This window comes from Periophthalmus magnuspinnatus, chromosome 13 (assembly GCF_009829125.3).
Source record: "Periophthalmus magnuspinnatus isolate fPerMag1 chromosome 13, fPerMag1.2.pri, whole genome shotgun sequence".
Lineage (NCBI taxonomy): Eukaryota > Metazoa > Chordata > Actinopteri > Gobiiformes > Gobiidae > Periophthalmus > Periophthalmus magnuspinnatus.
Window position 1 is genome coordinate 26,653,836 of NC_047138.1, and position 72,089 is coordinate 26,725,924.

A 72,089-nucleotide genomic window follows, 5' to 3' on the forward strand; every position below is an offset into this window, starting at 1 on the left:
CTGGATTCAAATGGGACAGAGGAGAACGGGACTCAGACACAGCAGACACCTGGAAAGTATCTGCGCGTTCAGCTCAAGAATATGTGCAGCCAAAACTGCAAAACAAATAAAGTAGCATAAATCGTAAAGCATGTAGACAATAAAAGATGTCAACTAGAGCTCCATGCCAGTAAGCTGTAATAGGTCTGTTTATTCTCAGAATAAACGTGCATGGACAGTGCTTTTCCAAAACAGAATGTGCGCACTGTCTATCAGGCTATAAAATCTTTAGCATGCCATAGCTTTTTTTCTAAAATCAAATGAGGCATAATTTGTTTGGTGATATTTACTATAGGAAATGTTTACAGTGATGCGTTCCTCTGTTGTAAAAACAGCGCTGCCGTTCCCTTAAACCACAACAGCTCGTCATTAAAGCTCTTGCAGCTCCTCGGGCGCACACCAGCCCGGGCCGTAGACAAAGGCAGCGCGCGCTCATTGGCTGCTGCCGTGTGCGCCGTGTTGTCCCCCAGCGCGAGCGGCTCTGCCCCTATTCACATGTTAATAAGCCACTATAAATACTAACAACAGCCACTCAGAGCAAGGAGCACGTCTCACTAACATCGCACAATAAACACAGGCGCCTACAGCTTTGCTTCCTTTCCGTTTGCCAGCTGCCCCTCGTTGACCGCCCCAAAGGGATAGGCAGTTTTGGGAGACGAACGCGGACCATCATGGCACCCTCGGCTCGCCCCAGCAAGAACCCAGTCGGGACGGACGAGGAAGAAGCATTTTTCGGAATCCAGAAGACAGACAGAAAGGTACGGCCTATGGATATGGGAACAATGTCGCTTTGGATTAATGGCTACTGGCACTTGTCACCAGCACCGGGAGCTTAGCCTACATCCTCTTGCGCCAAATCTAAACGGACGGCCTAGGGATGCGTTTTGAATGACCTTCCAACTGTCATTTATAATAATTTGCCGTTTGTTCCTGCAGATTAGGAAACCATTAGTGGAAAAGAAGAGGAGAGCTCGCATCAATGAGAGTTTGCAAGAGCTGCGTGGTCTGCTGGCGGACACAGACGTGAGTATAGTGCCCCCTCACTGCGTTTGCGTGTCTTAAACAGCATACGTTTAAATATCTATATCATAATTTTTATTTATTCGCAGTTTCACGCCAAAATGGAGAACGCAGAGGTGCTGGAGCTCACAGTGAAAAAGGTTGAGGACATTTTGAAGAATAGAAATCAAGGTGAATGCATTTATCTGTAAAGGCTTTAGTTGAGTTTAAATGGTTCTCACACCATCAGTGCTTCTGTCATATTGGCCTGTAGATTTGAGGTCGGTTTTATTGTATCTCTAGATGGTTCCCTTGGCAGCCCTCGCCAGCTTCATGGTACTGGCACAAAATGTACACTCATTGGCCTTCCATTTTGGGATAGAAAGTACAAGAATGATTTGTTTCTATATCATGCAGTTTGTTAGTGTGGTTTGGTGGCTCAGTGTCTTTATACTTGATTCTAGACCTGAAAAATATTTATTTTCAGTTGCAGTTTGGGATCATTACCTTGGAAGAGTGCTATTTTTTTTTCATTTGCGTTTATCTTTTTTTAAATTTTTTTCTTATTTATTAACTATATACATTTTTCTACATTCATTCACCTATTGCATTTATAGACATAATATGGTCAAATGGTCAAAGCATTTACCCCTCAACTAAAAGACTTTGCAAGATAGAGCCAGTGGTAATACTGACATTATAAGTGTTACCCAAGAGTATATTTAAGTCTAGATCATCGCATTTTCTCAGCTGTCTCCTTCATTTTTGTCCATTTTACAATTGCATATAGAAATTCTAGCTCCTCAGACCAGTATCTTCAGATGGAAGTAGACATCCTACGACAGTCAACACATCTCAAATTCTAAAACAGTGTGCAGATAAGACTACCTTCTCTTCCATGGATCACTTCTGGACAAATAAGGGATTACACCAACTAGCATTTAGCAGAAAACGATAATTAATAGACACTGACGCTAATTATTTTCGTGTTTTCTTCTCCTACAGAGTCTGAGAGGATGAACAGAGAGGCAAGTGAGCGTTTTGCAGCCGGTTACATCCAGTGCATGCATGAAGTCCACATGTTCGTCTCAAGTTGTCCCGGGATCGACGCGACGGTAGCGGCCGAACTTCTCAACCACCTTTTGGAGTGTATGCCCCTCAATGAAGACCACCTGCAAGATGTGATGGACCTCATATCTGATACCCACAACAGCAGCATCAGTAGCAGTAGTAGCAGTAGTAGCAGCAGTAGCGGTAGTAGTAGTAGCAGTAGCAGTACATTTGCAAACGGAACAAGTCCAGACTCCCTTTGCTCGCCCATGCTGGCTTCTCCGGGGGGAAGGAGCGCAGTGTCGGCCTTATCCCCAGCACCCTCTACTATCTCCAGTGAAGATTTGTGCTCCGACCTGGATGAGACAGACAGCGAGCATAACCAGAGTTCTACAGAAAGCATAGGGGGTCGGGAGGGGCAGCCAACAGTCGCTTACCCCTGGTCAATGTGGAGGCCCTGGTGAAAAGAATGGAAAAAAATGGACTAAACCTGGAAGTTGGGATGCTACTATGGACTACTAAGACAGCAGTTCACCAATCAGATATAACATTATGACCATTGCACACAAAATATATAGAAATATACTGGATAAGCTAAATACATGCAAGGTGTATTTTGACAACGTCTTCAACCATTTGACCATTTTTTAGTAATTTGACTGTTGAATTGGACAAGAAACCATGAAACCTTTTGGATAGTACTGGCAACTAAAGTCTGGGAATACCACTCAAGAACTGCAGTTTTGGAGAGGCTTTGATGCAGTTACCTAGATTCAAATTGGACTTTGTCAAACACAGGCTTTGACCATTTATGTTTCTGAAATATCAACGTCATAAAACTCATCCAGATGCCCAAAGAAAGAAGTATTCTGTGATGTTTTGGAACTTTCCACTATGAACTGCAGCCTGCTATTCCTGATATCTGAATCCATGCACTGTTCAACCCCTCAAGACTCCGGAATATTTTCAGATGAAGTAAAATTCCCACAATGCAATGGACTAACACAACCGTTCCACTTTGTAAAATGACTTTCTTTTGGATGAATGGTGGTCTAAAAATGCTGAAGTGTCTTGTATTATAATTGTGTATATATCATAATCTCTGTGTGATAAAGCTCTTTTAGACATTATTTGCCTTTCATTATTATTAATATAAATATGTCAATTGTATTCTGTATTCTAAGGGTCTGTAGTTGTTCGAACCTGTAGTGTTCTAAAGACTGTTTTATGTTGTATTGTTTTTATTGTTTAGAAATGTTTTACAGTATATTATGCACCAATTTTATATAATAAAATAATGTAGCTTAATCTAAATGCTATTATGCCTCCTTGTCCATCAATCTGTGCATGTGTTTTGTCTTTTAGAATAAGGTAATACTGTGCAAGGTCCTATATTACACAGAATTGACTTGTGTATGCTTTTAGCCATGTTGCCATTATTAGTTTGTCTACATCTTCAAAGCTCAACATGCTCTGTTCCACATTGTGATGTCATGTAGTGGCAGTTTTCACGTTAACAGCTACCGTTTATCTTTAGTTCAGTAGAGACTGTCAATTCCAGGGCTGAAATTATCCAAATTATTCTAGTGAAGGTGTATGGAGTTTAAAAACACTGTGGAGCAATTCATGTTGGCTATTACCACATGGAACAGAGTGTTGTCTGTTTGATCAAAGAACTCAGCCTAAATATGCTGGCTTTGTGTGAATGAAAGAAAACACAACCCCAGGTATGTTTTTCATGAGGAAACAACATTATAACATAGATCAGAAAATAGTGTAATATGGGCCCTTTAAGTGAACAGGTACTATCAGAATATGGGTTTATTTATGTACCAGAAAAAACTGGCCTAATAAAAACAAAATAGCTCATCAAATTGAATATTTTATACAGTGAGTTCAGAACACTTAGACACTACAAGTATTTGTTTCACTTGGCATATGGGGGAAAAGAATATAACTTCACACACAATTGTCCTCTGGAGAAGTATGCTTTTTATTTGTGTAGATTTTAACATGTTGCCAGTGGCATCCACCTGCAGCTCCCTGTCCACTGCCTGATCTTTATTATTTATTCATTTTAGGATGACTCACCAAAAGCCTCATAGAGATACAATTGGACAGGAAGTAGTGATGCTAACAGTGAGGTTGCTGGGCGCTGTTGTGAACAGAGCCAATTTGTTTCTGGAGGCTGAGGTACCATCACAGGACTGCAACAGTGCCTTGGCAGAGGTCTAATTGGTTATTTCTCAGTAAGTTATATTACATTTTCCTATTTTAGCACCTTGTTCAACATTTTATTTTATATATCTGTAATATAACAAAATGCTATCAGCATTCGGAGGTTGTCACTTGTCAGACATGCCTAATTCCTAACTTATTTTTAAAGTTTTGTGCAAATCAACTTTGAGCAAAAAGCGGTTACTTACAGATAAATATGTGCATTATGTTATTTAGTGCAAATTTACAATATAAGGAAAACATTATAAACAAAAGCTCCAAAACTTGATGAAAAGTTGAAATGCACTGCATGATTTCAACCTAAAGAGACATAGAGTGACATTTCTGTACTTTTGTGGGTAATACAGTCCTATGTTTTTTGATGCTCAAATCTCATCCTAGACAATTACAGACACCTTTTAGCACACTTTTTTATAGCAGCCTCTAACTTAAAAGAGTCACACCTAGCTAACGTGTGGCTCCTCTCACCTCTGATGTGGCTCGTCACGGAGGTGGGACATCCTGTCTCCGAATGTGGACTAAGTGTCTGGAACTGCCCCTCCTCAGCTCCAAAGCCCAGACTGATCCTGGACAAGAGGCTCAGAGAGGAAGTTTAGATCATATAAAAATACTACCTAACAGGTTGGAACTTCCTATCTCAATAATTGCCTGCTACTGTTAAGGGAATGTGGAGGAAGTGTGTTTTCAACATTTCATCACAAGATTGCATTTTTTATTTTTATTTTCTTATGTATGTGGCCCCTTGGGTTAATTTTTTCCCCCCTAAAGTTTGAATCAATTATACTTAGTTTGAAACAATTATTATCAATTATTATCAATTATAGTTAGTTTGAATCATATTATATAGATATATAGATGTACATATATCTATATATATAGATATATACTCATATATGACTTACTCTTACCTGCTTAGATCATTACTTCATACTTCAACTTGAGTAACATTATTTTGAATTAACATTCTACTGTAGGCTCCTCTCCTGTTCTGTACATTACAAAGCTGTTTTCCATGAGTTAGAAGACCTCCAGCAGTGCTTATATAGAAAAGACTTATACAAGCGGAGGAGAGGGCAAGCGGAGAGGGGTGGGGTGCACCGGTCCAGGGTGTGAACGGCATCGTCAGTGCTCTTTTGAAATGTGAACAGGACAGAACATGTGATCAAAGCCCGGGACCATTTGACGAGAGAGGAGTGTCAAAAGCAGAGACAGAGAGATACAGGGAGGCTCAGGTTTACAAAGGCCTCTGGGACATGGCTCCACACAGGGTTTAGTCTGGGGTTATCAAGGGACACAGTAACATGCAAAATACACGCTCAGGTCTGAAAAAGTACTTCACTACAGCTCTGAAAATACACGGTCAGGTCTGAAAAAGTTTTTTATCTATGGTACATGTTTTGGATTGATGGGGGAGACCAGAGTGCCCTGAGGAGACACACCCAGACACAGGAAGAGCATGCAAATTTCACACAGAAAGGCCCAGACGACCCGGGCATCGAACCTTGATCCTTCTTGCTGTGAAGCGTGCTAGTGCTACTCACTCACCAAATATATATTATTGTGTAGTATACATAATGTACTGACATTACATGATGTGGAGGTAACGTGTGTGTGTGTTGGATGGAAGAGTGTGGAACATGTTTACCATATGTTCTCTGTGTCCAAATATACGGCTTTAACCCATGAAACGATATGAGACTGTACACTACAAAAAAAGCCCTTAAACCCACATATATTACATAGCCTTGAAGCCATTGTTATCTTATTAGCATTATAAAACTCATTACCATTTCAAGCTCTTAATGACTGTTGGAACAGATGATTTTCTGATCCCATCACCTGAATAATTTTCTCTCAGTATTAGACAATCGCACAGACTGTTCACTAGGAGGAGTTTCACTCTGGTGCTTTTCTGACTCAGTGACAGCATCTGATTCCTGGGGTCAGAGGTCAGAGACTTGCAGCAGTTGGTGTGAGAGCAGCAGAGATGTAACGGTGCAGATCAGAACATATGGCTCTGGACCAGATCCCAGGGGAGACCCAGCCTGATCCAAGCAGAAAACCAACTGTCTGTGAGGGAGAGGGTCTGCTGCAGAGGCTTTGTCTTTTGTGTTGGCTTTGATATAGTTTTTACTCATAGGCCGCTTTGAAAACTCTTTTTCAAATGTTTAATAGAGGAAGTATTTCAAAACATATGTGAAATATTTATTCAATATTTTACACATAGTTATATTATTGGACAGGGCATTCACAAATAGGCTACTATGTACAAAACATACAGTATCTGTCCAGAAATCTCCCACTGACTCCCACTATATACACTCATGAGATGTAACTACTACTACTACTACTTCTACAACTGCCACACTACCCATAGTAGTAGTAGTAGTAGTAGTCTATATACTACTACTGTCTTCTCACTACTGTGAATAACAGCTAACCAAGATTTTTTTACTACTACTGTGTATTAAGCATTCTCTTTAAAGGTCATTAGAGGTCCTATATTACGCAAACGCAAATCTTGAGAGTTTTAAGCCATGTTATAATGTTGTTACGTCCTCAAAAACATACCTGGAGTTGTGTTTTGTATTATTCACGCATGTTTGAGTAACCCTTTATTATTAATCTGCCTACATCTCCAACGCTAAAAACGCTCTGTTCCACCTTGTGATGTTGTAATGTGGTACTTTTCAAATTAACAGATACTTTTTAACTTTTGTTCAGTAGAGATGAGATATTCCAGGGCTGAAATGATCCAAATGATTCTAGTGAAGGTATACGAAGTTTAAAAACACAGAGAAGTATGTATCGCCATGCTGTATTACCATGTGACATCATAAGGTTGAACAGAGTGTTTGCCATATGAGAGAAGAAATCAGTCTAAATATGAAGGACATTTGTATTAAACATGCGTGAATGAAACAAAACTCCAGATATGTTTGTGATGAGGAAACAACATTATAACAAAGATCAGACAATAGTGTAATATGGGCATTTTTTATTTTTTTTTTAAACATGTGTTTATTAAGATTTTCCATTTTCATTCGTAATATGGGCCTTTAAAGCTATGTTGTGTATGTTTGTGCTCACAGTGATCACATCTAATTGAAATCTGCAAGCCTTAAGAAAGTAATTTTATGTTTTTTTTCCCCCTTGGCATATTGAAATGAATTTGTTGGAGAGGATAAAAAAAGAAACAGTTGAATACATTTTAAAGTGGCAATATACTATTACTACCCTCAATATCTTCCATTGTTCATAAGTATAATTCTGACTTTTTACAACCACATATCAAAACAGTTGGTTTTCCAAGTACCACCAGATCTGAACCAGTTTTATAAAATAAATAAATATTACAGGAACCACACTTCCCTATTGCCAGTTAGACTAACCAAGCAGAGGGTGTGGCAGGGATAAAATTAACTTAAAAGGTGCAATATGTAACTTTTTTGGTGGAGGGTCCGCCATCTGTTTCTTTCAATGAAGATGTTGTGACTTGATGTCTGTAATATTCCATAGTATAACACTGAACTTGCAAATCTCCTAGAAGGTCCAATCTCTGGAGAGCCAAGCAGACTTACCAGGAGAATTCATGTTTTTCAAGGTGTTTTTAGGACACCTGTAATAGAATAAATGCTAAAATGAACAGGTTCAACGCCATAGTGTGGAACATTTTAGGCAAATCACTAACTCCTGTATGGAATTAAGGAAGTATTAGACCCTCCACATAAAAAGTTGAGCAGAACACCTTTAAATTAAATAATAAAATTATAGAGGGATTCACACAGCACCTGTTTTAATATATTGGGTCTGATTACCACCATTGTCCAAAATGTTAATGATGTATATGTCACTCATAGTACCCAATGATGTTCATATTGTCTTTCTGCTTTATTTTAATATTGTTGAATCTTGAAACTGAATAAATGGAAAGACACAAGATTTAAAAGCATTTCTGTTTTATTACAACATTGGTTTAATTCCTCAAACACAGAATCTCACCTACAAAAAACAGCTTGTGTGTGCCCTATACTTATATATATATATATATATATAAATTTAGTTTTCCAGACTGGTAGTACAGTGGCAAGGAGACAAATATCATGTATGCATTTATAGGTGCTTCCATCAAACAAAATCGTAATGTGTAGTCCAGATTCCCTCTATGATAAGGCGTGAAAACTGCAGCATTGTTAGCTTAGCCTCTTGAAGTTAGCCTCAATGTGTACAGTCTATACAATACATCCAAGTGTGCATTCTATAAACAAGGTGAGCTCTGGAGGCTAGTCAGGAGAAAATGAATTAGAAATGAACTATCAGATAGCTACTCAAGATGGTAAAAGGCATCCCATCTCAAACTGGAATCACAAAAAGTACACCAATCTGTCCATTGCGTTTTGCCCACACATACGACACCATAATTAAAACCAACGATCACAGTAACAGGACCAAAAGAGTTATTAGAGGTAGTATTTGTCTCCTGTCACACTAAAATAAAATAAAAACATAAAACACAAAGAAACAGAAATAATATAACAAAAAAAAGATTTGTACAATGACAAAATTATCAAGCCAGTGAGACAATTGGTCCCATCCGTTACATTCATGACCACAACCGTTCCTTCACCTTAGCGCCGCAGTTGATCCCAGCTTTGACTTTAACTTATAGAGCCATTTCTGGTCACAGTTTTCAGTACTGAAATTCATGTAAAAATAAAATAAATGGGGGGAGGAATATTGCATGCATAAAAAGGTCAAAAATACTCTGCATACTTTAGTAATACAGTCCCCCGTGAGCTACTGTTGTTGTGTTCATATGGTTAAAGAATGAACAACACATTGAATAAAGCATATTTGACTGGCTCTGTATAAACATCATTCTGACGCAAAAGGTTAAGTGCTCTCAAACATTGTACAGAAGGATACGTCCCTAAATAAGTGCTAAAGGAATAACTTTATATGTAAAACAATTTTTCTTTTTAAAGTGTCCTAGAAAGTTTTTAAAACATCCAAATTCAAAAACATTTGTAATAATTTCTTGCCTTGCTTGAATGCCACACTATGATTTGTCAATTATCTTTGTAAAGTAATTTAAATTTATGTTATGCTGGTTTTCAGTAGTGAAAAACTAAATATTTCTCAGACAGAAACAAAACGTTTTTGGTGATGTCAAATGCAAACTGAATCTCTATAGTAGACTATTTCACAAAATTTGGCTTTGGCATAAATTATTTATCTTAATTTTAAATATAGAAAAAATATTTAAAAAATAAGATTGTCTCCTTATTACAGTGTAGGGTCTGTTTTGCGCAGATCCACCAAATGTCAAAAATGCGAAAAGTGGATTTATAAAAGTCCTTCCTTCTCTTGTCCAATCATAAAACACTGAAAATAAAACTGACTGTTGGTTGGACAAGACAAAGTTACAGATGATGGCTACATAATTCAACATTTAGTGGGCGAAGCATCCTTTCTGTAGTAAAATATATAGATATTTTTAACAATACCATAATTTACTAGTGTGTCTAGACTCCAAACAGGGCGTGCATATTGTAAAGATAATCTCCTGAATGTTTTGCCCCTTGTGGTTTGAAGGGAAATTGAGTTTGGATTGAGCTGCAGGAACAGAAATGCTGCCTCCTAATGGGCAAATTAAGAACTGTAGAAATAGCAGCTCTTACACACAGACATGTCCAGCAACACTTCCTTGGCGCAATCACGTTTTTCAAAGTTCAAGTGATCAAGAGGTTGGCCCACAGTCAGTTCAGTCTATGCTAACTGTGGACCTGTGCATGTAAAAGCTTGGGGGTCTAAAGTTGGTCCGTGAGCCCCCTATTGGCAGTTGGCAGTAAGTTCATGAGCCAGAGTCAGGCTGAGGCTGCGACTCCTCTGATTGGCTCTGGGGGTTCCTAGCCTCTTGGCTCAGTTCTTCCCCCAGTTCACTCATGTCCATATCAGGCATGTCCTCCTCTATGGGTGCTGCTGCCGACTCCTCACAGTACACACATTCCTATGGGAGAAAGAAATAAATGTTTAACACGTTTGCGTTTATTGAGCAAAGTTAATAGTGTAGAAGTATGTCACTAACTTGACAACATTGACTCTGGCACCTGATTTGCAAAGTAATTTATTTCTAGTTCTAAAATTAAGGTAAACTTGTCCTCTGCATTTGAATTATTTTTAACTTCACTAATTCTTGTCGATTCCAGTTTTGGTTTATTCAACGCAAATGTCCTTAGCCAACTAAATCCACAATAGTTTTTAGTCAACCACAAAATACATACACGTTTTATGTCAACTATGATAAATTGTACTTCATTACTTCTATACACATGTAGGAAGTGTTATTTAAATACTGGGTTTGTTTATGGGCTGATCTGGGGATCAAATCTGCAATTTCTAATAATATATAAATGTACAAGAATGATAAGTCACAACATTTTCCAATTTGAAATCACAAGATCAGATATTTGCAACACAGGATGTGGAAAACTTATCCAGAACTATCGCAACTACAACTACTGCAAGCTCCCATCACTTCAACTACATTGCTTCAAATTACAACTGTGCCTTATGTGGACTCATACCTTAACATTGATGGCTGCTGGTAGACCTCCTCTCCTCATCCAGGGATGCTCCTCCACCAGCTCTCTGCGCTGCTCCGAGGAGAAGTGCGGCTGGCTCTTCTGCATGTGCCGCAACCGCTCTTTGTCCTCTCGCAAAACCTTCTGAATGTCCCTATGAAACAAAGGAGAACTATCTTTAAATACACTTCACGGTGGCTGTGGGTGAGCATCCTTCTTTTTTTGTTCTGCGCTGTTGAACACTGCATTTTCCCTAATGTGCGGTAAATAGTGTTTTTTTTAAAATCTTAAATCAAATATTACTGTTAAAGAATAGATATTATGCATTCTTATGACTTTGAAACATGCTTTTAGTTACCTTGAGATAAGTATTTCATATTTTCTAAAAGTAATGTCTGCATTTGGAAATCAGACTTTACATAAATTACACCTTTTCAATCAGGGATTTAGACATTAGAGTTCCCTCTGCTGTCAGCAATGGGAGATATAAGACAGTGTCCACCAGCAATCCGACCAGAACTGAAGAAGCAGCTTGGATGAGCAGCAAAAGGTCTTCACCGCTACAACTTTTTGTCCAGTTGACAGATTTTACGTTTATCTTTTACAATGGGAATGAACAACATGAATATAAATTAAGTCCTTAGACAATGTCAATGGTATGCAAATAGAGCTGTGTGTTTGTTGTGAACATGGTTTGATTTTTACCTGACAAGCAACAATCTCTGCAAAATGCAAACCAAACATTTTTGAGTGCTTAGAGAAGACAATATTGGATTAATGGACTCATATATTAATGTAACAAGTGTAAATTAAGCTCAATACAACTCCAGGCATGTTTTTGATGATGGACAATTAAACTTAAATGAGGTATTGCTTCTTCTAATATTCACGCAAATAAAACATCCATTGACACTGGGGTGGGTTAAAATACATCTTACTCCTTCCTACTCCATTTTGACCATCAGTCTTGGACTGAACTTTTACAGTATTCATCTCTGTATCACTTTGTAATGTTTATTTTGAGCTACGTCATGGGCAGAACAAACAATCATAATTCACTGTATTGTCAGTGTAAAGTGATCTTCTGACCTGGATGGGACCTGGTATGTCATCATGACCTTATCGTCTGCGTTGGCCATGAGCAGCCACAATGGCTTCTGTAGCACGTATTTGATGAAGTGGTCTTCATCGCCCTGAGTGGACACTTTGCCCTGAGCGTCGCAGCTGCCTTCACCTCGCAACTTCACCTTGGTTTTGGCCTTTGGGTCGGGCTCCAGGGAATCTACGCTGCCAAAATACTTGCTGGTGTTGCTACTTCCTGTTAGCAAATAGAAATGGTAAAGATAATACATTAAAATTCAGTAAAAAGAAGAAAGTAGGATTAAGAAGATTCACAATTTCAATGGTCACATATCGCAAAGGGTACAAGAAAGATTTCTGAATTTTTATAGTTAAGACCCCTTTTCTGTACCATCTCAAATGTCAACTCTTCTGGATTTGTTTAAAACTGCAGTTAACTGAATCTTGATAAAAAAAAAATTATATATATATATATATATATATATATATATATATATATATATATATATATATATATATATATATATATAGTAAAACCAAATAAAAAAACTTTATAACACAAACTTGATAAGCCCTAACTAAAAGTTTATATATTTTTGTCCTCTTGTGAAGTCAATTGTCTAAAGCTATTCCATCTTAATGAATTTCTTTTACTTTGATGATGTTTTGTCTTTATCTGTATTACTATCTATAAATGTCTTGTTTTTACATCATTTACTTGGAATGATTGTCACAGTAATGAGTAAAAAAAAATAAAAAAATTAAAAGACCTGTTCTGCTGCCCGATGCTCCACTGGCTGACGTCCCACAGCCGTTACAGCCTGATCCAGAGCCGGACCCAGACCCAGAGCCGGAGCCCATGGAGCCAGAGGTGGCTGAGCCTGTCCCGGAGTGAGAGTCCTCCTGCTCCTGAAGCAAAATGTCCAGTAGATCACATGATGAAGAGTTCCCATCACTGTGCACACCGTCACCTGGAGACTCAACCTGGGGCAGAGAGAGGGAAAACATGGTCAGGCTAAACTTACAGAAATATATATGGGGTTATTTAGTATTAAACTATAAAATAAGATTATTATTTTACATTTTGTATATTTAGAGCAATATTGCAGTTTGCAAACTACTGAATAATAGAAACCACTGACTTCCTGTTCAAAACTGCTTCATAGTAGCATTCTCCTACATGTTTTTATTGAAAAAAGGTTATGTTTTTTAACCCTAGATGTATGACCCAGAATCTGAATATTTTAACTAATGGTAAGTAAATACAGCGCAATGAGTGGAGACAGGTTTGTAGGTGAAAACAGAAATTTTCTGAGCACTCAAATGAAGCACAATGCAAGATTACTCAAACAGGTGTGAATCAATCTGAATACAGCTTACCTTATGGTGAGGGAACCCATTATAACATGGTTAAAAGCTCATGAAGGTCAATTTTACATATGTTGGTTATTAGCAATAGTGCCTTGGATTTATGTAGAGCCTTTACTGATACTCCAAAAACATTGATATCTTATACATTTCTAGGAAGCCTCATAACATATTTTTATTTGTGTGTAAATCTACCTGCTGGTGGCTTTCAGCCTTGGCAGTAGGGTTCTTCTGTCCCTCCACTGACCCTGATGGTCCCATTGTGCTGTTACCCTGAGCACCAGAGGGTGGCGCTGTGCTGTCCTGCCGTTCCACCGAGCGCTGCCCTTCCTCCATACTGAGCAAGTTGAGCTGCAGAGGAGAGCTGCAACGGGACTCAAACAGTGGGGGTGAGGTGGTGGGCTCCCGGGCCCCAGAGGCGGGGGTAGAGGAGCGTGATGCTGCCCCCTCTCTGGGCTCCACTGCAACCGCTTTAGAGGCATCAGCTGTCAGACTGTAGGAGAAGGGCTGTGTGGGGTAGGCAGCCTGGGCCACAAACGGGGTCTGCACTGGGAATGAAGTCTGTTGGGCAAAGGGCTGCTGGGTAGTATAGTTCTGAGGGCCCTGGAAAGGCTGTGGGTTGGTGTACTGAGCAGCGGCTCCCTGGTACGGCTGCTGAGAGGCAAAAGTCTGTACTGGAAACTGCTGCGGTGCGTAGGTGGGCTGGGTCTGTATGGAGTATGCAGGCTGGGTCTGTATGGAGTATGTGGGTTGAGTCTGTATAGAGTAAGCAGGCTGAGGGGGCTGAAATGGCTGCTGGGTAGTGTAGGCCGGCTGTGCCTGGGTCTGTTCAGGGAAAAAGGTGGGTCTGGGAGGAGCCCCTAACTGTCCTATTTGACCTATCTGAGGGAAGAGGTAATTGGGCAACACCAAAGCCACCACAGGCGTAACAATGGGGGCGGGATAGGGAGCGGCAGTGGGTGGAGCCTGTGAGCTCTGGCCCTCTCCGTACCCTGTTGACAGAGAGGGGTCCGGGCGAGGAGCCTGGGGAGGGGCAGCTGCAGTGGGGGGGTAGAGGGGGTAAGCAGGCACCATGGTGGGGTAGGACACGTTGAACGCAGATTGTGATGCCTCTGACGGCGACCATGAGGTCTGATTAAGCCCCTGGAGAGGAGGCCGGGGCTTGCGGTTGGACACAGCGCTGTCGGAGGAGTCGGGGTGCTTCATGCGCGGCTTCTTAGACTTCCTGTTTCGGTTGCCTTTCTTTGCAGAGGCCTCTGGTCTGGCGCTGCCCTGTTTAGCAGCTCCCCTTAAACCAGAGGATTCTGAAAGGACAAGTCAGCATTGTTTACAATGAAAGGATAAAAGGAGTTTGTTTAACCTTTCTAAAATAAACTTGTGTGTACCTTCTGCATTGGCAGGGCCCCTCTGCTTATGCACACATGCGGAATAGTCCTTCTGGAGAGAGCGGGCGTCTCTGAGCTCTCTGCAGCGGTTTAAAAAGGCCTGCTCCTCTTTTTGTGTGTGAGCTGCTAGGACCTGTTTAGTCAGGCCCAGCCTCTTATAGGCCTCTTTTTCCTGGCTTGGTGGAGACACCACACTGACCGGCTGTGCTGGCGGAGCCGGGCTCTCAGCCACATCCTCAATAATCTCTGTAGCAGACATATTACACAAGTTAGACAAATACAGAGAAGCCAAACAAACATTTAACCAGACTTTGTTTATAGCTAAAACCAGTACTGACCAGACTCTGGCTGAGGCTTCTTGTCTCCTACATGTACTATGGTGCTGCTGTAGCTGCACTGCGAGGTGATGGACACTACACTTTCTGCTTTACTCGGGAGAGTAAGTGGGGCCAGTGGAGCTCCGACTACAGCAGGTGCCCCCGAGGGGGGCTTTTTAGGGGCTTTCATGTTAGAAAGGCCCGGCTGAGCATCCAGCATCAATGGATCTATATACAGTAGGTATTTCTTAGTCAGTTTCAAGCCAATGCTAGTTAAAGTGTTCACAAAAACTGATTTTAAAATAAAACAAACTTACCTGTGGTAGTATCCTGTGACACTTGGATGCCCTCCTCTGACCCTTTCTTATCATCATCAGAGTTGGAGGAAGTGGTGTTTGAGGAAAACTGATACTTCCGTTTCACAGTGATGGGAATATTGCAACTCTCCAGGTATCTACAAAAGCACACACAGGTTAAGCTTTATAATAAAAAAAATCAAAAAAATCAAGGCACTTGTTTTCAATGTTACCTAATAACACTGTCCAAGCAGCTAATTTGTTGATAGGAGCACACAGTCTGATCTTTGTATGTCAAGTCCTCCATACTGGCAGCAGTACTGTCTTTGGCCAGCAGAGGGGGTGCTGATTCCTTCAAACGAACTACTGGGCTCTTCTGAGAGGCAGCTGCTAAAAAGATTTTTGCAATATTATAACAAATTAACACACAACACAAGACATTTAAACTCCACAAAAATAATTAAAACAGAGCAGAACTCACAGTCGGAGATCTTCTTGTGCTCAGGTTTGGATAAGGATGGTGAGGGGGAGGGGCAGGGTGAACGTATGCCCCCTTGTGTATCCTGGTTCTTGAGCATGTGCACTCCTTTGCAGATCTCCTGGAAGGTGCGTGTGGGTTTGGCTTTGCCCGTCTCCTCTGGCACATTTTCTACTGCAACGTTTCCATTGCTTTCACTGGATGAACTAATGCTAACTAGCTGCTCGTATGAACCGTTGCTGCCGTGGCTTCCATAACCACTAGAGCCCATGTTGTGCACCGGCTGGAGAGAGGAGGACAGAGGATGTGTTACTGAAGGTGAAGTGTACTTCAGTTTTACATTACATTTGCAAAATAATGTTTGTTTACTGATGATTGTTTCATATGATAAGCATAGACTTGGAGCTGAGCGACAAATTTTGATTTATTTTTTATTGTCAGTCTCAATTTGTAATTCTATTTTTGTCTCATTTCAAGGTCATGGTCTGCTTTTTGTGTCCCATCTATAAAACACACAAATGTTAAAGAATGCTATGTTGCCTCATCCCAACCCACACCTCCTATTGATCAGCCTTTGTAAAGCTTATTTGTGACAGATGGAATTAACCAATGACAGTGAAACAAGAACTCTCAGAGCAAGAAGATGACTTCATTTACCACTTAAAGGCAATATAAAGATACTAAGTGTACATCAATCACCTTTACACAAACTTATCATGGTGCGCAAAATACATATAATAAAAATACATACTTGTAATAGGAGCCGGTGAATTTGTTCACTTATTTCTTGTATATCTGAGTCCATTATCTTCCCTCCATGGAAAGCAGGTGCAGCAAAAACATCTTCATTTACAGGGCCCCTGAAATAAAACAATACAAAATTAGTATATACACAATAAAAAAAAAAAAAAAAAAAAACATGCAATCTCAACTACTACACCAATACTTACATTCTAACTTTGTGCCTCCCAATCACAAAAGACACTTTACGGCTCCAAGGGTTAACAAAGCTGGACCAACTTGTGTCTAAAGTGACGTATTCACCATTTCTAGCACAGAACCGGATGGAGGAGTGGTCGAACGGCTGACCAGCATACTGCAAAACTGTTAAAAGAAAATATACATTGAAACACTTGAATAAAAAAAACACCATGAACTTTACAAATCTGTGTAAAAGTAAATTTAGAACTTGGAGCATAGTCCAATAAATAATTATAAACCAATTACTTTTTCTATGCACAGCTAACATCAAGGGCCGGTCACTTGGGTGTAGGTTTAGCAGCACTGGGGTCCCAATCAGATCTTGAGGCAGGTAACCCAACAGAGGAACAGCCCTGATAGAGGTACGGAGAAACAAAAATTAGTCTTGTCTATTAGAATGTAGTAATAGATTCATGCATTAATAATAAATAACAATTTATTATTATGTAAGTACTGACCTTTCGTCTACATCCTGAAACACACAATTAGGAGAGTGAGTTGTGGTAAAAATCCTTTTGTCTGGTGGAATCCGGGGAGCTATGAACACAGAAATGAAAAAACAAAAGTTAACTTTTTGTTGCCCCAATACAGATGGCATCAAAATGAGACTGCTGTGTACTGTCTGCATGTGTTTACAAGTGTTTTTATTGTCAGAGAACCAGGGAGGAAGGCTTGTCCGCCTAGTTGTTGTTAATGTTACTGTTAGAGCAAACTTCGCTCTGACCTCTGGAAGTTGAGAAAAGCTATATTAAGATATTCACATATTAAGACAGTTAAAATCAGGTACAGTGCCTTTAAACTAATCCCCAAATTACCATGTAATAGGCTAACCAAAGACAATAAATATGGTAGTTTAGCTTAATTTTACTTTACTAAAATGTGTGAGTGGGACAGACATTCTTGTTTCCCTCCCAAAAATCTTGTTCCTTACCCTCATATCCGGAGTGTACCCTCTCGGCCAGTAGGAGGCAGCAAAACTGTTCCTCAGAGAGCTCTGCATCCTGAACTTTCATCAGATATGGAGTCATTCTAAAAGGATAGTACTGGAGATCTCCTTCTCGTTCCTTACCACCACTAAAAACAGAGACATTTTTGTTAAAGTTTGTGAACCAGAATGCAAATCTGACTGCTATGTTTATTAATACGTCCTTTTAACTTTGGTAAGGGTGAAAGGTCACATTTTTATACAGCGCTTTTCCACCTTCAAGGCACTCAAAGCACTTTACATCAAAGAGCCACTCACCCTCAGTGTTTGCGTACACTGGTGTGTGAATGGATAAGGTAGGTTATGTGTATTGCCCAAAAACACGATGGCTGCATTCATCTGTGAGAGCTGGAATCATACCGCCAACCTGTGGGTCAACTGTGCTACTGTCACCCCTGCCTTATAGTTTAGCACTCTATAAACATGGAGGTAAATAGCATTCTTGTATTAGATTATCAGGCAATATTTCAGTCTCATCTCAAATTTTAATGCTCCTCTAGTTGTTTATGATGTGATCAGAATCCTACATTTAAAACATACTGTAAATCTAATCACTTCCATGTAAAAGAAATCGCAAGTAGATTTTTTATATTTTTCATAAACTGGTGGTCATTCAGTTAAGTAGCTTTATTCTGAGCTTTTAAAGTGACAGCACAATTTAACTCAGTCTCAAATCATTTGATCTGAGACAGAACCTTAATATCAGGTCTAAGTTATAATGGCAGAAAATTTAAAACTAGCAGTTAAAAGAACTTCTAAAGATAATGTGGGACAATTCATCAAGATCTTAAGGGACCATGTGATTCTTAGCCCTTACTTAACAACATGCTTTACATTTTCAAACTAATCTACCAGTGCTTTACAAAAGCAGTGAAAGCATTAAACAAAAATGGCAAAACACTATAAACATAATACAAGGAAGTACACAGTCACAGTTTGTGACCCCACAATGCTCCCCCCTTTGGCCATGTCATTCTTATTTTCGGTATAAATTGGCTTAAAATATCTTAAATCTAAACTGGTAGGATCCAAAAGGGAAATGGTTGACCTCTCAGTTGCCTGAAGTGCAGCAAGATTTTGAACAGGAAATTAGCCATGGCTCACCTGATGCGGCAGAAGAAGGACTTCTCCTGCATGCACTCCGTGGGAGAGGATTCTAATGGGAGAGAGGAGAGAGAGGATGAATATAATGATCAAATGCATTCAAAAGTGCTTCTAAAATAAGACTGGAGACAATCCAGGACTCAAGTGTTTGTTACTGGACTAGGAAAAACTGGGTACTTTTTCACACTATATTCCTGGCCTAATAGTGTGAAGTGCTTAGATAATAAATTTAGCATAGCTTTCACACATTTGGTTTCATGTTGGTTGACCATATTAACTTGCCCATTATCCAGGCTGTAATTATTCACATTTGTAGTGTTTTAATCTGTATCATGCACCCAGGTGTTGCTTGAACTGGATACAGTCTGGTTAGCGGGTAATCACTCAACTCACTGTTCATTTTATCTGGTTGATAGAACCATACAAAAGCATAAAACACATAACTAAAGGTTCACCATGTTCATTTTCTGGGGGGAGGATCTGCCACCTGCTTGTCTCCATGGAGACGTTTATTTGCCTTATGTTGCGTAGTATGTCAATGAACTTGTGCATCTCCATGGAGACAAGCAAGTAATGCCACCAAGCCAAGTCAGATCTGTGAACTAAATTTAATGCCAAGCTGTGGAACATTCTAGGAAAAGTTTTAACATCTCCAAGGAGACAAGCTAAGCTGGTGATGTGCTCTCTACCAAAAAAGGTTGCATAGTGATCCTTTGTTTGTCCTTTTTTTCTTTACTTACTAAAATTGTTATTTATCTCAATATAATTTAAATTTTACTTTTAACAAGCCCCTGCAAAATAGATTTATCTTTAGCTGGTGTAAATAAAATATCTAACATATTACTGTAAGTGACAAGTGACAGATTGTGCGCCTGCATTAACATGGTGTGAAGGGCCTGTTAATTAAGTCTGTGTGAGGTGTGTATGGGCATGTGGGTGCGGGGGCAGGACATGCATAGGAAACACATGTTTTTCCATCTAGCAGGTGATGTGAACCGTGTTTCATGTGCAATTTACAGAGATATTCAACAAAAACACCCCCAAAAATTTCCACTTTTTTGGATAACACGAGAGGACTGGGCCTACCTGCTCCAGTGCACATGCTCCAGGAGGGGAGGCGGTAGGGAGTGGTAAAGCTGTAGAAGACACTGACATCCTGGGGGGTCAAAAACTCCACAAATTTGGCGTTGTTGAAGACCTCGCGCTTGCAGTTCAAAATGGTCGCGGCCTGTTCCGAAATGTAAACAATTTTTCCCGTGATGAGTGAGACAGCCACCGCAAATATATCCTGAGAACAAAGAAGAGACAGCAAAGATAATTAATATATGTTGTCCTATGTGTATAAACAACTTGTCAGGGGAAGGCATGGTTAAAAGTTTATGGTACTTACATTGTTTTTGAGAGTGTATTCAGATGTTATACTGTTGATTTCTTCAATTGTATAAGATGATACATCAAATCCTGGTGGTTGGCTATCATTAATCATAAGCATTTGATAGTACTCTTCATTGGCTGTAAGAATAAAAAACACAATTACATTTTAAAGTAGCAAACAGTTTTTTACACCATAGGAAAAAAAACACTTAATAATTTTTGGAGGTCAATATTTATCGTATGAAAATTATTTTGTACTAGTGGGAAAATTTGTTTTATTTTTCTGTTCTACGATTATATTTGAGCCGTAGAAGTTTGAATTATAAACTCCTTTGACTCACTGTAGACACAAACGAACTACTTAAGTGTTGCATTTTGTTATGCATTTATTCCAGTTCATATTTTTTTTAACAACAGGGAACATTTAGAATACTTTTTGGACATAATTCTGCTTTATGGTTACCGTTTCAGTATTACCGTTTATTGTCTATATTATATGCATATTCAACAATCGCACTTCAAAATGTGTTATCGTGACAGGCCTAGTTTTGACAAAGATTAGCAAAAATGCCACAAAGTTAACTTGACATAACTGCCTCCGATTGAACGCTATCCACAGAGCTATAGCAATCAAACCTGATAAGCTATGCCAGTTTCTTCATTAGCACATGCAAAAACATGTGCTTGCCAGGAGAGCCATCCGAAGTGGTCCGCTTACCTTTCACCTGTTTGACACATCGCAGGGCGTATTTCAACGTGTTGACGGTGGTCGATTTTCCCTTGCTTCTCTTTTCTGAAGATAGATGCATCTTAAGCTCCTTGAGGGTCTTGAACAGCTCCTTCTGTGTCTTAGCTTTGGCTGACTGCTCGCTACTGCAGAGGAACATGAGACGGGTACACGTGTTAAACTGACGAGGTCTCACTGCTGTCATATTCTGGAGGCAAAGGCATAACCACATAGAATTTGCAAAGGAGTAGGAGCTATCAATATGTGATGTAAGGTGAGCGTGGAACTGTCTGGGCCTGCTGGAAGATTCTGTATACGGATTCCTGATAATCTACACGTTTTGGATCTGATCATAACAATGTATATTTTTGGTTTTGGCATCTTGTTCTGGACAAATTGTGTGTCTATAACCAAGCGGTGTTTTGCCAATTTTACATCAGGTGCACTACCAGATGCAACCTACAGTCTGGCCCATAGTCTAAGAATTTGGACTATATAGGTATAATAAAAATCACACATTGTTGCCATTTATATTATGTTAAAAACAAAAAAGAACTGCCTAAAGATTAAATTATTATTATTAAATATATTTATACCACTGTAGTCAACACTTTGGAGTAGCACAGCAAGACATAACACACCCAGATTATTACTGAGACCAAGGATGATTATATAACTCATAATTCTGAAAAATTACCTTAAGAAACCTTTGCTCTCTAAAGAAATATAACTAGTTTAAAGAACCCATATTACACTATTTTCTCATCTATGTTATAATGTTGTTTCATCAAAAACATACCTTGTTGTGTTTTATTTCATTCACACATGTTTAAACACACAAACCCTGCATATTTAGGCTGAGTTCTTTTCTCAAACTCCGATCTACCTTATGATATCATTGGTAATACAGGAAGTAATCCACTGTATTTATAGACTTCATACACCTTAACTAGAATACTTTCAGCCCTGGAATTGTCAATCACTAGCAAAAGGTAAAAGGTAGCTGTCAACTTGAAAACTAACACTACACGACATCACAAGGTGGAACAGAGCATTTTGGGCTTTAGGGATCCAGACAACCTAACAATCCAGGATTATTCAAACGTGTGAATTAAAGAAAAAACACAACTCTAGGTATGTTTTTGAGGAGGTAACAATATTAGGACCTTTAAGTATTCTTTGCCAATAGTTTATTGTTTATGGCTCAATGGTTGGATAATTGACCCTGAACAAAACCTTAGTGCTAAATTACTACTATCACAGTTTGTTTTTCATTTCACTTTTACCTTGTCTATGTGTCTCATTTTGACCCTACTTAACCCTAAGCTTTTTTATCATTTGTGAACCAGGAAGTAAGGCTGGTCCGTGTTAGCATGCTAGATGTTTTTGGCATTACTGCAATGGCAAAACTCCACTCTGGCCTATGAAAGTTCTTAAAAAGTGCATATAAACTCATCCCAGCGAATAATTAGGATGCTAGAAATGCATTAGGAAAGTGGGGATTAATCAAGGGCTGCTACAAACTATTTAAAATGAACAAATTATGTTTTTCCATGTTTTTAAAGGCAGTTAAAAAAAATAAAAAAAATAAATCACATACAGGGCTTTTAATAAAATGGAGGATAATCAGATAGGGGGTCTATAAATGTACAAACCTGCAGCCACTGGTTGAGGGGTTGTCCTGTTCAGAGCTAACCAGACTGAAGGCATTGGAGCTGCTAGGCGGTGAAGGACTATGAGAGTTGGAGCTGTTAAAACAAACAAAAAAGTATTTAAATGTTATTGTTAAACATATAAATAGACTTGCTAGACAATATGAAGAACTGCCAGAAATCCCAAACAAAATCGGCGACAAAACATGGGACCGCCAAGGACACAACACCTGCCACAGCATCTGAATCTACAATGTAAGGATTAAAAAGTGGGTCAAAACATTTTACTTTTAAAATAAATGTATATTAAAAACAAAAAGGTTAGCTGAGGACAGGGAGCAGTTGGCATAGAGTAGGTTTTGTCATGCGTTTCTTTTGATTTTAGATATGCAAAAAACCCTGATTCAAAATACTTCCTTCTCGCTTAAAAAGGTGAACTATGCAACTTTTCTGGTGCTCTTCCAAGAAACTGTAGCCAGCTGAGCACTGTAAATCCCTCAATCTATCAACAGCTACATCAGAAAATATTATATTTAGTTTCTACTTTGTGTGTTGCTACATTTTTGCAGGTCCAAGAACAAATAACTTCTAAAAAACAACCATTCATAGTTTTCGCTTTGCTGAGGATTGAAATGCTAAGAATTGAACTGTGAAATGTATTATAATATCCATCCATTTTCTTCCGCTTATCCGGGGCTGAGTCACGGGGGCAACAGTCTAAGCAGGGACTCCCAGACTTCCTTGACCCCAGACACTTCCTCCAGCTCCTCCAGTGGGACCTAAGGCACTCCCACGCCACCCCAGATAATTTCAATAATTAACAATATTTGCTTGACTAGAGGGTTTAAAGTTACACTATGTAACTTTTCTGGTAGAGAGTCAGCCATTTGTCTTCACGGATATATTTTTACATTGCTTAGAATGTTCCACAACATGTCATTAAACTTCTATTTTAATATTAAAAACAAAAAGGTTAGCTGAGGACAGGGAGCAATTGGCATTGCATAGGTTTTGTCATGCGTGTCTTTTGATTTTAGATAGGCAAAAAACCCTTGTTTGTTTTGTTAATTCAAAACAAACAAGATTGCCAATGACAAAAAAATGTTAGCACTCCTCATTATCTTTTGTGAGAAGATCAACATAATAGTGTGGTTCAGCAGAATTGCATTTTTTTCAATTTCAACTTTTTGAATTGGGTCTTAAATCTGCACATAAGAATTGCTATCTCAATCTCTAGCTCTTTTGTAAACTCTCATGTAATACAAAAGTTCTGGAGAATGGTCGGTCTATTATGTGAGTCATTTCTGTGTCTGATTCACCACAAAACAGCGCCGTGATTACGTCAAATCAACCTTACTTCCGTGACCTAGATGGCAGGAAGACCACAGGAAACTTTAACCACTTCTCACAGTCCACTACATTAGTTATGTTTTGGTGGACCAGTACAGGGTTGTTCATGTTTAAGTGGTTTAACTGGACAGTCGTCATTATCTTAATCGGTTAAGAAAATATGACAAATGGTTACACTGTAGGAATAAAACACAGCCAGTAAGGAGCTAAACACTGACCACCTGCTCAGGTTCTGGAAAACATTCTATATGTTTAATGTCATACAGTGGATCATTTTAGCCAAAGGAATGGAACTAGGGTAAATTCAGCTAAGTGCACTCCTCTTCTCCAGAGTTTACCTGCTCCTCAGCCTTTATCACTTATCACTCCTATTACTCCTCCCCAAATGTCACCCTTTATTCACTTGGCAAAATGCCCGACTAATTTGTAAAAAAATTCAGTAGAACTTATATGCTATGTACAAGTGCATGGAGCTCACCTCTTGTTGCTCCCTGATGACTCCAGCAGCGCAGAGTCTTTCCCGTTGCCGTTGGAGCTGCCCACTGACTCGTTTCCATGGGATTCGTTTCCGTGCGACTCGTTGCCATGGGATTCGGTGCCACTGCCACTGGAGCCACTGCCACCCATCTCCACGTCCTCATGCAGAGTGGCCCGGGGTCGCTTCCTGTCGTCGTGGAGGGAGGCAGGTGAGGCGGGGTGCTCATGGCTGCTGTCGCTGCCCTCAGACGCCAGGCCCAGCTCCGGCTCCAGCTCACCATCACGACCGCTACACCCCTCACTGTAACTGCTGGCCATGTCCTGCTCGCACCTGTCCAGAGAGTACAGGTACTGCTTTGGATCGCTGTCTTCTGACATAAGCCACAGAGCAGTGCTGGGAGCTCAGGTCACCTTCCACATACCAGGACCATGAAGATACGCCCCAAAGAAAGACTTCTGCTTCAGATGAGAGAATTTACCCTAAAAAGAAGAAAATAATAGTATTAGTATTAGAAAGAAATGCAATGGAAAAAAAAAAAAAACATGTTAAAAAACATGAGAATATGCTTCGTTTTTGGCAGCAGTCCAAAACATTCATAGACTTGCATTAGCTACAACAATGTAAAAAAATAAATAAATATATATTTCTATTACACTATTACCAAGTGTCAGAATACTTGTGAATGAAGCTATGTTTAGTATTAGGCTAATAGAAAATTCTGAGGTGTGAGGACGCAATCGTGAGCTCTATTGACAAGTTTCAGCATTCTTTTTAAAGGTGAAGACTTTTGGCATGAAAGATTTGAGTTTGTTTTGATTTGTTAATTGATATGCCAACAGTGCTAAGTGGAAAAGCACCATAAAATTTACTTTTATATAGTTTTTATAATTGGCCTCATCATAGCTTCATTTTGATTGCTCCTGCTGATTCATGCTTCCGGTATTGTCCTGCATTTGAGGTTCAACTGCTCCGCTCACTGCTGTGTGTACATGTGAATTCAAAAATGTCACATGGCCATTTTTCAACAATTAAAACAAGTTAAGTCATTTCTTGAAATGCCACTAAAAGAAAAACTATATCAATACAGAAACAAAACTGCTTCCACCAGCCCCTCTGAGTAAGCGAGATCATATTTGTAGTCAGAAAGCTACAAATAGAAAATCAATGGAAAAGATATTAAAAAGGGACCAATCAATACGAAGTTGAAGTGCACTTTGATCTGAACTGATATCAAGAGGTCTACAGCCAATACTCTTTCAGTAAAAGCATGTGGTTTGAAGTTCAGATTTTGTAGGAAGATATTTGACTTTTTTGTTAAAGGCCCATATTACATACACTATTTTCTGATCTACGTTATGATGTTGTTTTCCTCAACATTTGAGTTGAGTTTTATTTCAGCTCAGCTCAGAGCTATTTGAGCTTTGGAGATGTAGACAGACTAATAATGCAGGATTACTCAAACATGTGTGAATGAAGCAAAACACAACTCCAGGTATGTTTATGAGGACGTGATAACATAACGTGTAGTTTAAAGCTCGCGTGAATAAATTTTGTGTAATATAGGACCTTTAAATAGCACCTCAGTCTGCCGTTTATATATCAAATATTGAGATTAAACAACAACAGGAAAAAGTGCCATATCACCGAGCCCTACCAACACCTGTAATGCTGCAATCAGACTGGGGCTTCAAAAACTAGTCGGACGCCTCTAGTCGGACGCCTCTAGTCGGACGCCTCTAGTCGGACGCCTCTAGTCGGACGCCTCTAGTCGGACGCCTCTAGTCGGACGCCTCTAGTCGGACGCCTCTAGTCGGACGCCTCTAGTCGGACGCCTCTAGTCGGACGCCTTTGTGTTTGAGGACAAACGCCTCCAACGCATGTTATTGATACTGTAGACACACGTCAGAGAAAAATACTTGATGTGCGTCCAGGGCGTCCGTTGTGGTCTACAAGTTTGGATGTTTTGTTTTCCCATTGTCTTTGTCAACGATGCAGACTAGGTTGAGAGATTGGCTTTAGTGTATTTATTACATAAGACCCGTCAAAAGAGGTGATTGGCTCGATGGTGGCTTGTCTGGATCCGTGACTAGCCACTAATTTGTAGCTGGTGTCTTTCTACTTTTTCCGGATAATGACATCGCTGAATCACTGCACCTTAGCCTCTAATGGGTTGATGCTGCGTATCAAACACCAAAAGTTCAGCTTTTTCCAACTCTGGTATCTCATGCTTTGGATGCATCAACAAGAGCATCCAACATGTGAACGCTCAAGAAGCAGGGCGGCCAAGTTGCGTGTCTCCTATAAACTTTGCATGAAAGATCGACGCTCCTCACGCCCTGGTGTGAACGCACCATAAGGCATAACACAATTACATACATTTTAAAAACAAACAATCTCAGAGTTCCCAGTCAGTGGAAAGACCAGTGATCCTGATGATGACCTCATTCACATTTCACACTTGGACTTCAACAGGTCAAGCTAAAGGTCTGTTGGTTTGGAGAGCTGTGAATGCCCTTTGGAGGGGACATAATTCTAAGAGCGGTTTGATCCAGTTCAGTTTTTCAAAAGCGCTCTTCAGATGAAAGTGGACTCTGCAGATAAAAGCAGCATTGGTGGATAAGCCAAAATATAATCCTCCAGGAAGCATAAGGACTCCCACACAGTACACTTCACACTCAATCATAAATTAAATCATACTTCAGTGTTTCGCATTAATACATTACTATATCACCTTATCATTCAATACTTGAAAGCTGGAAAAAAAAAAATTGGGGTCAATATTTATTAAGTGTACATTTCTTTTGCACTACTGGGAAATTTTGTGTTATTTTTGGCTATATGATACAATTTAAGTCGTAAAACAAAGTACTACAGTGTATTGTTCCGCTACTTATTTCTTGCAGCTCATGATTTTTTTATTATATTGTACATTTAGAATATATTTTGTGGTTTAAATCTGCTCTTATGTTATGTTGTCAGTGGCATAAATTAGTTAATAAGTTTCAATATTATCGTTTATCATCTATATTGACTTCAGCAATATATCGTACTTCAAAATTTGTTATTGTGACAGGCCTACCCCATGGTCTAAAATTTTCACCATAGTCTAAAAACAATTTGGACTATTTTGTTATTAAACATTAGATTAAATATAGGCAGGTAAGTGACATTTATAACCCACAAATATATTTGTGCCGTCATAACTAAACGAAATCTATGGGAAACACTGTACCTGATACCTCAAGAGAATACAAGCTAGTAGACAATTTCTATACAATAGACTGTTGTAATTATCAGTTTTCATTTAGGTTTTGCCCGGAAGTTTCCGCAGTAAAGCATTCTTCATTCACTTATCTTGCATTTATGCATCTAAAAATGCCTTATAAATATACATTCTTGCGATGAGTGGGGTTGCATCTTAACTAATATGACCTTTAACTTGGCCTGGTGCCAGGGAAAGCAACAAAATCTCTGAAGAGTCGAGTTTAACATTTTGGATATTTCAGACAACGAATAAGACAATCCTGCATTTGACTTTTTTTTTTTTTTCATTTTTTATTAAATTGCATCTTATTTTGAGGAACTTGTTACTGTGTAGACTCTGCACACCCGACTGGGCAACAGGTGCATTGGAGGAGGCACTTGGCTGAAATGGCTTTTAAGAAGACTTCTGCACACTGTCTCACTCTTGGTTCACTTTTATTAGTACATTTCGGTCCCTCTGACCTTCCTTAAGTCTTATTGCCTAATTTTTTTTAAATATATTTCTTCCTTAGGAAGAAACATAAAAACTTTAAGAAACTTTAAGGAAATTATCTTTGTTATGAATTGTAATAATACATCTCACCTCACATGAAGTCTAAAACTATACTTATATATAATATTTGTCATAGTGGGCACATAAATCAACCCACTGATTTCTGAAATAACCTTCACTTTTCTTAGCTCTGCCTCCTCTTCATACACCTCCAAAGCTAAACCAGGCATGTTTTTCTTTTCCATAAAGGCTACACTGAGGTCAATTTGAGACTGTTTTGCTTTTTTCCTGTGAGTCAGATCATGTTGCAGTCATTTATGTAAGTGAGCAAAAAGAGCAAGGGGACTACTCTTTGGTCTTTACATAAGAATCATTTACATAACTTGAACATGTCATTTTAATATCTGAAAAAAAAAAGAAAAATAAATTATAGCTTGACGTTTCAACTATGCATAGACCCCACCTTAACCTTAGAAATGACCTACTGTGGAGTGGAGTGCAATGAAGCGCATGCAGTATAGACTTTCTATTGGCTGCAAAACTCAGCCAATCAGAGCAGAGTAAGTAGTTCCAATAGGTAAAAAAAACAAGGAGGAAGCCAATGTGTCATAATTATTTTCACTTGAATGACTGGCATTGCTCAGGCTTGTGAAATGATCATGTGATACATAAAGCAATTGAACATTTGTAAATAATCTTGTACATGCACAGTGGAAATATGCCATTATGAAGAGTTGTACTGATTATACATTGATTGAGAAAGTGCTATATTACTAAAATTAGATTTTTGGAGGAACTTTGGCAGCAATGTTAAGGGACTGATTGGCAAACAAACAATGCAACAATACACAATGCTCTTACCCACTTCACCACTTATTTTTAGATATTAGCTTTAGTTCTTTTAGCTTTCCAAGGACTTTAATCTGTAGGCCAGTGTTTAATCAGCCTCTAATCAACTCACTGACCAGAGGGTACTTGGGTGATTTATGATTTAAGGTGAAAATTAAGGGGGACTTCATATTACATTACTGTAGGTCATTATATAAAGGAAATAATTAGTCAAACAGCAGCAACACTTGTGAGTGGAAGAGTGACATAACGTGCAAGTAACAACACACCCATCCGAGCGCTCTGTCAGCCCCCTTTGCAGCAGAAAACACACCCAGCACAGAAGCACAGATCTTGGGCATTATACAACGCTACTCCAGTCACATGGAGCTGGCTTTAGTGCAGCGGCACAAAGGGAGCGACTGTAACCTCTTTCATAAACATGCTTGCATTTGGCGCAAACTCAAACGCATGCGTCAAAAATCGTGACGACGTTGATTGTTAAAGAGTGAATAAAAACGTGATGAAAGCTTGTTACAGGCAGGACAGAAGCAATAAAATAGGAGCACTTATATAAACTTGCATAACGTGACCGTACAAAAGCTACAGGTTAAACAGTTAAATTATAATGTAGTTTTCATATAAACAAAATAATTTATAAACAAAATTACAATTATACCACCCCAGAAGCCCACACTTTAACGTCTTCATAAAATCTCGAAAGTGACATAATTGTAGCAAACTATCGCGAGATTAGGAACTCGACTGAGAACACTAGAAATGGGCTAGTGTATGCTAATCTTAATCAAATCACTAAAAATCGTTTTGTTCAGCATTGAACAAAAATATTGAGTATATTTAAAGAAATGTTACCAAAGCTGCTAGTGCCATGACAAACTCTGCAGGCATGCCATGTTATGACCCCATTGTTTCACTGTAAGACCTCATTTCAAAAGGTACTTGATGTTCTAATACAAATTGAGTGGTTCTAAATAACGTTTATCGAGCCTAATTTGGTTTTTAAATGAAATATGAACAGGCACAATGACAATGATAACAATAAAAAGGAGTTTAAATGTCAAATTAAAAGAAATACACAAGATGTTACGGAAGATGCTGGAACACGGTAGGCTATACTGGCAAACAGAGTAGGCCATTGATGAAGAAGCTGGGATTTAAACCTTTAAAAAATAAAATGTCATATTAAATTCACGCTATACGCTTCCATGATTTTACACGTGTGTCTACAAAGATAATTATTAACCTGTGCACAATAGCGTCATATTTGGTCATATTATTCAACATGTTGTAAGCGATGCCTCCTCTGCCTTCTTACTGCTAATCAAAGTATATGAGCCTATTTATTGGCCAAAAATGTTCAATGCGATGTCACACACGGGTACCTCTAAGAATATACGTTAGCCAGTGAAGTAGATTTTTTTTATATTTTGGCTAAAAAAGGTAGATCCCTTCCCCCATCTAGCTCGCATTGACCTGCTATTCAAACCCCACACACACGTTGACCTGCAATCCACTGCACGGTACACTGACACAGTTATGTAAAAGTCACGGTTTTGGCTAAACTACGCGAAATTCAGCCGCGTAACCACAGCGAATGGGTCAGAAACGATGAAAAAACACGTTTCATGTCTCAACAAAACAACAAAATGTCACGAAGCGGCTACATTTGATGCTAAAACTACAATAAGTAGAGCAATCAGAATTTTGGCGCATGCGCAGATCAGACTTTGTTATGCAACTTATTTTTTGCGCCGTTTTTTATTACCGTTAAACCTACAATGTAAAATGAGACTCACCAGTACAGTGGAAAGAAAATGGAACAATTCGTACGTTCTCGCTATCAGGCAAAAGAAACGGCGTCCGCGTAGAAAAACACAGTTAAAGGATCCCGTATTCCTCAATGGGAGTCACTGCTCAGACGGGTTGACACACTAGCCATCGGTTCCTCCCAGGTTCTCTCCGGCTTCGGCCCGCCAGCCAATCACAGAGCCCGGAGCGCGACCTCAATTCAAGACCCACCCACCGCCCACTATAATTGGCCCAGACCAGAGGGTTTCCATGGAAAGGGTGACGGCTTAGCAACAACAAACTCCCATTGGCTCTTGGCGCTGTCCATCGTTTTATATAAACAAGTCAGCCCCTGCACGTGGGATCCCATGTTGTGTGTGGTATGGGACTTAGGTGGTTACGACTGCACGTATCAAGTGAAAAACTTACATAAATGCAAATGTAAACAAAAAGCAAGATGATTGAGATAATTGTAGACTTATGTAGGCCTATTTAATAATATAAGGTAATATGTATAATAGAAATTAGTTTAGCTTTAAAACAATCACGCAGCTAAAGAAAAATGACTTGCTAAAACTTAAATATTAAAGCTATAGGACTATTTGTATTGCATAGACAGGAGTATGTGCTTTTGTATGGATTATTAACTGCAAATGTACGCTATACAGCACACCTGAACATTTGGACAGTTACTAAAACATTAGTTAAAACACGGAGGTGACTAGAATGATGAAGTAATGCCATATCTACAGTAATTAACGTTAGATCCGTTGGAATTTCAGATAAGTAAGCATATTATCAGAGCTATGCCTAAAATCTCTGTGCTTCCTTTATAGCCTGATTTGGGCATCATAGAATGAGCTATTAACATGTTAAGTTATGGTCTCTGGCTGATGTAGCTTTCATTGTGTCTTTTGAGGTGTGAGAGTTAACATCCTCACTCTATTTTAGTTCATGATTCAGTACAGAGTATGCATCAATGGAACTGCTTTGTGTCAGGTTTGCTCATCTGTTGGTTTGTCATGAGTAGGGACTGGCAAGCTGTTTTAGCACATGTTGCGATGGTAGCCAAAGCGTGTTCAGAGAACCCCCCCCCCCCAATGAGGGAAGGATGGAGTGTGGCAGGAAGATTGGTGCAACGTCTGCAGTAATGCGGTCATTGTATTGGACTGTTGTGGTGAAGAAGGTGCTGAGTTGAAAGGCAAAGCTCTTGATTTACCATTCAATCTACTTTCCTACTTTCATCTACAGTCCCTGGTTCAGTCCTACTTTAGATCTGCAGTTCTACTCTCACCTATAGTAAAAGCCAAAAGTAAAATCTGTCAACTGGACAAAAAGTTGTAGGAGTGAAGATGTTTTGCTGCTCATCCAAGCCGCTTCTTCAGTTCTGGTCAGATTGCTGGTGGGCACTGCCTTCTATCTATCTGAAGGAGGAGCTAACTACACTGAAACTGGCAACGGCTATTGTTTATACTTTCTGTATGTAGACTAGGTCTATTGAGCTACAGCAATGTGCGTGAGTCATACTTAGCATATTCATTCAACTCTTAATGGGTACTTTAATACCTATTGATATCCTGGCTAGCTCTGTTGTTGTCTTTGTTTCCCTCATTTGCTTTGGGTCTGAGGATGGAGTTATAGATGGGGAAAAGATGCTGTCTAAAACCCCTATTCCTGTTCAAGGAAGGATTGTCTTTCCTAACAAAAATTGTTTCTTTAACTTCCCTCTCAAACTATTTCTTTTCTGTGGATAGATTCTTTTCTCTGGTCAGATTCACCAGCAATCTGACGAGAACTGAAGAAGCGGCTTGGATGAGCTATAAACATCTTCACTCCTACAACTTTTTGTCCAGTTGACAGATTTTACTTTTGGCTTTTACTGTGGATCACACTGACAGATTACACAGACATCCACTCTCACCTATGGTCATGAGCTTTGGGTAATGACTGAAAGAAGAAGATCGCGGATATCAACTGCAAATGCATGCTATAAACCACATCTAAACAGTTAAATAATTACCAAACCATGAGTTATAACACGCAGGCAACTAGAAGTAATGCCATAACTACCGTAATTAATGTTAGATCCGTTTGAACTGCAGATAAGTAAGCATATTATCAAAACAATACCTGATAATGAATGTTCATTATATTTATGGACAGAATTTCTAGGCGCAGTCAGGGGCCGGAGGGGGCCTGGTTTGGGAACCACAGGATTTCATCTCTGCTGTTTGCAGATGATGTTGTCCTGATGGCTTCTTCGAGCCAGGACCTGCAGCAGGCACTGGGGCGGTTTGCAGCCGAGTGTGAAGCGGCTGGGATGAGAATCAGCTCCTCCAAATCCGAGGCCATGGTTCTCGACCGGAAAAAGGTGGTTTGCTCTCTCCGGGTGGGTGGTGAGTCTCTGCCCCAAGTGGAGGAGTTCAAGTATCTCGGGGTCTTGTTCACGAGTGAGGGAAGGATGGAGCGTGAGATTGACAGGCGGATCGGTGCAGCGTCTGCAGTGATGCGGTCGCTGTATCGGTCCGTTGTGGTAAAGAAGGAGCTGAGCCGGAAGGCGAAGCTCTCGATTTACCGGTCAATCTACGTTCCTACCCTCACCTATGGTCATGAGCTTTGGGTAATGACCGAAAGGACAAGATCGCGGATACAAGCGGCTGAAATGGGCTTCCTCCGCAGAGTGGCCGGGCGCACCCTTAGGGATAGGGTGAGGAGCTCGGTCACACGGGAGGAGCTCGGAGTAGAGCCGCTGCTCCTACACGTTGAGAGGAACCAGCTGAGGTGGCTCGGGCATGTCCCACCGGGACCGGGTTCTGGGCATGTCCCACCGGGAGGAGGCCCCGGGGAAGACCCAGGACACGCTGGAGGGACTATGTCTCTCGGCTGGCCTGGGAACGCCTTGGGGTCCCACCGGAGGAGCTGGAGGACGTGTCCGGGGTGAGGGAAGTCTGGGAGTCCCTGCTTAGACTGCTGCCCCCGCGACCCGGCCCCGGATAAGCGGAAGAAAATGGATGGATGGATGGATACCTGATAATACCTAAAATCTCTGTGCTTCCTTTATAGCCTGATTTGGGCATGATAGAATAAGCTAATAATATGCTAAGTTATGGTCCCTGGCTGATCTAGCTTTCATCATGTCTTTTGAGATGTGAGAGTTAACATCCTCACTGTATTTTAGTTCATTATTCAATATGCAGTACGCATCAATGGTGTCAGGTTTGCTCATCTGTTGGTGGAGACTGGCAAGCTGTTTTAGCACATGTTGCGATGGTAGCCAAAACGTGTTCAGAGAATCCTCCAGTGAGCGAAGAATGGAGTATGAGATTGACAGGTAGATTGGTGCAGTGTCTACAGTGATACTGTCGCTGTATCACACTGTTGTGGTGAAGAAGGAGCTGAGTTGAAAGGCAGAGCTCTCGATTTACTGCTCAATCTACATTCCTACTTTTACCTACAGTCCCTGGTTCAGTCCTAGTTTAGATCTGCGGTCCTACTCTCACCTATAGTAAAAGCCAAAAAGTAAAATCTGTCAACTTTTACTATGGATCAGACCTGGATGACTGAGAGATTACACAGACATCTGGTCTCATCTAGGGTCATGAGCTTTGGGTAATGATCGAAACAACAAGATCTTGGATACAAGTAAATGACTTTCCTCTGCAAGGCGCTCCCTTAGAGATAGGGTAAAGAGCTCAGTCACACAGGAGGAAGTCAGAGTAGAGCCACTGCTCTTTCACGTCAGGAGGAACCAGCTGAGGTGGCTCGGGCATCTGTTCTGGATGCCTTCTAGACACTTGCCTCTGGAGATGTCCCACTGGGAGGAGACCTAGGACATGCTGGAGGGAGTATATTTCTTGGCTGGCCTGGGAACACCTTAGGGTCCCACCGGAGGAGCTGGAAGAAGTGTCTGGGGTGACTTAAAGTCTTGGAGTCCCTGCTTAGCCTGCTGCTCTCGCAACTCAGCCCATGATAAGTGGAAGAAAATAGATGGATGGCATTTGAGAATGAGTATAAAGTCATTCAATATTATAAACAGAACAACCCAACAAAACAGCTGTCAATCAGGTTCAAACCAAGTCCAATTCAGATTTAATATTAAAAAGTAGTAGTCATATATGTGTCTCAGATTGATTAAAACTAGTATTCTGTGTTTAATTCCAAAAACAAATTGTCCTTATCTTCCTTCACATCCATCCTTACCACAGCTCTGGAACCTTCCTGTAGCTTTTCCATCAAAAGAAATTGCAACATGTTAATATAATTTTGAATGTAGGTAGAAAGGTACGTAGGTGTCAACTGATTCACGATTGTCTGCATCCTTTTTATTAAATGTAATGAAATCACACGCGCACACAGGCTGTACAGCAGCCTGGGGGAGGCAGATTGGGAGAACCCGATCGTGGGTGGAATTCCCAAAACAGGTGAGTCATACAGTGGATGGTTCCTGGTTCGGCCAATGTCGTGATTATCAAACCAGAAATCCCCTACAATCTAAAAGACATGGGACTGAACATTAACCCAAATGCATCAACTTGCTATAATGTAAGCTTTATCCATATACTCTTTATTATAAAGAGAAACAAAGTAGGGCCAACCCCCCTTCCAATCCATGGTATTCAGATTCATTAAACAGTGTAAGTAGGCAGCGGTGGAAAGTGATGTCACAGAAGTAAAAGTAGTAAAGTACGGTACTGTACTTAAGTAGAATTCTAAGGTATCTGTACTCTACTTAAGTATATTTTACAGTGGATAATTTTTACATTTACTTCACTACTATTTAGAGCAGGTATCTGTATTTTCTACTCCACCACATTATTGAACTGGACTGAAAAGTAAAAAGTACTCTTCATATGATTTGAGGGCTTATTTTTTTCTATGTTTATGTTCACTGTAAAAAACGTGCAGGTAATTATTTTTATTATCTGTATGGATTGAAGGAAACAATGTATTGGGCATAGTAACATTTTATTGTATTTTACTGCTAATGTTAATGATGAACTCTTATAATTATAACAGTATGATTGCATGTTTAATGTCTCTTCACCTGCCCAGGGACTGAACCTGTCCAGGATCTCCACTGCAGATGGAAAGCAGCAGTAGATAAATCTGGTACATATAATCTGTTTTGTAAGATTAATGAATTTATACATGGTCCCTGGCAAATAAAGAATAAATAAATAAAGTACATAGATTAAAAAAAAAAAAAAAAAAAAGTCAGATAGACCTCAAAACGTGAATTATTGCAATAATTCACCGTGGGAGTGAAGAGAAAACCCATCTTCAGGCTAACTAAGCTGTTTCCCTGTTGACATTTGAACGCATTTTATTTGTTTTTCTTTTATTTAAATTGATTCTCAGAAATGCTTATCTTTTTTGCAGCTTTGCAGATACAAAACCAGACAGAAGGTCTGGTGGTTTTGTGCTACTTTCACAACAAGTTGATCAACTTTATGAGAGTAGGCTGCATTGCATTTGATTACATTTGATTACAGAGAGTTATGTGATGTTTCAGACTTAGAGTATCAAATATGTGTTTTTTTTTGTTTTGTTTTTATGTAGGTCGTTGAGAGAATATGGCCATGCATGTTAAAGGTATGGCTACGTACTTCTCACAAATGTTATTGCTTGTTTCCATGGAGACAAAACAGAAAGCACCACCGGGTCAAGTTAAAGTTCAGACCTGTGGAGAGGCATGCCGACTCACTGAAGTATCTATGTTTCTATATTCTGAGCAATAAAAACAACTGTAATTAAATGACATATATTTAATACTGTCAGGCAAAGCAACAACATCTCCATGGTGACAAGCAGATGATGGTGCATCCTCCACCTGAAAAGGTACATAGTGCAGCTTTCATTAGGTACAAAACAGTGTATGAGATTTATTGCATTTTAATCAATATTTTGAGAAAACTGCTCAAAATATTCTGTAATATAGTCTGAACTAACATAAGATGAATCATTTGCCAGCTAAACCAAGAACCATAGATTAACTTTATACAGATGGAGGAACACTTCACTCACCTTAGTATCACCCTTATTAACATTAATAAATAAGATATGTGCACTGGTTTCTATAGGCTTTGTTTACGTGCGTATCTTGCAGGATATCTGTCCCTGTGCCTCCTCAGTATAAACAAGCTTCCATCCAGGTTATGGTGTTACGTAACTGCAGATAATAACAAAGTCTGGGTGATTCACACTGGGCTGTGATTGCCCCTACAAGAAATGGAAGATCAATAAATGATGATAGCTAAAGGTAAAGCCTCTGTACCCACTGGGAGAAAAGAAGCCCCTCGCTGTGTCAGTCGAGAGATACTGAAGACGCTGTTTAGAGACATAGGCAGGTGGGCTAGTCATAGAAGGTCGCTATGATGAGAAAAATTAATATTGCAATCATTTTTTGTTTTGTTGTTATTTTTTATTACTATGACAATGTTGAGTAAGATTTTAGCAGTCCAAATGTGTTGGGTGATGGTCAAGTGCCATAAGTGTAAATTTATCATAAATGTGCAGGAATATCAGTATACCCTTGTTTGAAAGTTGTTGTTTTTTTCTTTTAAATTAAGTTTAAAAAAAAAAAAGTTTATTCAACTATTTTTGCTTTTTACATTTTTAGTTTTATTTATTATTAATGAATCATTTTGATATTTATAACACTGTAATTGTGCATGTCTCTAAAACAGTACATTTCAATATTATACTTTTTGTGTATTATCCCCATCTCTAGTCAAGGCAACAAATGTAAAATACTATTTTAACTGTATTCTTACTTTAGCATTTACAAGGTAGTTTTTTGCATGCCCTACAAGGTTTTCTTTGGTATATTTTGAAATTTTGAGCAAAAAAAATCTCTGCTACATACTCGACTTGCACTATTGTGTCTTACAGAATATAATCATAAAAACAAAATGATTACTAATACTATGGCTACATATCAAATAGCACTAATTATGTCCCATGTTACTTTAAAGATATTTCAAGAACAAGCAAATCTTTATGCTTATACACACACCTGAACCTGTTTTTATGTTTAATATTGACTTATATACTTCTTTGTTTTGCTTTTTGTGTTTTGTATTGTATTTTGAACATCCATGAAGAGCGTCTACGTGATCTCACTGGATCTCCCTGTATAAACAAAGATCTAGAAAGGGCAAATGTCAGGCTTGAGTGTTGTAGGTTTCAATTTCAGGACCTCCCCCATTTGATTTAATTACATAAGAATGGATAACTGGGAGGGATAACTATTTGGGTACCTTAAAGCCCACAGCTTATACACTATGCAGTAGTAAAACAGACACATATTAAGCAATTTTCTGATATGTTATATTGTTTCCTCATCACAAACATACCTGGAGTTGTGTTTGTTTTCATTCACACATATTTATTGCACAAACCCTGCTTATTTAGGCTGAGTTTTTCTCTCAAACAAAAAACACTCTGTTCCACCTTGTGATGTCATGTGGTAATACAGGAAGTGCTCCGCTGTGTTTTTAAATACCATACACCTTTACTAGAAACATTTGGCTAATTTCAGCCCTGGAATTGCCAATCTCTAAAGCCCTGGAATTGCCAATCTCTAAAGGTAAAAGGTAGCTGTTAACTTGAAAATTACCACTACATGACATCACAAGGTGGAACAAAGGATTTTGAGCTTGGAGATGTTGACAGACTAATATTAAAAGGATTACTCAAAACATTTGTGAATGAAACAAAAGACATGTTTTTGAGGAAGTACTAACCATTGTAACATGGCTTAAAGCTCACAAGAGTCAATTTTCAGTAATATAGTAATTTTAATAATCAGTAAATGCAGTATTTCTCACATAATTAAAAATACCAATAGGAGATGTGCTGTGCAGTTGAAAATAACTTTAATAAAACTCCTATGAAAACAAACAGCATAACATTAAAAGCCTGTACAGTTACAATATCCAGTGTCTGAGACTTGAAGGCTAGTGGTGTCCTGTATCTCACAAGAAGCCACAGAAAAAAACAACATTACAGGCATTTTAAAGAAACATTATGTAACTTTTCTGGTGAAGGGTCAGTTGCTTGCTTGTTACCATGTAGATGCTATTGCTTTGTTGTCTGGAATCCAGAATACACGCTTCTCCATTACTTTACGAAGATGTGAGTCTGGTCAACGGCGAATCTCCCAGAGTTCTGATGGCCGTGATTGACAGATGGATTAGCCAATCAGGGACATACATGGTCTTTACGCATTAAAACAGATATGGCTGCTTACGAGGAAAAATGTCTTGTTTGTAAATGATAAGTGAACAGTGTGGTCCTTTGTTTCACATGTGTCACTGAAATAAAAAAAAATCTGATTGGATGAACGAACATGTTTGGTTCTGGCTTGAGAAACTTGCATTCATTGTATTAAAAGGTGTTTAAAAAAATGCACAGATCTGACTTGTAACTTGGCCCTGTGATATAAGTTTTATACCATATGGCAAAGCAATGTAATCTCAGACAAGCATGTAGCAGATCTTCCACCAGAAAAGTTCCACATTGCACCTTTAAGAATGGGTTCCAGGTTTCTTACAGGATATGGTGTATGCATGTTTACAGATATTGCACGATATTTAAAGATGCCATAGAAACACCTTCTGTCAAAACAGAGTTTCCACCATTTTAAGCAGAGCCATTTCAACATCAATAAACCCTGCCCAATTCAACTCCACCAAAACACTTGTATAAAACATACAGTTACCGGCACATTCAACTTTGACTCATGATTTAAAACATAAAATAATTACACTTCTCTTTCTTGTTTTGGTCCCGGGGAAGATATTACATGAATAAGTTAATTCCTCATTTGGGTGAGTAGGATTGTAGGATTTTAATCTGTCTGTCTATTAGGGAAAGGCAAATTACCCCAGTAAAAAGTGAATGCAATTGATATGATCTAAAAAAAAATCTCATAATTTAGCTTAAAATTACAACTATATGAACTGTCAAGTGTTTAATTCCAGTGTTTTGATATCTAACTAAAATAACTGCAATTAAATTAAAAAGGCTTCTGTAACTGTATATGGCCAATTCTGTTATCACATTCTCCCTATAACAATACCATAATAGACTTTTAAAGTAGCCTGGCACATATAGGTCTGAGATAAAGTCTAAAATTTAAAAGAAAAAAAAAATTTAATACAATCTTCCTGTAGTTCTGTGGCAAATTGAGGCAGCAAGAATAAAACATTAAAAGGGTCCTCCTCTTCTGTACTTACTCTGGACTGCACAGTCCAGAGTTGGTAAAAATAGTTTAACCACTGAACAAGTCCAAGTCTGTTTAACATTCTGTATGAACCTGTGACGTCTTGTACAGGTGAATTGAAGTGAATGTGGTCCATTGCTTTTTAGTGTGGGCTTACAGAGGCTCCATACTTTGGCTTTTTGCTCCATCACTGCCTGTGCAAAACCCGCAACGTTTAACACAGAAATGTCAAGATTGGATTTTGAGTTCATTTCTCAAATTAAGAGCAGAGAACATTGTAGAAGTCCAGTGTTTGTCCAGTGTTTTGTGTCATTAAAATATAAAGTGAATCTGCTCCTGTGCATTCCCTTTCACTGGTTTCAAAGGTGTTTATAGTTTTACATTGTCTCTTGTCTGACTGCTGGGTCCTTTACTTTAAACCGTTTCTATGAGCGGTTGTCTTTGGCCACGTTATGAGCCATCCAGTTGACTTTGGTGGTCCAGCTTTCTCTCAGCGCTTCGTCAAACTTCTGTCGAAACTGTTTCAGCGCTTCGTCGTCTGTTTTACCCAGAGCCAGAGAGTCCTGAGAAGACCAAAAACAGTGAAGTCATTGAAGAGGCTATAGCAGTAACGTAATCTAAAATTTTAAATCTAAAACAAACATCTGATCTTTTTCTGATCTCACGGTTATTCAAATTTTGCTATTTTCTATACTACAGTTAGGTTTGGAGCTGTAGAAGTTGACTTGATAACTTCTCATTAAAGATAGGAACCAACTACTAAGTGTTTAATTTTTAACAATATTGTACATTTAAAATAGTTTTGGGGAATTAGGGTTTTGCACAAATTATTTCAATATTATCGTTTATCGTCTATATGTTCTTCAGCAATATATCATACTTCAAAACTTGTTATTGTGACAAGCCTAACCTTGACTTCAAAATACAAATGTTACTCTAAAAATCCTTCAATCTTCTGAGCGTTTAGCCATGTTAGAATATGGGTACCTCCTCAAAAATATCCCTGGAGTTATGTTTTGTTTCATTCACACATGTTTCAGTAGCGCTGCATTATTAGGCTGTCTGCATTTCCAAAGCTCAAAATGCTCTATTGCAACTTGTGATATCATGAAGTGGTTGTTTTCAAGTTAACAGCTACACTTTTCCTTTTTGTTTAGTAGAGATTTGTGATTCCAGAGCTGAAATTATCCAGATGATTCTTGTGAAGGTGTATGGGGTTTAAAAGACAGTGAAGTACTTCTTGTATTACCACATGACATCAAGTGGGACAGAGCGTTTTCTGTTTGAGAGAAAAACTCAGTGCTAAATATGTAGGATTTGTGTGTTAAACATGTGTGAATGAAACAAAACACAACTCCAGGTAGGTTTGTGATGAGGAATCAACATCATAACAGATCAGGAGTAATATGGGTTCTTTAACATTCATCAAAAGATTGCACAAAGCCTTTTTGTTCTACACTTATTACTACAACCAATTGACAAACTAATTGCTCTGTTTCAAATTGGCTGGTTGGTTTTGAATTACTTTTTTGTTTTCAAAATCAAAACATAAATTCTTGCAAATGTGATTTTACCTTAAGATACTGGATGTCCTTAACAGAGGTCAGTTCAGGCAGACCAGCTGTTAGCATCAGAGCGAACAACGTGATGAACAGGTTTCCATTCCTCCTCAAGATAAGATAGGCGTCTTCACAGTACTGTCGGAAGCTAAGAAAACAAAAATAAATGCAAGGAATGTATTAGTAGAGGTAAAGCTGTGTTGATGCACGAGACACAAAAGCCTTTTTAATAATGATAAATTGTCACATTTTTATACAGCGCTTTTCAACCTTCAAGGCACCACTCATCCATTCATACACACATTCATACACCAGTGTACGCAGACAGTGGGGGCGAGGTGGGTTAAGTGCATTGCCCAAGGACATAATGACAGCTTTCATTTGTGGGACCTGGAATCACACTGCCAACAGGTGGGTCAGTGGATCAGACTGCTCAATCACTGATGTTTATGTCGAGAGCGGGATTTGAACCACCAACCTTTGAATCAATGGACATATGCTACTGTTGTCTCACAATAGCTAAGTTGGTAAATCTCCTTCCTGCTCGGGACACTCCTTGGTAAATGGTAATGGCTATTTATTTATTCTTTATTTCAGACACAAATATTATTAGCAAACAATCAAACATCCCAGGCAAACCAACAGCATTTTTATGAGACAAGCAGCTGATGGACCCTCCACCAGAAAAGTTCCTTAGTGCGTCTTTAATAAGAACATCTGGCATAAAAATAAGACCAAAACTATATTTCTGTATGATGTTCCAACTTGCTAAATGATGCTTCCAGATGAAATGAGTGTCTATGATGATGGTGTTGTTGCCCACACAATCTTCATCACATTTCATTTGGTTTTAGGTCAAATGACTCATTGTTGTACTCGATGCCAGCGTGGGATAGAGGAAGAGGATGGTGTGAAAGCGCAGCAATACAACATCAGGCATAGTTAATTCAATAAACCATTGTCTTGCAAATAAGGGTTAGGTGGCTAAGAGACTGGGTGAGTAGGGCTACACCTTTAACGATATGTACTTAGTAGATAAGGATTCACAATAGGATTGAGTGAAATTCCAACTCAGAATTAGAACTACTTTTATCAGAATCAGAATCAGAAGACTTTTATTGCCATAGTCTCTGAACACAGTTCACAAACTAGGAACTTGCTTTGGTGAAAAAGTGCAACATAAACACACTGAATAAATACAAATACAAATAAGGGCATGCACAAAGTTAAAAAGATATGCTTAAAAAAAATGAAAACAAATGAAATACTTAAAGGGAGAAAATATATACAACAGCAGCATCAGAACAACAGTGCAAAGTGGCTTATTAAAGTGACCGGTGTTATAAAGTGTCAGCAGACATGCAGACATTAAGGACTACTCATTTTACTAAAACATAGCTGAAAGTATTATATTTAGATTTGACTAAAAATGTAAAAAAAAACCCAAAAAAAAACAACTATTTGGACATTTTTTGCGTTTCAGATTTTACTTCCTGGTTAGAGATTGTGACTTTGCCTAGCAACTGTTACCTACTGGTCCAAAACTCCTCTAATGTACACAGAAATTATTATTTGACAAATAAAATGTAAGAAAATGCATTTATGTTGTTGAAATAATGTCTGTGTAGACCCTCAGTCTACCCTATTCAGCCCTTAACAACTCCATCCTCAGACCCAGAACAATGAGAACAATAGCAGGGTCGTTGCGGGCTGAGTAGGGTAGTTTCAGCTGAACCTGGAGACAATAGCCTTTAACAGTTTCAGTGTAGTTAGCCCCTCCCCTCAGATAGATTTAAAGGCAGTGGCCGCCAGCATTCTGACCAGAACTGAGGAAGTGGCTTGGATGAGCAGCGAAACATCTTCACTCCTACAAGATTTGTCCAGTTGACAGATTTAACTTCGTTGTTTGCTATTGTTGAAATAATGTTTAAAGTATCTAAAAATTTATTTCTCATGTGTAAATTGTGCCTAATGTTTGTACAGAATAGCACGTTTGTCCACTGATCTGAAGGTTGGCAGTTTGAATCCCACTCTCGAAATAAACATTAATCAAGCAGTCAGATCCACTGTCCCACAGGTTGGCACTGATATCGTTGTGTCCTTGGGCAAGACACTTAACGCGCCTCTTCCTCAGTGTCTGCTTACACTCGTGCATGAATGTGTGTGTGAATGGGTGAGAGGTTCTTGTTGATGTAAAGCTCTTTGAGTGTCTTGAAGATGGAAAGTGCTATATAAAAATGTGACCATTTACCACTTACCATGTCAACAATATGGAACGCTCTAAAATAAAACTACTGCAATTTTAAAGATTTATCTTCACAACAGATGTTACTTAATGAGCTGCGAAAAACCCACAAGAAGAATTGAGCATGCCAACAGTAATGATGATACCAACCTTTAGAACATCCTGACCTGTACTGACAATTCTGCTAAATTCAAGTTTATAGGTCACAATAACAAATCTATAGGCACATCCTCTGCGATGTATGAGTCACTGTTCCATTTTTTATCTCATTGTAAACAACTTCATTAAAGGCACATGGCACAACATGCGTATCAGTCGACAAGTGTGTCAAATCTGCAGTGAAGATGGTTGACTGCAAGCGTGCATTTATTTTCATTGTTGCCAAATATGCTTCATTGCCATAGTAAACTGTAATAGTAAATAGCCTCAAATGCAGTGGATTAACTGTTTGATTTAGAGAAATATTAAAGTATTTTCTTTGATAATGGCACCTTTTACCATAAAATATCATAAAATGCGTACATCTCCTTTTTGGTCCTACTCAAAGACTACTATTACATAGGTCAACAACTGTAACTTCAGTGGCTTTCTACAAACACAATAACACAATATTCAATATATCAAAACATGTTTGACTTGAAGATTAAGTCAAACATATTTTTTGGATGCACTTGTTCTTATTTAAGCTGCACTAATAAATCTGAGACAAAGAACCAGTTTCTCCCTGCAGTATAAAGTTTAATAAAAAAAAAAAAAGTACTCTACTATACAAGATGGTACACTGCAGTGAAGGGCTGCATAATGTATCACAAAATTATGCCAATATTGGGATATATAGCTTTCCCAATATTGGCTGATGCAATAACTGATAAAAGAAGAAAAAATCTATTGCAACAACACAGTTCTCCATTTTACATAAGTGTTTTTGGGAAGTAAAATGGACAATTCACAGATTTTATTCATTCTTTTCCTTATTAAATCCTATAGTAGACTTGCTGTGGTCTTGGGTCAGGTTGTTTTCATACTGCCAACTAGTTAAGTCGATGTAAAAGTCGATGTAAAATGGCATCTGCTCTGGGAGGATTGGTTGGGCAGTGTGAATCCAACAGCCTCATTCTGAGTCGCATTAAATGGCTGCTCCAAGGTGGACTCCTGGAGCGGCTCCACTCGCACTCTGGAGTGGGGCGAGTGTAGTGTGAACACGGCCAATCTTGGGCCGACCTACGCAGTCAAAGCTTGGAATTGGGTAAAAAAAACCAACAACACTTGGATAAGGTATATTTGTATGAATAGGCGCTGCAGAGCTGCTGTTTGACACATATGGAAATAAATTTGGCGATCAGTCATGGCTCTTGGGGTGAATGATGTGCGGTGCATGTGAACAAGACAGAACTAAATGTATTGGGAGCTGGAGTCGGTCTACAAAGTGCATCAACATGAGTGAAAACAACCTCATCAAGTGTGAGTTTGAGACCCAGTTTGACTGGTAAATAAAGACAGTATATTTACAATTAAAGTAAATACAAAAAAAGTAAAATCATAAACAGGTATAAATATTACCTTCCAAATTTCTCCGTGTACCCTGTCTTGCCCTGTTGAATGACGTGGATGAAGTCATGCGTCAGGATGAATGGGACCCTCTCTCTCTTGATGCCAAACTTGGACTTGAAGTTTCCCAGAATATGCCCAAAGTCTATGTGAAAGAGCTTCAAACAGAAACAAAACAAATACTTTAAAATAATACACTTTGGTATACATTTGTGTAATTCATATTGTAAAAAGTATGTGGGCTGCGAACCAAAAAGCATAAGTGAAATATATTTTGGACCAAACTGAGCTCCATCAACTGACAAAAAATATCAAAAAGAAAACTTAACAATGATTTTCAATAGTTTTTAATTAAAATCCAATATTAAGAAAAAGGTGTTAAAGTTACACAAATCAGTGAATCATTTTATAATAATACATAACACTTGTATAGCGGTTTCAGGAAACTAAATGACCCTTCACACAGTTCAAGACAAAATGCAAATGAAAGAAACAGATCAAAATGGAGATGCTGTTATTTGAAGGTAGTTTTGAACAGGTGAGTTTTTTGAACATGGTGAGTGTGGATGAGTCTCTAATGTGTTTGGGCAGCAGCGGCAAAGGCCCTATCCCCCCAGGTCTTGAGTTTAGTCCTGATGGGAGTAGTGTAGCCAGGAGGTGGGCATCAGTTGCCTGGGTGGATGTGGTGGAGCTCAGAGAGGTAGATGGGGGGCCAGGTTATGGAGGGACTTATACACAACTTCCTTTCTCATGTAAAATTACCAGCCCTCTAATAGATGTTTGTGCCTCACCTGTCCAGTGCTGCGGACCATGATGTTGTCACTGTGTCTGTCTCCAATGCCCAGAACATAAGTGGCCACACAGTACCCAGCGCACGACAAAGTAAACTCCTCTATGGCCCGGTCCAGCGCATCACTGCAGGAAGAATTGTACATAGGTCACTACAACTACAACTACTACTACTACGGTCAATGAAGTTTAGTACTCAAATATTCTAAGAGGTAGAGCTTATAGAGGTAGGAGATATGGTGGTTTTCAGAATCTAGTATGTGCTGATGTCATACTAGCAGCCGGGGGTCAAGAGACAGTTTTTCTTATTGATTACATTGTACTTTGCCATGAAATATCCAAAAGGTAAATTCAAGGTATGTTTAAAAAAAAAAAATGTATAAGTTGTTTCCTCATCTAAACTTTTCATGGAGATTTGGTGCCCCCTGCTGGTAATTTATATATAATATTTTAAGCGGGTGATTATTATTAGGGGACATTATTAGGTTAATCAGATGTGTACAAGAGTAGATTAAGTAGATTAATGCTGCAGAACATACAGATGGCCTCAGCCTGTCACAATAACAAATGTTGAAGATCTGACAAAGAAATAGACGATGAAGCGAATACTGAAACAAAAGAATAAAAAAAACTAAACAAAAAACCCCCTCAAAAAACACGGGATGCAATAAATAAATAACATGAACATATATAGATGGTGACAAAAGAGAGCAGTACCCAGAATTCCTCTCCTTTAGCCAGTTGAGCAGAGCGTCCTTGTTGAAGGCAGCAGCTGCAGCCACGTTGCTGCTGGTGAGCTGGATGTTTGCGATGGTGTCGGCCGAAGACACCACTTCGATCAGTCCTGCCCGATCCCCTGTTGCCAGACAGCCGTACGGGACTATTCTGCAAGGAAAGGAGAGAGGAAACAAGCCATTAATAGGGCTGTAACCAATCATTATTTTAGTCGACTAGACAGTAATTAATGTTTCGATTAGATTATTTCCATTATACATACTGACACTTTTTAAATGCATAATGAAATTAAGGTTGAAATATGGTGACAGTAGACTTTTAGATAGATAATATTTACAAATAAGGTGTGTCTGTGTAATCCCTCAGTTGTCCAGGTATGATCCATAGTAAAAGAAAAATTTAAATCTCTCAACTGGGCACAAAGTTGTTCATTCAGTTCTGTCAGATTGCTGGTGGACACTGCCTTATATCCATCTGAAGGGAGGAACTAGCTGACCTGAAACACTAATGGGTACTCACATCTACTAGCATACTGGCAAACGCTTTTGTTTTCTTTGTTTAGTAATCTGACCGGAACTGAAGAAGTGGCTTGGGTGAGCAGTGAAACGTCTTCACTCCCACAACTTTTTGTCCAGTTATATCCAGTGAATATTTATTTTACTACAAATAAGGTCTGTTATTAATGACAAAAATGAAACTCTGATAACCACCTCTTCTCCCTGGCATTTAATACGAGCTAGACAGGATATCGTGGTGTTTTATTGTTCTTTGCCTATTGTATTGTATTATCTGTAGATTTGTTTTTCTGTAAAGCACTTTGGTCAGCTGAAGTTATTTTTACTTGTGCTAAAATTGACTTTGTAATGACACTATCTATGTTTAAAAAAGGTCTTTATATATGAATTTTATTCTATATAGTCCAGAAAGCGATTATGATTATCAAAATATATTTACAGATATTTTTTATAATGGACAAGTCATGAGTCGTCGCTTAATGATTGCAGCCCTGGTTAGCCCATGTGACCATGTAACCAATGTGATCTTTTCTAGGGCAATTTTTAGTAGTGGTAGCAGTTTAGTAGTAGTAGTAGTAGTTGTTAAGTAGTAGTGGCGGCACTTTAGTAGTAGTAGTGGCGGCAGTTTAGTAGTAGTAGTGGCGGCAGTTTAGTAGTAGTAGTGGCGGCAGTTTAGTAGTAGTAGTGGCGGCAGTTTAGTAGTAGTAGTGGCGGCAGTTTAGTAGTAGTAGTGGCGGCAGTTTAGTAGTAGTAGTGGCGGCAGTTTAGTAGTAGTAGTGGCGGCAGTTTAGTAGTAGTAGTGGTAGTAGTGGTAGTAGTGGTAGTAGTAGTAGTAGTAGTAGTAGTAGTAGTAGTAGTAGTAGTAGTAGTAGTAGTAGTAGTAGTAGTAGTAGTAGTAGTAGTAGTAGTAGTAGTAGTAGTAGTAGTAGTAGTAGTAGTAGTAGTAGTAGTAGTAGTAGTAGTAGTAGTAGTAGTAGTAGTAGTAGTAGTAGTAGTAGTAGTAGTAGTAGTAGTAGTAGTAGTAGTAGTAGGCAAAAATATTTCAACTGCTGAAATTATAATTTATATGGTACTTTTAGGCTTTTCAAATACATTTTCAACCAGATGCTGGCAGAAGGATTCTAGAGAATATTTACAAATCAACTGTATGTATGTATTAATTAATGCAAATCCAAACATTTCTATTGTTTTTATGACATTTTGATTTAATAATACTATTTGTCCTAAAAATAAAATGCAAAAACAATAACATTTATTTTAATGTTATTTTAATCATAATTATTCAGATAAATGACAACTGTTGCAGCCCTAATCTTTTGTCACGCTATATGCCATTTACATTAAAAATTTAATATTTAGATTTTACATTAATACCATACTGTGGGAGAGTTGTAGGAACACCAAATGATCCAAATATTTATTTAATTTATTTATTTATAGTGGACAGTGCATGTTGACCAACAGTAACTGTTTAACATGCCAGAATTAGCCAAGAGGCTAGTTTTCATCTGTTGTCCGTTGCCATGATGTACAGATGGCTCCTTGCAAATATTTAAATATTTTAACAGTGTTTAGGTATTCACTACCATCTTGGGGTAAATATGAAGGCATACACCTGTAACTTGGCTAGGGCCTTACTTTGGATCATTCTAGGGCTAAGCAATATCAGCTCCATGTAAACACGGAGAGTGTGGAGAGAGACATTAACAAAAACGTCATAGTAAAGGTGGAGGTTGCCGATAATGACAAAAATGAAAACCTCAAATGTTTTTTTTCTTCTCCAGATGAAATTTAAGCAGTGCATCAGGAAAGCGCTAAAATGTGACTGTAAATGTGTCACCTTATACTCTTGTTTAGTAGATTACCCATGACATTTATGTATATTTTAAGTTTTAAGTAAGTTTTAATTATATATACTTGATATTTCCTTTTATTTATATTTGTATATCTCTAAAACAACAATTGTGATATTATCATTTTTTTAAACATATGTCTCTCACTTCTAGTGCATAGTGGACCTTTAAATAGAATTAAACAGGTCTGAAAGGTTGATAAGTTGTTTTTGATGTTTTAGGTAAAGCCTGAACTTTGCTTTTAACATTAAAACGTACAATATGCAACTTTCTAGGGGTGGCACATCACTTGCATAATCCCATTGGAAGAAGAAAGATAAAACCATACTTCAAAACATTCACCAACAAAATAGATACATTTTGTGCAATACTGTGAAAGATTATAGCCATAGGAATAACATTTCCATGGAAATGAGCAGAAGGAGCACACAAAAAACATGGTTGTATTTTAGTCTATTTTCAGATAAAAAGTTAGATACTGTTGTTTTAACAATTTTTTTTAAAATTTTGACTATGAAGTGGCTGGTTCTGTTACACAATGGCATACAAGAAAGAAAAGGGGAAAAAAAGAGAAAAATCATTGCCAAGACAAGTCCCATCTCACAGAGGTCTACATTCTTACATTGTGCAAAGGTAACTGAATCTGGTACATCTCCACACCTCAATGAAACGTTTACACAAAACTGAAACTGTAAAACATAAAAGCTAAAGTTACATCATAATGGAGGGGTTTCTACTCCACGCCTTTTATCCCATTCTGTGTCTGAACTGTGAACTTATGTCCTTGTAACGTGAACTTTTTTCTGCAGCTCAACTGTCAAAACAACTTTTCCATGGCTCTGCTCCAGATGTGTCTATGTATGACAAAGAGTGCTAACGTTTCCCTAAAATGTGGCTTTAATTTGGACAATCTAGCATATTTTAAGTTTGTGGGTGTGCTAAGAAAGTACAGAAAACTTGGGTGTAAAAGGGTCACGGCTCAAACTAGCATGAAGTCATTTAAGTGCCTCTAAAGCACAGCTGAATCTCTCCACAGAAGGCTTGTCAAAGGTATGAAAAAACAGATAGTAACTGATACTAAAACTAGTATCAAAACTCGATACGCTTTTGAGCAAGACAGAAATGAACCTTTCCTGAATACCTTTAGCATGATCTTGAGCTGTATCAGAATAAGTATAAGACCACATATAAATGGATGGATACTTAAATGTATTTTAATAGTTTGTAACCTGCCCAGGGAGTGCAAATGGAAACTAGCTTTAGCTCAATCTGGTTTAAAGCATCGCTTCTTTTATGAGATTAATGCGTTAGCACATGTTCCCTGTTAAAATAAACCAATGAACTAAACTACACTAGTATATACCCATGTACCACAAAGGAACCTACCTGGACGATTGAGGAATTACAAAGATATAAGCTCACATAGAAATATAAAAGAAAGTATTACAATTTTAATTATCATTGTGATATTGGAATCAGTATTGCGCATCAACTCTATTGCTTGGCATCAAAATAGGGTTTGAAATTTTTGTATTGTGACAACACTACTCCATGGCATCCTATAATCACACAGAGTAGGAGCAAAGTGAAGAAACAAATCACTGAAATAGGCAATGTAGAAGTCATACCTGAGATCAAGACTCGCCTCTTTCCAAAGAAGATCCATCAGCCGTAATATCTGCAGTGTTAACATGTCCTGTCGCAGGTCTGTTAAAGGGAAAGATACACCGATGAGCCATTTTTTATAATGATTTAGATTGGGTTCCAGTACAAGAAAATAGTAACCAAATATTAAAAAGATTACAGAAGATACATTACAGTATACGAAGATAAAAAAAAGTGCATAGTAGTATTAAGGTTGTTTTGATCACTACATACTGGGAACTACCCATAAGCGCTGCAGTATTTATAAATGTTCCAATACAAATCATTTCAACCGATATCGATGTTGTGTTGTGGCCAATAAATACACATAATTGCAAGACCCATGCATTTAAGCAAAGTTGTGCTAACGTTCACAATAGGCTCTGTGCACAGTAGCACGCTAGCTAGCTCACTCTTATTAATAAATATTGGAATACAAAGAATAAATAACCGATGATTAAAATTCGAAATTAATTAAAATAAAGACTACTCCATGATTTTTAAATGTAGAATACTTCAGTTTGTGGTGTTATCTTAATATTTATTATGCTTCAAAATTAGCATTGGCGTTAGCATGGAGACACAAACACTTCTTTTTCTAAACAGAAGAGTCCTCCGATGAAGTGCTCATTATGTGTGATGATTTTTTATTTTTTTTTACATGTTGTCAGTGACATTCACCCACAGCTCCCTGTCCACTGCTTGATCTTTATTTATTTATTCATTTCAGCGTAACTCAGAAAAAAACTCAGAGACAAAATTGAACAGGAAATAGTGAGGCTAACAGTGAGGCTGCTGGGTGCTATTGTGTACAGAACCAATTGAAATTTCACTTTTGTGGAAAAAAATTTTTTTCTTGGAATCTATGGAATCTAATGTTATAATGATATGGTATGATAAACATACAGCCACTTCTTAAGCTTCATCGCCCATTTACGGTTTCTACGCCCATTAATAATAGAAAAAGATATATAGGAAAAATCTGCCCAACATCTGTATTTTCCCCAATAGACTAAAAAATAAATAAATAAATAAAAATCCTACAAATTCACTGATATCAAGATCAAATAAAAGTCCTACAATTTTTTATGTTTCCTTACCATCTCCATTTTTAAAGATGATTCCCAGAGTGTCCCCGTCCAGCAGCTTGTTGTTATAAACAATCCAGAGAGGCTTCATCTTAGAGTCCATGTACCGACACTTTTCCACACTAAGGGAAAATAACAAGTAAATTAAAAATGTTCAAATATTCAACTTATAAATCAATTACACATTTTTTCTTACTTAACAGCGGCCAGTAGGACATTGGGGTTGAGTGGGGAGTGTATGTCTGACAGGGCATCTGAGTAACCGCTCTGCCTTAGACAGGTCATCATGGCCTCTTTGGTCAGCATGGCTTCCTTGGCTTTGCTGCGAGCGTTTTTGATGGTCCCAAGTTTGATCAGTTCATTCACCGATTTCAGTTTACTCAATGCTTCCACCTGAATAATAATAACAGTAATACATTTTATTAATAAGTGCCTTTCAAAACACCCAAGGACACTGTATAAAACAAGTTAAAAACATAAGAACAGGTAAAAGAACGTGCATAATGGAAGTTCAGGATAATATCACAACCATTTTAAAATGTAAGTCTAACTGGTGTCTGCCACCTGCTTCTCTGTGCCTTGGTAAATGGTTACGTTTTTATATAGTGCTTTTTCCAACTTCAAGGCACTCAAAGAGCTTTACATCAAGGGAGCACTCACCCATTCACACACACATTTATACACCAATGTACGCAGACACTATGGGCGAGATGGGTTGTCCAAGGACACAATGACATTATTCATTTGTAGGAGCTGGAATAACACTGTCAACCTGTAGGTTAGAGGATCTGACAGCTCTACCACTGATGTTTATGTTGAGAGCGAGATTCAAATCATCAACCTTTGGTTCAGTGGACAGACACGCTGCCATTGCCTCACAATTGGTAATACTGTTCAATATAAAACAATGGGCACCAATACTAAAAAGTAAAAAAAAACAAAACAAAACAAACAAACAAAAAACTATTCAAATAGAAAGCATGAATAAAATAATGTATCTACTGATCTATCCATCCATCATGCATGTATTCAGTTCAATTACATCGACTTGTTCCTGTCACCTCCTTGTCTCATAGCATTTCCATGGAGACAAGAAGGTGGCAGACTGTACACCTGAGAGGTTACATAGTGCCCAAGAATGTACGAGACAGAAATTGATTTGGACAGAGCAAGGATAGTAAATATATGGGTAAGACAACTTATACTTAGACAAACTATTGATCCACAAGTGATATTACTTGGACATAGTAGTAATATAATAAAAGGGTAACGCAAATCTAAATAATTAAAAGAAGAAAAAAAAAATGTAATAGTAATAAATGAAACATGAGTTTCATTTAGTTTAACCAGTTTAACTGGTTACAGGTAAAGATTTGGTACAATATGATGTTTTTCCAATTTTGTACAATCATTAGTAGAACAAGACCCAATTCCAAAAACAAAACCTAATATATAATTTTAGTAGTCAAAGTGTGTCTTTCTATATTTACAACACTAAAACATACTAATAGGAAATGAAAAAGTATTCAGAATCTGAAACGTCAGCACATACATGACCCACGATGTGAACGCTTCTCAAAACAGGAAGTGGTCACATAAATAGTCTCACTGACAGGGAAGTAAAGAGGAAGTTGCCTGGGGAGTTAACTGTCAGAATGAACTGTCTAGAGGTCAAAGGGCAGAGGGCACAGCGGATGACACTGGTGTGACAAGGCTAAAAATACTGACAACTAGAACCTACTGTTACGAAGAAAAAAAAAAAAAAGGTGGTTAAAACTGTCTTGCCCAAGGACACAACAGAAGTTGCAACCTTACTGTTAAAAGACTCTGCACTCATAGGGATGTCAAGATTAGCCAGTTTTCCAATTACTGCAAATATTTATGGTCAGCTTAGGTTAATCATAGGATTTTTTTTTTCTTGAACGTGAGTGAACATGTTGTGCTGATGACAAATGCACAAATAACTATATAAGATATTTTCTGAAATCTACCAAAACCAAGCAGGCTTAGAAAGGAAAGGTTACATAGTGCACTTTAAATGATGTGAGAGAGGGCAAGGATAAGGTTAGAGTAGTGAAAATGAATATTTGTTGTTACTAACCTGCTTTTTAAGAACCTCAATATGAGGAATGCTGCCTCTACAGTATGCCTCTAAAATGAGTGAGAACTGGACTGAAACAGCAGGCATGTGGATCTCTGACCTGCAAAGCACAGAACGACACATTAAGGTAAAATCTGAAAGTAGGCCATGTGTAAATAAACCAGGTCAATAAATACACTTAACACATACAATGCATTCACACACACCTTAAGTGCCAGAATAAGAAGTGTCCTATCTTGCGGTTTCTTTGGGCGCGCTCCAAGAGGAAGTGGGTGAGAGCACAATCATAGTATGGCTCATATCTCAAAACCTGCACCAGCTGCAATAGATACTGGGACAGCTCCTCATCACTGGGGAAATATAAACAATATGTAATCTATTAGTTTACTGTATAAATAAATTGCAGAAATTCCTAATACCTATTCTGAAAATAGGACCTTTACTTAAAAATAAATAAATATATATATATATATATATATATATATATAGACATACATATATATAGATATACATATATAGATATACACATACATATACATATATACACACACATTTGTCCTGAGCTCAAGGTCCTTCTAAAGCTATAAAGCTATTCTGTTCATTCTAAGCCATTAAGTGAGCCATCTTGCTCAAATGAGTATCTAGTTTCAATTGACACCAAAATACATATTCTAAAACACATGCAAATTTAGTTTAAATCCCAATGCACAATAGACATATAATTTGATCGGTGCATCAAATGAAACAATCATCACCCACAAGCAGTGGTGGAAGACGTACTCAATTTTGTTACTTGAGTAAAAGTACAGATACAGAGGTAAAAAAATTACTCAAGTAAAAGTATCACATGGAAAAAAAAATAGTAAAAGTACAGTTTAAAAATGTACTAGTTAAAGTATTTCACACAAGTCTTACACAAGTGTTAATTTGTTTGTTTAAATGTAGTGACATTGATAAAAAAAAAAAAAAGTTTGCTCAAAGCCAAAGCTTTAACTTTAAATCATATGAAAAGTACTTTTTACTTTTCAGTCCTGTTAAAAAAATGTAATGGAATAGAAAGTACAGATACTTGCTCTTAAATGTTGCAAAGTAAAAGTAAAAAGTAGCCACTGTAGAATGTACTTAAGTACGGATACCTAAAAATTCTTCCTAAGTACCTTACTACTTGTACTTTGTTACCTTCCACCACTGCCAAGTAACACTCAAGTATTTTACATATGCACAGATATAGAGTGCTTCTTCTTACATCTTAAAACTAAAATCCAGCTCCTGTTCCTTAATAAAATAGGCCTACCTCATGTCCCGTAGACAGCACACAGCGTATTCTCGAACATACTGGTCAGGATAGTTAAAGTCCAGGAGCTCCAGAGCATCTCGAGGACTCAGTTTGGGCCAAATCTGAAGCAGGGCCTGGAGCTGTCACACAGACAATAACACAATTTTCACATTTTAACAAAAACGCTGATTCAAGACTATGGAAACTACTGCTATTCATTCAGACTCTCACTATGGCAAATTTTTATTTTATGATTACAGAAATATTGAGATGTTATGATTGAGTTATTAAATCACTTCCCACACTTGATGCTGGTGAAGGCCATCTACCATCACCCTACATTTATTTTCATTTCATTCATCTTTATTTATACAGGGAGAGCCCAATGAGAGCACTCAGACTCTCTTTCGTGGGTGCCCTGTTCAAATACAGAAAAATGAAAAAAAAAAAAAACCCAAACTAAACTAAACAACTACATAGGTCCATTTGAGACATTAAAAACAGGAGCAGGTGTAATTATAAATGTTTATCACCAGGATATTAAAAAAACATTTGTGGCACCAGTGTATCCACTTTTGGCTGTACTTGAAATGTATTCCATTTCTGGGAAGCAAAATAACCAAAAGCATTTCTTCCCCCCATTACAGTTCTAGTGCAGCCAGTTTTTAGACTTGGACAATCATGAGATCTTGTATTAAAAGTTCCTGTCTCAATGTTCTACAAGCAAGTGAGATATTCAGGTAGTTTATGAAGTAGCCTCTTATAAATACATTTGATACAGTGTTGTTTTCTTCTGACAGATAGTGATGGTACAGTAATGGGTACATAGGAGATGATTATGGTGGCTGATTTCACTGATCTAGCCATAGTAGGAATACCACAATACAAAATTTTAGTGGAATAATAAATAATAATAATAATAATAATACAAAAAATAATAATATTGTGAGAATAAATGTCAATTTTTTACGATTAATTCACAAATGGGCCCTCTCATTCAAAGAGGTAAACAGATTATCACTCCTCCTGTGTGTCTATCTTTATGTAGTCAAAAGGTAATATAAAATAAATAGATTTTCTTTCTTGGTGTATAGAATTTTAAGAAATCATTTTGCTTCTGCATTCTGACCTACTACAACAGACCTGTAAGATCTGAAATATTTGCCTATTAATCTTAAAATTCTGTCGTCTAAGTGCATGCAAATGTGGCCAGTTTTTTTTCAATGATACAGCTATCAATTTATTTTGCTGGGAGACAGATGTTCACATACAAATCTATTATTTTCAAGGGGGTTACATTTGAGTAGCTTCACTACCTTTAAAGGCCATTTAAAGACATGGCTCAGGTCAACACAGGTGTGTGATCATGTACAATAGTTTATAATGTGCAATGGGCAAGATGCAATATACTATTTATAAATTAATTATTTATCAATATTTTACTTATGGACAATATGCAATATACTAAAGAATTTTACCTTTCAGGCCACATGCAATATATTGTAGAATAGCACTATATAAGCTGGGTTATTTAGCAATTTCACCTTGCACTTTATCGAAGTCTGTGATCTTGAGACTGACCATCTCTTTATGTCTGTTTGTTTTATTGTATTGTCTCTCTGGTGTATTGTTTTCACTGTGTGCATTTGTTTTATGATTACATCAACCTGTCTAGGGACAGCAGATGGAAATGAGCCTTGAATATTTAATAACAACAAAAAGTAAATCTGTGTAACCTGTGCCATGTCTTCATGTTTGCTCCACTTTACAGACAGCAGCAGTTTGGGCAGTGATTGAGGGAAGTTCTCCCGACAGTCGTGACGGAGTGTCCAGATCAAATCCTTCTCGTTTTCACACAGCTGAGACAGAGGGTCCCGCTCCATGATCTCCTTTAACTCAATGTGGAACTTTTTACCGCCACGGCTCTGAAATTAACACATAAAATCAAGTTACATTATTATTATTATAAACTAAACTCTGAACCAGGCCAGATCAAGCCAGGAGTAGAAAAGGCAAGGTAAGTTTATTTGTATAACACAATTCGGACACAAAGTAATTCAAAGTGCTTTACAGAATAAGAAAGACATTAAAATCACAATACAACAAATCAAAACATAAATAATCATAAAATTAACATTAAAAGAGAAGAGTGCAATAAAAACTTTTCAGTCAAAGGCACAGTTAAAAAGAACTGCTTTGAACCTGGCTTTAAACATTGTCAGAGTAGAGGCCAAAAACATATGGCTATAATAGGGGCAGTGCTGTGCAATGTCACTAACTACTTGAACATGAAGGCAGTACACACTTCTATTAAGCCGTTTTTGAATAGAAAGCTGTAAATGTAACTAGTTTGCACTTAAGTTCCTCCCAAAATGATCAGGAACAGTAGATAATGCTATTAAAACACAATGCACACAATTGAGTAGCAAAAAAGTGGATTTAATGTTTAGTTCCACTTTAAAAAGTGCACCCATTATATATTCCACTTTAAATAATTCTATGTTAATCAATGAGCTATTTTTAGGTGCCTGGATGTCAATACAACTCGTACACACAAAACTAAAAACAAGAAACAAAAAAAAAAAAAAGAGTAAAACTACATGAAATACACTGTATTCTGAAAACACATTTTCCTTTCTTTCAATAATATTGTAATGATCTGTATCACAGAGTTGCCACCTTTTGTTGTTCTTGTACTGTTTATGTGTTGTTGTTAATGTAACGGCTTTAATATGTGATACTTGCCTAATGTGATACTTGGTTAATGTGAAGGTTCTATTGTCAGTTACTGGCCTGTTTTGGAGAATGGAAACAGCTGTCTCAATCTGAGTTGAGACTGACGTTGTTACGCTCTTGTTTCGACGTGCGTTATGGCCTACAGTAGCCCTTATGTTGAGAAAATAAACAACCACAAGAAATTGGGTGTCTTTCCTTACACCAGAACGCTATAGTATATGAAGCTAAAAAAGAAGTAAAGGGTTACATGAGAAGGAAACAATAGTTGGTTACGACAATGAACAAGGTTTAAATCCAGGCTGGAAAAACAATTCCATTTAGCTGTGCATCTGGCTGAAACCTTTTTATTCTGCACTCTTCTCTTATAATGCTCATTTTATGATGCATTAAAAGATACAAATATGATAAAATCATTTTATGATTTTATGACTTATTTGTGATTATTTGTGTTTTGATTTGTATTGTGATTTTAATATCCTTTGTATTCTGTATTGCAATCACTTGGAATTAATTTGTGTGTGAATTGTGCTATACAAATAAGCTTGCCTTGCCTTGCCTACCACGAAGTCGTAGATGGTATAAATGACCACCAGAGGGCATGAGTGTATTAGACCATATTACTACATCATGACAGAGATAATTTCCAAACTTAAGCCAACTGTATTCTCTCTAAATGATGCATTTAAAGTAGAGAAATGCATTACCAGGTTATGATTAATGGGGATGTGTATGCCTCATACACATCTTAAAATAACCAACAAGAAGTGGTCGCAGCATGATTACAGGAACCATTGAGGAAGTTCTCATAGTTGAAGCTCATAATGACGCACGTGTTGGCCTACAATTGAAATTGAAACAAAGTTGTGCAGAATCCCGTGTTAATCCCAGATTTCAAATGCTCTCCACAGCAACAGGTCTCGTTCAGACCTGCCCTGCGCATAACACTGTATTACATAAGTAGCTGTACGTTACACACCCAGTGAGAGGTGCGGAGAGAGAAAGCAAAGTCTTAAAGTTTAAATCTGGTTAAATCCTTTGGGGGAGTAGACATATTTGTACTGTATTAAGGAAAAGTATGATATTGAGTTGCAAAGCAGGCCTTAAGCTCAAGTGCTACCAGTTGCATATGTGGGTTTGTGCAAAATGGATGCATACTTTTTCCACATTAGCTAAAACACTGTTTTATTTATTATTTTATTTTTGTATGAAAATGTGGGTAGTATAAGAATTAAAAAGATGCATTGTTAATGGTGAAAGGTTGACCATAATATTTCATTTTAAATTGTCAATGGCAATAGTCCAATCTTTTCACCATTCTGAAACCCATGGATACTTGAATACTTTTTCTTGCTTATTATTGTATTTACACACTCACCATTGGGGCACAGTCATTTGCACGGGCAATTTCTGCTGCTTTTTCCAGAATCTGAAAAATAAAAATACATTACATGAACTCGACGTGAATGAACACAGAAGAGCCTCATCCTAAAAGCTCCATTAACCTGAGTGTGTTTCCATTCTCTTCCACTTCACCAGCCTCAGCTCCAACATAATCACCTGCTCTCATTATAAAGCAGGGAAAGCCTCCGAGGAGGGCTGTCATGATAATTACTACATTGCCTTTTCATTCAATATATGACATAAAAATATCTTCGGAGGAGTCAATATATATCGTGAGTACTTTTTCTTTGCATTGTGGTGAAATTGTTGTTATTCTTCTGTACTTCAATGATATTTGAGCTGTAGAAAGTGGATTTACAAACTTCTATGACTTCTATATATAGCAATATATTGCACTTTAAAATTTGTTAATGTGACACAGATACCACGAAGAGCCCAAATCAAAAGGCTAGTCAAGTTTAGTCATTTAGTATCAACAATTAAAAATGATATAGGGTAGTGACAGGACACCAATAATATTGTTTATCATGATAAAAAGAATGTTCCATGGCATTAAACTGATATATCACTATGGAGAGTATGTGGCACCTCCTGGCTATGACCAAAAAAAAAAAAAAAAAAAAGGACAGTTTGATAGAGATAAAACTGCAAAAAAAATCTCTTCAAATGTGTCAGAAATGTGCCAGAATATCTGTTAGTTGGCAAGAGGTCAAAACAAATCTGATATTATTATGACCACAAACAGCCGTAGTTATAGTTAAAGGTTTACTATGCAACTTTTCTGATGGGGGTTCATCGCCTGCTTGATCTATGGAGATGTTATTTCTTTGCCAGGATTGTTTCAGAGTATAAATTTAAATTAAAAGATACATTTTATACAGTAGACAAAGCAATAATATCACCGACATAAGCAGGATGCAACATACCACAAATGTTACATACTGCAACTTTAATTGGAGCCTAGTGTATAAAAAAAGGTGTTTTGGTGCTTGGTTTATCCATTAGTGTGATAACCCGGGGCATGTCTATTTGCAGTTGTGATTTCCTCAAAACTGTTAAATTTCTCACTTGGTCCTTACCTTGTCAAACGGAGGAAAGACAATTGAGTGTGATAAGTATTCAGGGAAGTTGATGTGTAGAGCTGTGGCGTTCTCAGTATACGGGTTTGTCTGAACTGTTCCTATTGGGTTCAGCATCTCTTCAAGTTCATCTGTTCAGGACATACAACAACACGATTTGAAATGGAAGACGACAGCGAGGAAAAGGAAGAGAGGAAGAGGTCATTAATGTTATAATCGAGATGCATAAAATCGGTTTTCTTACCAGGAAACGAAGACCAGCAATGAAGGATGATGTCTCCAGTCTTCAAGTGACCTTTATAGTCAAACACCATTGTATTGACCCAGGCAATAGGGTAGAGCTGCACAAAACAAAATATTTATTAGTAGAAAAGACAGGGATGAACAGTCTATTCTATTTAACCTTGCAGAGAAAGATGGACTGGGTTGTGAGTTCACAAACTCAGGAGAATACATCTGGGCATGCTCCTGCTGTGATCACAGCTTCCCACTAGTGGGACCAAAGGTGAAGCGCCCAAAGAAATAAAAACAAACATGGTGACCCTGACTGACGTACTTTCGCCTATTTCAGCAGAAATATGGACCATTTTTGTGCATTTGTGGACAGGGAAGGGTCTGTGTTTTTCGCTCAACTGGATTTAACAAAATCATTTTTTTTCAGTTTGTTTTGCTGTTGTGACACTTCAGTCAAACTTAAAATAAAAACTAGAAAAAACTAGAACTTATCATTCTGGCGTAAGGCAGGCCATAATCTGTATTCTTATTTCTCCACAGATCTGTTTCTTGGCCCTGTGGTGCTGCCTACACTTGACACACGATTAATGCCATGCTGTGGAACAAGCAATAACATCTCCATGAAGACAAGCTGATTGGGGCCCTTCCAACAGAAATGCTATATAGTGCAACTTTAATGCAACTCTTTTGCCATAATGCATTTTTCCTAAAGCTACAGTCATCCAAGATTGAAGTAAATATAAAGGTTAAACTGATCTCTTCTTACCACTTTGCCGGACTTGCGTATGGTCTGGTATTTGTTGATGTGAGTGTTTTTGGTGGACTTCTGCTTCTTGACCTTGTCCATGACGGCGTAGATGGCAATGGCGAGGCGGGTCATTCGCGGCAGGTCACTCACAGAGATGTCAAACTCTAAGGTACTGTCTCTCCAGGTGTGCTCCGAGCGGCCGCTGCTCTCACTGCTCACTGCAGGTTTACACAGAAGCTCCGCCCCATGGAACAGCCCCGCCCTCACCTGCACCTGTACAACATGACAGCAGGGCAGTCAGAGGTGGTAAAGAATTCAAAAACTGTACTCAAGTGAGAGTGATGTTACTTCAAAATAGTTAATAAATAAGTTAATATAATTTGAAGGACAAAAGATTAAATACTGTACAAAATCTGGCATTTACAAATTATAGACACAAAAATTAGACAAACTAAATCATATCTGAAGGAGCAGTGCAAGAAACACAAATGTTAAATCATTTCACATTGTCGACATAAAGCTTGTGTGACCTGTTACTTCAATAAAAATATTACTTAAGTAAAAGTTTGCTGCTAGAAAAGTACTCTGAAAAGGACAACTCAAACTCAAGTAAATTTAACTACCGTACTCACCTCTGAAGGAGGTTATATACTGGGTTACAGAGGATATCACAACCATGTATGGGATCATAACTAGATAACTTAAGTTCTTTTGCAAAACAGAATTAGCTTTTTATCACCAATTGTATTACTAAATTCTACTATTATGTTAATTTTAAAATGGCACCTAATTCATTGAGCAATTAATATATATTTAAACATTAATGAGATAATGACATTTGATGTTTTTTATTTTGAAGCTTTGCATTTCAAGTGTTTTTCATTCTGGTAATGATTAAGTACTATCCGCAGTTTTAAGAAAGACACTTCTTTTCATAATATAAAACAGATGTGAATTGTGTTTGACCTTACATTCAACAAAACATACATTTATTTGCTGAATTATTTCTTTGTATATGAAAACACTTGTAATGTTCCACAGATGAAATAGTGTAATGCTGAAACTTACCTTGGCTGTCTCCTCTGCATTCACCTTGCTTGCATTTACTAGAACAATCTTGAATGGGCTCGATACTTCCCACACACAGGTTTGGCTTTGCTAAAGGAGAAAGCGACAATACAAAAGGTTAAATTATTAAAATCAACTACGGTAACTTAAAAAAATATGTAGAATTTGGTTTTCTGCAGTGTTAGGGCAGTTGTATTCATATTCTCGGTCATGCTCATTTTGGGCCTTTTTGAAATGTATCGCTGTTTAGACCTGGTTTAGTCTTGGTTTCATCCTTAAAGGTGCACTGCCTGACTTTCCTCACATTGCTTTGCCTAGAGTGTTCCACAGTATGGGATTAAACATATTCATCTCCATGGAGACCAAAAGATGATGGCACCAGGCCAAGTCGCACCTCTATGGAGAGGCGACTCCAAGGTGAAGATATACTGAGCAATAAAAATGTATTAAAATATAAGCAAATCTTTAAGTTTAATGTTCAACTGTGGAACATCACAAACAAAGAAATAACATGTCCATGGAGATAAGCAGGTGGCATACCAGACATCAGAAAAGTTACGCAGTGTACCTTTAAGAATTATTTTTGTGTTAATAACAGTTCAAACAGTTCCGGTAAACTTTAGAATTGCTAATAACATTCACTCAACAATATATATAGCTCAAATGCCACACATTAGTTTTTAGACATTTAAAGCTGTTTTAAGATTCTCATTGTAGGATATAGAGTAAAACCCAAATGAATATTTTCTGAGAGCGCAAAAAATAAAAAACACTGTCAAACAATTTCAAACCACAAACAAACATGAGGTCATTAGGGTCACAGTGATGTCACTCAGGAGATTTGTGAGTGTCAGCAGGACAAACACAGTCACATGACCACAGACAGCCAATCAGAACAAGCAACAGAGTTCTGACTTCCTGTTTTCGTACCTCTCTTGTGGTATGCTGTTATCTGTGGAAATGCCTGTGTCTCTGCATTTTACATCCTTCCAGATCTGTTTCTTAATATTGCATTACCAAAAGTAAACATATTATCTGTGTAAAGGAAGTATCCAATTTCGTCAAGTCATTAATATTAAAATGTCCAGGCTTGATTTCTGATGATGCAAGACCAAGAAGAAGCATATTCACGGACGATAGGTTAGACCGGTTTAAATGCTTCTGATGTACAAGATTTCAATTGTTTCAAGTTATTTTTGACTGGCTACAAGGTAATTTAGCTTAAGGCTGGGCAATATAACAAAAACAAATTTGATTAGATAACTTTTTTTTTTCTTATTGAAATGAATCAAAATGGCTTTAGTATTAATTTCCTGAACACAAATAATACAGACTTCCAACTACTGCCATTAAAAAAAAAGTAAAATTTCTTCCTTGATACTCTTCCTTGAACTCTGCTCCTAACCACATTCTTTGACTGACAGGAATTGTAGACATGCGCATTAAAGAAACTGACTCAGGTAACTGAATCTTTATCTCAGTTAAAATGAATTGCACAGCCCTGCTTAAACATTACAAGTAATTTTACCTCTTATAGATATTCATTTTTTTTAATAGAGCAGGTGTGAATGATCAAACTCCAATCCTACAAAAAAAAATCATCAACTACAATTTCAGCAGCATTTGTTTTGGGTAACACTGGTAACACCATTTATTGGTTCTTTTAGTGATATTGATATGTACTGGGCCCACCTGATAATCCCTGTGAAAAAAGATACAAAGTTGTGGCCTAGAATTGCGATTTTGTTCACACAACATGTAACTTGGCTAAAGCATGGCTACGAATTGGCTAAAGTTTGGGTACCATTCGTAGCCACGCTTTAGCCAATTCATAACCACACTTTAATCTAGGCTTAAAATACAACAATTTTGAGAAAAAACATTGATTTGCACAGGATTTCAGTAATTCTAAGTTAATTCATGGGAAGGAATTGGCTAAAGTGTGGGTACAAATTGGCTAAAATGTGGAATTACATGTTGTGGGAATGAAATCATAATTCAAAGCCACAAATTAGTATATTTGTTCGTGCAGGTCATCAGGCAGGCTCTGTAGATCCTTTTCAACTAAGCATCTCGCTTTGATAAAATGTTTATTGATTAGTATTGAGGCTTTGATTAAAAAAAACAAAAAAAACCAAAACTGGTCTGTAGAACATTTCTCATCACTTGAACCTCCCAAGCCCCTCCACCGGGGACCACCTCTACAGCGACCAATTAAATCCCAGGCCAATTAAATGAGGCTGACATTTAAACAGTTCACATGCAGAGACCAGTGATGTCATCATGTACCTGGGGGATGCAGCCAGGGACCGCTCTCTGCAATGCACTCTAAAAATATCATCGCCCTCAATAATTACAATCATTATTCATTACTACCAGTTTAGTGGAGATGATTTGACTTGTTTGAATATAGTGTTTTCATATTTCAAAACAGATTATAGGCATGATTATGACTACTTTAGATCCTTATAACCACATATTTTTGCAATCTTTGTATTTCAAGTCAAATTATATATGTTTGACTAGTAAAGAGAGTACATTACATTATCTTTCCATCCTTAGCTATTTTTATTTAAACTTATTCATACCTATTTCAGAAATTCAAGACATTTGTTTTCTTTATTGTAAGATAAACGATCTGCCAATTAAATTTTTATTTTAAAAAGTAAAAAAACCCAAAACAAACTAAGATGACATAGTAATGATAATAATAATAATGACAGTAATAACAAAAATGCATTGAAATTAGTTAGAAATCTTTTGAAATAAGTTGAGTAATCCAATACAAAAGTTAAACTAAAATTGTCAGTATTAGTCCATTGTATTAATAAAGATACATTTTTCCCCTTTTGTTTTTACAGTGCATGGAAGGCTCTTCCTGCCTCTCTGAATTACACATTATCAAGGACAGGTGGCACTTGTTTCCTTGGTCCTCCTCACCTGCTCGGCTCTGCAGGTGGCTCAAAAAAAGAAAGAGTCCATTGTTGTAACTGAATTATGTGAATAGACAGTAGCAGCAGCCTATCTGCAAAAATGATGCAAGTCTGTTTTTTTTATTTAGTTCCGATTTGGCTTAAAGGTCCTATATTACGCAAAATTGACTTTTGTGAGTTTTTAGCCATGTTATAATGTTGCTACCTTCTCAAAAACATACCTAGAGGTGTGTTTTGTTTCATTCACACATGTTTGACTAAACCTTTATTACTAGTCTGTCTACATCTCCAAAGCTCAAAATGCACTGTTAGACCTTGCAATGTAATGAAGTGGTAGTTTTTAAATTAACAGCTACATTTTACCTTTTGTTCAGATATTGGCAATTCCAGGGATAAACTTATCCAAATGATTCTAGTTAAGGTGTGTGTTCATTCAACATGTGAGAATGAAAGAAAACACAACTCCAAATACATTTTTGATGAGGAAACAGCGTTATAACACAGATTAGAAAATAGTGTAATATGGGCCCCTTAAACACAAACAGACAGATGTGCAGTAGTGTGAATCGTTCATAATAGAACCTTTTTATATCAGTCTGGGAACCATCAGGTCTGTCTCATTCCAAAACATAAATTTTTGTGGCAGATAATTTGAAACTTGCAGTAAAAAGAGCTTTTCAGGTTAATGTGGGCCAACTCATAAGGAAGCCAGAGGGCCAAGAAAAATTAATCTGAGGTCTAAATTTGCCCCCAGACCAAAGTTTGAACGGTGCTGTACCTGATTTTTTTAAACGCATGAAAACGAATACTAGTCTATTTTAAAAGGTTTGCAGTGGCCCAAAGTTATTCCTCATCTACCTTGTGCATTCCGAAGATCCTGTCTATTCAACACAATACATTTATAACTGCTTTTCTCAGCTCCCAGAGACCAGTGTGGAGTTTTGATAGTAAAGCTAAGAACAACTAGCATGCTAATCCGCACTTCCTGATCATCGGACAATAAAAAGCTTTATCAGCTGACTTATTTTGACCTCGAGAGCTGCTTATACAATGTACACGCCAATGCCAAAAAAAAAAAAGTCACCACCTGGATTTAACTAAGCAAATAGGTACGACTCTCCTCCAGTTAATCAGGTCTAGGTTCAGCAACAGTCTGTGCTCAAAGAATGAGGTCAGCTACCTGAATATACTGAATGACCAGGTTATTCCATCAATGGATTTTTTCTTCCCTGATGGCACGGGCATATCCCAAGATGAGAATGTCAGGATTCATCAGGATCTAATTGTGAAAGAGTGGATCAAGGGGCATGAGACATCATTTTCATACATGGATTGGCCACCAAAGAGTCCAGACCTTCACCCCATTGAGAATCTTTGGGATGTGCTGGAGAAGGCTTTGCGCAGCTGTCAGACTCTACCATCATCAATGCAAGATCTTGAAAAATTAATGCAACACTGGATGGAAATAAACCTTGTGACATTGCAGAAGCTTATTGAAACAATGCCACAGTGAATGTGTGCTGTAATCAAAGCTAAAGGCGGTCCAACAAAATATTAGAGTATGACCTTTTTTTTTTTGACAGGCAGTGTATCTTGTAAACTTTTCTCCAAAATACGGGTACAGCATCTTTAAGCACAGTGTTTGGATAACTAAACTATATATATATATATATATATATATATATATATATATATATATATATATATATATATATTATATATATATTTATATATTATATATATTTATATATTATATATTATATATATATATATATATATATATATATATATATATATATATATATATATATATATATATATATATATATATATATATATATATATATATATATATATATATATATATATATATATATATATATATATATATATATATATATATATATATATATATATATATATATATATATATATATATATAATATACCTAAAATATGTCTAACTGCAAAGAAATGTCACCATTTAAATGAAGTGAGTAAAGTATCCTTACCGTGGGGCGTCTTTTGGGAGGTAGAGGTAGAGGTAAGGTACAGGTCTTGCGGCTGACCACGGCTCTGATGGCGCAGATCTCCTTGTCAAATAATTCTTTGATGGTGCTACTGTGGACCAGGGTCAGGTGAGGAGAATCTTTGGCGTGGAGACATGTCCGGATGTACTGCACAAGAAACAGGACATTCAGAGCATAAATACAACTATATCCAATGTCATAAGTAAAGTGGCTTAGGTTTGGGTTTTTTTTTTTTTTTCAAAAGTATTAAAAAAAACACACAAAAAAAACCAACATTTGGTGTAAATTATATTTCTTTTGGCTTTCTCTCAATCTTGACTGGGAACTTTGCCAGCTTTTCACTCACAATGTCACAATAAACTGCCTAGTGTAATATGATTTATGGAAAAAATGTCCAACTGTAACAGCAGGCCAGTAGGACAAGGTTTAAACCACTGATCCTCTACTGTGTTGGCGAACACTTTTTTTTTTTATAGAAGTTAGTAAGATTATATTGTATTAAACCCATACCCCATGTACTATCAATTACTGATAGTTTTTTGAAAAATGTCTCAATAATGTTACCTTGAATCCTTTATTCCACAGCTGTCAATCATATCTACAGAAAAGAGAAAGCCAGTAGGAAATAATCTCCCTCTCTCCTCTTTGGCTCTTTCTTCTTAGTGGATGGGACTCAGATGATGAATCGAGAAAGTAGGGAAACATAAGATAGGACGTTTCCATAGTTACTGACCTTGTACTGGATTAAAGGGTGGTCTCCGCAGAGGAACTCCAGAGAGTGGCTAATCCTCAAGAAGTACCTGCTGGCCTCCTCCTCGGAGCCGTGTGTTGTCAGCCACTTCTTCACAGCCATCTCCATCAGCTCAGAAGGAGTGCAGGTCAGCGGCACCTTCAAACTGGCAGAATCCTAAACAACACAGGCAGAGAGGGGACGTTATTTGGGATTTAAATAATTACTCTAAAACAGGACTGGGTGATATGGCTAGGCATGTCACGAAAACACATTTTGAAGTATGATATATTGCTGAAGAAAATATACACGTAGGGATGGATATCGAAAGCTGGGTGTTTTGTTGCATCCACACATGTTTGAGTGGCCCTTTATTATTAGTCTGTCTACATCTTCAAAGCTCAAAATCCTCAAAATCTCTCCAACTGTGTGTGTGTCTGTGTATATGCGGTGACTCAGCAACAAGCACCACAGAAACGCACTGACACAGATGGACAGAGGAACATGTGGAAATGGTCTGATAACACACAAGGTTATTGGAGCAGGGCTGAACGGTCGTGAGCATGGATGAAGGGAGGAAAGTTTCACGTTTATGTTTTACTGTGTAACTTTTGTGCATAATTGTCGAGAGTACTTTTCGAGCGTAAGTTTTGAGCGCAACTTCCAGGGGCTCCTTTTGGGCGTATTACCTCCTGGCGCGTGCATACAGGATTAAACGTACAGCCCTAAAACTCTAAAATAATTGGATTTTCTTGCAATGAAAACCATGTAAGCCTTTTAGATAACATGTACACTGAGGGTGTGTTCACACGTCACATGTCCAGGTTTGATCCCGATTTAGATTAGGCCTTTTTCTAGTCCTGGTTCAGTCCCAACTTTAAAGTGGTGTTTGTAAGTGTTAATGCCTCCTTTGTTGTCTACTCAGATGATACTTATGAAGGAAAACAAAATGTATCTTAGTTGGTTATATATACTTTTGGGCTTAACTGTTTTTTAACTGCTTTTTTCTTAAGTAACTTTTCTTGTATAGGCCTACTTCCAGTTCTTGTCCACCTGAGATGATTGGCCAGATGGCCTTATCACACAGGCTTATTTTTATGATGTTGATCAAAGCAGATACACAGAGTCTACAGAGGCCTGAGCAGCTGCTGTAGTATTATTAAATGACTTTATTTTTGATAACAGGCAGATGGAGGGTAGATGAGAGAGTGGAGAGAGGGGAGGAAGAGGAAGGGAGAGAGAGGGAGAGAGAAGGAGGCAGAGGGGATAAGACAGAGAAAGAGGGAGGGAGGATAGAGAAGGTGAGATAAAGAGAGTAAGAGACAGAGAGCGAGAGACAGAGAGAGAGAAAAGAGACAGAAAGAGAGGATGTGGAGGTAGGAGCGATGGAGAAAGAGAGGTCCATTTTAATCATATTTTGGTCCCAGGAGCTGAGCAGTGGTAGTGGCACAATTTCTCTGATGGTTTTGACCCACTTTGCATTGCCACATGACCCAAAAGTTGGATTCTGTCATGTGAAATTTGTACAGTGTCCAAAAACAAGAGCTGAAAGAGTTTGAGGGTTTGTGTGTGGGGTGTAGAAGTCACACGGCCACTTTGCCACTCAAAACAAGGAGGTATTACCCCAGTGTTATTTAGAGACATTAGTCATGTAAAATGCTGCACTAGATTTACGTTTGCCAATTATCCCCTTTGAACCCAGTACAGAAGAGTAGTTTTTGAAAATTACTTTGGTGTTCAAGAGAATGGGGGAGATAATGCAATGTGTAATACTTCCTATACTGGAGTTGTGCAATTAATACAAAAAAAAAAAAAAAAATGAATTGTGAGCTTATAATATAATCTATATCTGTTTTTGCCCGTTTTTTTTTTTTTTATGTGACACACTTTGGGCAGCTTAAGTTGTTTTAAATGTGTTATATAAATAAAATTGAATTGACTTATAATTTTAAATAGTCAACAAAAATGTTGGTGTTTTTTTCAGCAACAACCAAATCGTGGTAGTAGAATCCTGTAGTTGTGAAAATAAACTTGATCTTTTTGTGTTAAATATGACACTGGAGAGTAAAATATGATCTTGTTCATTAACCTGTGTCCACAACATATCGCGATCAGTTAATAATTAGTTAACAGAAGGTCCTCTCCACACAACAAAGTATCCTGTGTATTTAGGGAAGGATCTTGTTGTAACTGTAGTTTAGACCTCTACAAACATGATCTGGAATGCATGGGATTCTTCTGTTAGTTCTTATCCTAGGTCAATGTCTGTGGATATTTAAAATGCGCGTTGTAAACTGTATGCCTTTCTTGTGACCTAGAAAGGCACACAGATGTGTTCATCTTGTTATGCACTATAATGTATACCATGTTCCTTTTGCAGTGAAAAGTGAAAGTATTTTTATTATTGTTTGAGAGCTGCTGAGAAGTTTGCTGCTGATGGGTTTAATTTTCAACAAGTTCATAGTTTGAGCAAACAAAAATATACAAAGAAGATCTTTATCAAAATCACTACATTTGAAACCTTAAGACTGCAAAGTCTGTGTGAAATACTTTTACTTTTTACTCTTAAGTACATTTTAAACTGGTGCTTTAATACCTTTCACGTGATACTTTTACTTGAGTATTTCTACTTTTACTTAACAAAGCTGTGTACTTCTTCCACAACAGATCCCATAAGATCCCCACCTGTGACAGGTCGAAGTGTATGGTGACTTTGAGGTCTGTGGTTCGGTCAGAGACCCCATTGACTTGGTCTGGTCCTGGTCCTGTCTCGGGCTGCTGGGAGAAAGACGTCTGCAGCCACTCAGTGCAGCTCATCATCTGCACCTTCTGCATCCGCTCCTCACTGAGTCTGAACATCTTACTGCGGAAGTCCTTCACCTCCTGGTCGTTTATAGCATCCAGCTCATGGAGACCTGACAAACAACAACAGGTCAGTAGAGCTTGGGATTGGGTGGCTAAATAGCATCAGATTCACAGTTATACCAAAGTCAGTTTTTTTTTTAACCTTATTTTAATGCATCCCCTTATTTTTATTACATCATAGTTCCTAGCAAGTTCCTAGTTTGTGACATTTGTTAATTGACGATGGTAATAACACTGGATTTTGATTCTGAGTTGGTATAATAGTGAACCAATGGAGATTTAAAGTGGGATGGGATAGCACCTTTTGTAAATATAAATTATAGTTTTACACCAATCAAGAAGAACCTTGGCAAGAAAAGTGGAAAAATACGTTCAAAATAATCTTTTATGACTTTTTAAACAATGTTTTAATGGTGTTCCCTTACCATAAGTTGGTAAGGGAATTCTAAGTCATGTACGGTTAAAACATGTTATGTAACCATTTTTAACAATAAAATCTTATTATGTATAAAACAAGCTAACGTCCTCTAGTCCTCTAAAAGCATGTATGGAAGTATTTTCAAAGTATTTCCATCAAAGTCCATCAAATCATGCAGTTGACATGGCACCTCCAGAAAGTTACATACTGTACTGTGTTACATTTTTGACAAATACATACAAACATGCATACAAGCATTTCGGCACAACCTCCTAGACCTAATAGTCCCCTGGCTGAGTGGGGTTTTCAGTGATGTGGATCAATCATATTTGCTGGTCTAAAAGGCTGAATCTTGACAGAAGATAACACAAACTGACAGGTGATGGGAAA

General features: G+C 37.8%; 3 protein-coding genes across 5 annotated transcripts in view; 1 reads left to right on the forward strand and 2 right to left on the reverse strand.

Moving 5' to 3' along the window:
* Positions 1-455: 455 nt before the first annotated feature.
* Positions 456-3,406, forward strand: her13 (hairy-related 13). The gene is made up of 4 exons (XM_055226211.1): positions 456-797; positions 976-1,062; positions 1,149-1,230; positions 2,044-3,406. Exons 1-4 carry the CDS (start codon positions 711-713, stop codon positions 2,550-2,552), a joined length of 765 nt encoding a protein of 254 aa, XP_055082186.1. The 5' UTR covers positions 456-710; the 3' UTR covers positions 2,553-3,406.
* Positions 3,407-8,271: 4,865 nt separating this feature from the next.
* Positions 8,272-31,049, reverse strand: LOC117380473 (period circadian protein homolog 2-like). 2 transcript variants are annotated; one of them, XM_033977287.2, is made up of 22 exons: positions 30,888-31,049; positions 24,486-24,964; positions 22,661-22,753; positions 20,997-21,151; positions 20,295-20,416; positions 19,991-20,192; positions 18,905-18,956; positions 17,747-17,889; positions 17,274-17,352; positions 17,062-17,168; positions 16,785-16,938; positions 16,586-16,694; positions 15,838-16,117; positions 15,590-15,743; positions 15,378-15,514; positions 15,082-15,288; positions 14,744-14,989; positions 13,554-14,662; positions 12,761-12,974; positions 12,000-12,228; positions 10,914-11,064; positions 8,272-10,336 (listed from the first exon to the last, which is right to left on the reverse strand). In XM_033977287.2, the coding sequence occupies exons 2-22, from the start codon at positions 24,860-24,862 to the stop codon at positions 10,181-10,183; spliced, it is 4,476 nt and encodes a 1,491-aa protein (XP_033833178.1). In that variant the 5' UTR covers positions 24,863-24,964; positions 30,888-31,049; the 3' UTR covers positions 8,272-10,180. The 2 variants fall into 2 exon arrangements, with proteins under 2 accessions (XP_033833178.1, XP_033833177.1); XM_033977286.2 differs by having other exon boundaries at positions 15,590-15,746; positions 30,888-31,026.
* Positions 31,050-38,739: 7,690 nt separating this feature from the next.
* Positions 38,740-72,089, reverse strand: part of pik3cb (phosphatidylinositol-4,5-bisphosphate 3-kinase, catalytic subunit beta) — a 109,427-nt gene continuing 76,077 nt past the window's right edge. Inside the window, exons 5-24 of one of the 2 annotated variants that reach the window (XM_033977288.2) lie at positions 71,102-71,331; positions 68,420-68,593; positions 67,669-67,833; positions 62,725-62,814; positions 61,675-61,929; positions 60,919-61,015; positions 60,675-60,805; positions 59,570-59,620; positions 57,195-57,383; positions 55,477-55,598; positions 54,389-54,532; positions 54,183-54,282; positions 52,278-52,474; positions 52,094-52,203; positions 50,978-51,056; positions 46,964-47,131; positions 46,249-46,372; positions 45,470-45,615; positions 41,680-41,812; positions 38,740-40,668 (exon numbers count right to left, since the gene is read on the reverse strand). In XM_033977288.2, coding sequence (XP_033833179.1) covers positions 40,531-40,668; positions 41,680-41,812; positions 45,470-45,615; positions 46,249-46,372; positions 46,964-47,131; positions 50,978-51,056; positions 52,094-52,203; positions 52,278-52,474; positions 54,183-54,282; positions 54,389-54,532; positions 55,477-55,598; positions 57,195-57,383; positions 59,570-59,620; positions 60,675-60,805; positions 60,919-61,015; positions 61,675-61,929; positions 62,725-62,814; positions 67,669-67,833; positions 68,420-68,593; positions 71,102-71,331 — 2,843 coding nt within the window. In that variant the 3' untranslated portion in view covers positions 38,740-40,530. The remainder of the gene's footprint in view (positions 40,669-41,679; positions 41,813-45,469; positions 45,616-46,248; positions 46,373-46,963; positions 47,132-50,977; positions 51,057-52,093; positions 52,204-52,277; positions 52,475-54,182; positions 54,283-54,388; positions 54,533-55,476; positions 55,599-57,194; positions 57,384-59,569; positions 59,621-60,674; positions 60,806-60,918; positions 61,016-61,674; positions 61,930-62,724; positions 62,815-67,668; positions 67,834-68,419; positions 68,594-71,101; positions 71,332-72,089) is intronic. The other variant, XM_055226210.1, reaches the window with a different exon arrangement.

Coding starts and splice junctions, on each gene's coding strand:
- her13 (XM_055226211.1), top strand. CDS start 711: ATGGCACCCTCGGCTCGCCCCAGCAAGAACCCAGTCGGGACGGACGAG. Junction 1,063..1,148: donor GTCTGCTGGCGGACACAGAC/GTGAGTATAGTG, acceptor ATTTATTCGCAG/TTTCACGCCAAAATGGAGAA. Junction 1,231..2,043: donor TTTGAAGAATAGAAATCAAG/GTGAATGCATTT, acceptor CTTCTCCTACAG/AGTCTGAGAGGATGAACAGA.
- LOC117380473 (XM_033977286.2), bottom strand. CDS start 24,862: ATGTCAGAAGACAGCGATCCAAAGCAGTACCTGTACTCTCTGGACAGG. Junction 16,695..16,784: donor GGGAGGCACAAAGTTAGAAT/GTAAGTATTGGT, acceptor GTTTTATTTCAG/GGGCCCTGTAAATGAAGATG. Junction 12,975..13,553: donor AGGCTGAAAGCCACCAGCAG/GTAGATTTACAC, acceptor TCTCTGCCCCAG/GTTGAGTCTCCAGGTGACGG.